Source organism: Arvicanthis niloticus, chromosome 4, assembly GCF_011762505.2.
Source record: "Arvicanthis niloticus isolate mArvNil1 chromosome 4, mArvNil1.pat.X, whole genome shotgun sequence".
NCBI lineage: Eukaryota > Metazoa > Chordata > Mammalia > Rodentia > Muridae > Arvicanthis > Arvicanthis niloticus.
Genome location: NC_047661.1, coordinates 20175662 through 20247750, shown reverse-complemented (window position 1 = coordinate 20247750; position 72089 = coordinate 20175662). Strand labels below are relative to the sequence as shown.

At 44.7% G+C, this 72089-nt stretch overlaps 1 long non-coding RNA gene across 1 annotated transcript; it reads right to left on the bottom strand.

Moving 5' to 3' along the window:
- Nucleotides 1-22807: 22807 nt before the first annotated feature.
- On the bottom strand, nucleotides 22808-71126 carry LOC143441962 (uncharacterized). Its single transcript, XR_013109767.1, has 4 exons — nucleotides 71026-71126; nucleotides 61221-61306; nucleotides 59282-59398; nucleotides 22808-27322 (listed from the first exon to the last, which is right to left on the bottom strand). It is a non-coding gene; the product is annotated as an uncharacterized LOC143441962 (long non-coding RNA).
- Between the last annotated feature and the right edge of the window lie 963 nt (nucleotides 71127-72089).

Genomic DNA, 72089 nt, shown 5'->3' with positions numbered 1-72089 from the left:
GCCAGGGTTGAGGAGGCCTGGACCCCTATACAGTACCATAGGGGATGAAGTACCATAGGGGATGAAGTGTTCAGATTCTGAATACATATGGGATGGTGTAGCAACAAGACTTGCTGACAGCAGATGGGAGGAGTGGGAAGAGAGGAAGCAGAATGACTCTGGGTTCCTGCTGATAAAAAGAGGAGAAGTTGTGATGTGGCCTATCAGAATGTGGACATGGGAAGATGAATGTGGCTTGGGATGTCAGCGTGGAAATCAAGAATCGCATGTCAAGTTGCAGAATGCTTTGCTGACCTGGGAGGGTGAGATGTTGTCGGGCATTGGGTCAGGATGTCTGAGTTCAGGGCAAAGGAGGTCAAAGAGAGTTACACATTGGGATGTCATTTTAGATTTGGATGTCATGTCAGCTTAGAGGTGTCATCTAAAACCAGAGACAAGATCAGTTCATCCAGGCAGAATGTAGAGGGGGGGGGGGGGGTTCTGCCAAAAAAAAAAAAAAAAAACCAATAAAAAAAAAAAAAAAAAAAACAGAATTCTTCAAACGTAAGAGAAAGATTTGCCTGACTTGACCAATGTCATGGAGCAGAATAGTGAGCAGGTAAAGGAAGATAGACATCAGACCAGAGTCCAATTTACTTCTAGAACACTCATTTTAAGCTGTTCTTTCTCTTTATTTTGATACTAATTCAGATTCTCGACACACAAACACATGACGAAATAATAAGTAAGTCTGGGTCTGGTGTAAGTGGTCAGTGGGTCATGGTTTGATAAACAACCTTGAAATATGCATCTTAGAATGCAGTGATAGTTTTGTTTTGTTTTGTTTTGTTTTGTTTTGTTTTGTTTAAAAATAAAAAAGGTTTCTCTATAAGTCCTAAAAATCAAAGTTCAAATATGGCAAGACTCAAAGGAGATAGATATATCAAAGGTAGGTGTCTCCAAGGTGATAGATGGTATCCATGAGAATGGCACTCAAGGCTTTCCCCTGGCCTACACACACACACACACACACACACACACACACACACACAGAGAGAGAGAGAGAGAGAGAGAGAGAGAGACAGAGACAGAGACAGAGACAGAGACAGAGAGAGAGACAAAGAAAGTCTTTAAAATAGGCTTTGGAGTGTCAGGATTGGTTTTAATGTTTTGAATTAATCTGGCCCCCAAAATCTGGACTCTGCATGTCTAAATGCTGAAGGTCCTTGTCACCAATTGGTTTCTGTTCAGTCAATAAAATCCAACAGCCAATGGCTGGGCAAATAGACTGAGGCAGGACATTTAGATTTTCTCAGGCTAGGAACTGGGGGAAAGGAAGGGGAAGGAGAATCGCCACAATTCAGAGGGAGATGGGTCAGATTTAGAGCTGCAGAAGAAAACACTCATCGGAAATGTAGGTGACAAGGAATGCGGTCCCCAAAAGGGCTGCCAAGAAGCGTCTTGGGCAACAAAGACTAGGAGGCTACCCAGAAGGTAATAGCGTAGCAAAGATAAAACATAGATTTAGAAGGTGCTGAGACAGGAATACTGGAAGGAAATGTGTGCTAGCTGGGCAGACGATTAGAACTGCCGAGTCTTTGAGCGGGTCAAGGCATATTAAAATTAACTGGCGTGTGTGTGTGTGTGTGTGTGTGTGTGTGTGTGTGTGTGTGTGTGTGTGTTTCATTTGGGAATCCACATAGCTCCAAGGAGGGGGTAGGGAGGGATGTGCATGTGCACATACAACCTGCCAGGAGCCAAAGTGATGTCGCCTACCACTACTACATTGGAGCTCACAGAAAAATGGATGAGATATGAGCAGATTTTGAAAAGGACTGGACAAAAGATTGGACAATGACAGACCATGAGCAAAGCATCTGCGTTTCTGTGGGGTCTGTGCTGTGAAGAAGAGCCAAGCAACACTGCTCATTCAGACTAGCAGGGGCCCTCACTGAGGCACAGTCCTCAAGCAGAGTGAGAGATGGGGAAGAACCTAGAGGGAATGCTTAGAGGCTCACCCTAAAAGAAGCTACAGTGTAGCGTTGAAAACATCACTCCTGAAACAATGCCCTGAGTTTCATGTGCAGGTTTAAATCACATCTTTGTTTTTTCCTTTGGACATAAAATTAAATTAGAAGTAATCATTTGATATAGGAAACCAATTAGGGAAACACCTGTCTTCTAAAAGCGGAATTTTCTAGAAACATTAAGTAGTAAACATTCTGAGTGAAAATAAATGTGGTTGTTTTGGTTGGTTTGTTTGTTTTGTAAGTCTGTCTGTAAAGAAAAAAAGAGTCATTCAGTAAATAAACAATTAGGAAATGAATAATAATGATATTAACAAAAGTGTGTAGCTGTCCTGGAACCAGCTGGCTTTTGTGCTGAGAGGAAAGGGTGCAAATTGCTCTGAGAGTCAAGGAAAACATTTGGCTTAAGAGCCAATGACTAGCTCAAACACACACACACAAGATACAGAAGAGGGAGTGGTAAGGACACCCATCAATGGCACCCATGAAGACAGACCCCCAAAGGGTGCTGCCCTGGCTGCCAGACCTGACCACAGCCACACACCTTGTGCCTGGTATCTGGGTGGGAGACACAGACCCAGGACAGTGTGCATTCCTGCCCAGCTTTCATGAAGGACTTGAAGCACTTCCAGACCTTGGAAGCGTATAAAGATGCAAAATGATGCAACCCAGAGATCAAACTTTGAATGTTTTCCTTGTTCCAAGGAAAATGGTCTCTTTTCAAATGGCTTTCAGGACGTAATGAGAGGCAGCTGGCTATACATGACATGCAACTTGAGGCGCTGGCAGATGGAGGTGAAGGGCTTTCAGTGACTTAGGGGACAGGTGGAGGGTGTGAGCTTGATAGAGACGTGTGATCACAGCACACCACAGTGTGACAGTGCAGAGGAGAGGCTCCAGAGAGAGGGAAAGGGATTCTAGAAAGGGGGACATTGACTCAGCCTTGGGTTGTAGACAGTGCAGAAGGTGAAATGGTGTAAACACTGAGATGTCTGCTAACTGGAAACAATCCATTCCTGAAACATCCATTTCTCCAGACTGACCCCTTCTTTTCTATAGGAATCGGTCCTGGAAGCTTTTGTTACTATAACAAGGTTTAAAGTATTAAGTCAGTCAGATTTCTCTCTACAGCAAGATTCCAAGTATCAGACACAAATGTTTTAATTTCGATAAAGTAAAATGCTTCAATCTTTCAAAAGGGGAGGAGGTCATGAATCAGGTCACCTCCATGTTTCCTCAGTGTCAGGTGCTAACTGACAAGGTTCAGCAAACAAAGGTGTGCTTCGTGTTTTCTTGTTTCAGCTCCTAACAGTGATGAGCAGAAATCAGGAGGGATCTAAACTTTCTCAGAGCTCCCAGGCATGCAATCTGCCATTCTCCATGACAATCTCTTTTGCTATAATCAGTGAAGGAGCGCGTCCAGCTGCCCAACTTCTCATTTTTAATCTGGTTTACGTGTGCGTCGAAACAAAATAGCACAAAGGAATCTCAAATCGACTACAGCTAATGAGTGAAGAAATGCCATGTTGCCACGTTGTATGCTACTTCAAAATACCGTGGACCCTTTTCAAAATTAAGAAATTCCCGAAACAAAGCAAGCAAGCTAGTGAGAGAGAATGAATTTTGTTGCAGAAGCAAGGACTAGGATAACTAGTAAAAACAATTATAATCACTTCCTTAGCATAGAGCCACTATGAATGACACATGTAAATAGCTCCAGTGTATTCATTTAATATTGCTGATAATTAACGTGAGCACTGAATTAGAATTGCCTTTATCAGGCAGAGTTGTTACACGTTGCCGCAGCCTGGCCATGGCTAGAGAAGCGGATACCTGGGTAAGGAACGTAGCCAGACTGCTGATAACAGAGGAGGGTTCAGACTTTTAATTCCACAAATGAATAGAGTGTTCTCACACATCAGACTTCATCCAAATGTAGCTGAATTAATTAGTAAACATGCTCTGCATGCTGGCCTGATTTTTTTTTTAATTCTCTGCATGAGTCAATACATTTCCTGGTTTGCATCTGTGAGATGGAGAGTTGCCCTAATTTCAAAATTTGGGCAAGTCCTACAAAATGTATTGAACTTTTTTTTTTCAGGAATGTTACCATTTTATCATGTGATAAGGCGATTTGTCCAATGAATCTCTTGACTTCTTCTCAGACGTCATAAGAATGAAAAGTAGGACAATTAACCATGATTTAAAAAAAAAAAAATGTAGAGAGCGTTGCTCAGTAGTTAAAGCACTTGGCTGGCAATTCCCAATTCTGGGTAGAACAAAGTTAAGTGACTCGGGTAATGTCACCATCAATTGTCAACTTGGCACAAACTCAAATCACCTGGCAAGAGAGTCTCAATGAGGAATTATCTTCATTGGGTTGGTCTGTGAAAATGTCTATGGAGGGATTGTCTTCATTGCTGTGGGAAGGTCCAGCCCACTGAGAGCGGTACAATTCCCTAGGTGCCTAGAAAGGGTGTCTTCAACTGTATGAGTGGAGATATCAAGCTGAGCAGAAGCAGGCAAGCCAAGCAGGTGAGTGTGCATTCTCTGTCCTCTCTGCTCCTGAGTGTGGCTGTGACATGGCCAGTGATTTACTGCTGCCTTACCTTCCCTGTTGTGATGAGTTGAATGAAAATGCTCCCTTTAAACTCACAGGGACTAGTGTTATTTGAAAGGATGAGGACATGTGACCTTGCTGGAGTAGGTGTGCCCTTGTTGGAGGAAGTTCCTTACTGGGGGTGGGCTTTGAGGTTCCAGAAGCTCAAGCCAGGCCCAGTGGCTCACTCTCTCCTTCTGTTGGCTGATGATCCAGATGTAAAACTTTCTGCTCATGTTCCATACACTACTTGTGTGCCACCATGCTTCCCACCATGATAATAATGAACTGAACCTCTTAATTGTAAGCCAGCCCCAGTTAAATGTGTTCATTTATAAGAGTTGTCATGGCCTTGGCAATATAACCCTAGGACACCTGCAATTTTTTTTTTGGGGGGGGGGGGTCCTGGGCATTTTATCACAGCAACAGAAATGAAACCAGGACCGTATGTCAAACAACTTAAACTAATGAGAACAGCACACCTGGGTTGTCTAAGCGCACCCAGCTCCTGTTAATTGTTCAGTAAATACTAGGTCCAGCAAATCTGATGAAAATAATTAAATGAGCTTTAAGTGGAGAGGTAAAGCCAAGTGTTCTGAATGGATGTCGGTTTCTGTTTCCCTGGAGTAAAATGATGTTTGTAAGCTTCCTGCTTTAATAGCTCCAAAACCCCAAGTCTACCTGCAACTCTAATATTTAAGAGTATGAGGTGGGTAGACTGTAAGTTTGAGGCCATCCTGAACTACACAGTGAGTTACAGAACAGCCTGCCCGATGTAGGAAAATGCTGTCTCAAAAACGTTTTTAATTAAATTGAGTTAAAAATAATTCCAAGTGCTAAGTTCATAGTCACAAATTTAAGCCATCACCTCCTGGTTCTTCTGAGGCAACAGAGGTCACAGTCAGCTGCCTGCCCTGTGTCCCCTAACCCTCGCCTTCTGCACTCTGTAAGTGGAGTGACCTCTTTGTAAAACCTTATCCACATCCCCCCACTCCCCCATACCCTCAGCACACAGCCAAAGCCAGAGCCCTTATCTCATCTCCCCTCTTGTTCCACAACTCTCTGTAGGCTTCTCACATGCTGATGTCTCCCTGGAGCTTCCTGTTCCTTCAGGTAACAACCACTGCTCTCTCCTCGGCTGGCCCGCCATCCTTCCATCTGGCTTACCCTAACCTTCTTTATGGTTTATTGAGACACTGTTCTCCCAGAGTTCCCTAATCAGCCCTTCACCTCTCTCAAGATTAGGCCAGTGCAACACCCTAATCCCTTTACCTCCTGAGTCACAGCACGGCTTATGTGATATCACCTCAGAGAATGCCTGGCATAGAGCTGGCAGGCAGAAAATCCTGTGGACAAATCAGGAAAATCTTCAAAAACTCAACTGATCTCCGTTTAGGCCATTGTGTCTTAAAGTAACGAGGCCAAAGCTGTCTTGCAAACGCTGAGGTGATGGGGTGAGGACACCAGAAGAGTCCTGGGTCCTCATCCTGGTGTCTGGACTTGTATGTCATCTGCAAAATGTAGATACTTTCTGACTCTCAAAAGTCTCCAGAAAGAAAACCTGCTCTGGGAACTGTAAAGGCCCAGCCATGTGGCATGCTGCCTTTGTTATTGATGACCGATGTCTGGGTGACTCTTTCACTCCAATGTTTCTGCTGAGAAACCTTGGACGCAGCACACTTCCCCAGTCCACCCTACACAAGCACTAACCAACACCAGGGATCAACACTTGGATTGGTGTTTTCTGCTTGAGAGCTACCTCAGGAGAATTCCCTTTCCCTCAGTGGTAGGCCCTACGTTCTGGGTGAAGTTGGCTCCAGCCTCCAGATATACACAAGCCAAAGGCTCTCCTGCATTATTCTGGCCAGTGAGCATGGAGCATGGGTGTCCCTGTGTAACGACTAGTCAAAGTGAAGCCTGGGACTTCTACAGAGGATACTCAAGGAAAGATAGTCACATCGTCTACTGAGCCCAACTGGTGACAAACAGCAGTGACCAACACTATCTATGGATAGGGAAGCCTCATGGGCTGAAGCTAGTGTTGCAGACAGCAAGCGACCGCAGGATGTACCTTGGCCACACAGAGGCTGCTCACTGAGGCCTGCTGGATGCTCGTTCTACACAGTGTCAACCTCAAAGAAGGGTTGCCCTCTGCATCTTGACTAAATAATGTGACATCGCTGAGTTTCTCGTCTTAGAAAATGGCTTATAAAAATGATTGTCTTCTTTATGATGATGCTTGAAAAGGAATTAAAATGTCAATTTATACTCACCTAAGGCTTACAGAAGCTGGGTCAGCTTTGTGACAATGGTGTTGGGTTTGTTAGTGAAGGACTTTGCAACTTTGTTGTAAATGGGGTCGCCTCAGCAGGGTTTGGGCCTTATTTCTTTCTAGCTCACAGGAAGTTAGCACACAAGAAGATCCTTTTGCTCCCGCAAAAGCTGCCTCTGTAAGCAAAAAGGACCGAGGGACTAGGCACAGCACAAGAAGGAACACTTTCTTGCTAAAACTTCAGCCTCGCTTTTGTATCTGAAAGGTTTCAGCTCGATGGTTTTGGCACAACCCATGTTGACTCAAGCTGATCAGAGCTGCTTTCTTCGGCAGTGAGCTGTTAGATCAGGAAATAAACCACAGAAATTCCTTAATTGCTAGTCACCTAAGTGTGAGCAAAAACAACAACCAAACCCACCAACGGAAACTATACTTACCATCTTTTCCTGTTTTTTTTTTTTTTCTTTTAATACAAGCTTATTTTTTAAAAATTGCCAGGAAAGTGGCCAAGAGGCCAGGGAACCACTCTCTAGACCTCATCTCTAGGAGGACTAGGATACTAGGTCCACTCTGGGCATCATAAGCTGGGGAAACAGCTACTATGTCAGTAGCATGACATTTAGTTACATGTGCTTTGACCGTTTGGCCTGAGGCCTGGGATATAGCTAAGGTCCAGCACTCACTTGCCTAAGATGAACAAGGCTGAAGCTCCAGTACCCAGCACCACCACCACTACATGCACACACAGAAACACACACACATACATACAAACACATACATACACACATACACCCACATATATGTATACACACATATACACACATACATACTAACAATCACACGTGAGCACACACATATACATAAAAACACATACATACACATATACATATACACACATACATATACAATACATATACACATTCATATACATATACACACATATACATACATATATACACATACACATATACACACACATATGTACACATACATATACACACATACATATACACATACATATACACATTCATATACATATACACACATATACATACATATATACACATACACATATACACACACATATGTACACATACATATACACACATATACGTAAAAACACATACATACACATATACATATACACACATACATATACACATACATATACACATTCATATACATATACACACATATACATACATATATACACATACACATATACACACACATATGTACACATACATATACACACATATACATAAAAACACATACATACACATATACATATACACACATACATATACACATACATATACACATTCATATACATATACACACATATACATACATATATACACATACACATATACACACACATATGTACACATACATATACACACATACATACACACATATACATACACACATGTACACACATATATACATATAGACACATATACATATATACACACATATATATGCACAAATGCATACACACATACACACACACACACACACACACAGCCTCTGAAATGGCTGAGCTACTTCCTGGGAACAGCTTTGTGATCATGACTTGGTTAGCAATTGTTTACATTCAGAATGACTTCTCACTTCCGCTCACAGAAGCATTAGATGCCTCACTGGAGGCCCGTGCTCATGTGTACTGTGGGTGCAGACGCAATCTGCTCATTGCCTGGCCTAGGTTGAATGAATCTCTTAGGAAGTCCAGACAAGCAGCCCACATTTAGTGACTTCAGAGGCTAGACAAAACTAATCACCTGAAGAATCAACTGATCTGCAAGTAAACACTTAAAACATCAAAAATTAGGTTGTGTGTTCAGTTCAAATGGGCCAGAGATGGTACTAAGAGGTTATATGTGAATGTGTTCATACATGTGTATATTACACACTATCTTTTGATGCCCCTTCTGCAAGTTCAAGTAAACCAATTTGTATGTGTACATATGTGTTCGTGTGTAGGTAGATACATGGGGAGGATCTAAGAACAGTCTCTGGAGTTGTTCCTCACGTACTGCCCACCCTGCTTTTTAGATAGGTTTCGAACTCAGGAGTGCACCACGTGGGCTATGCTCTCCAGCCAGTGAGGCCTAAGGATTCTCCTGTCTCTGCTGGCTCGGTGCTAGGATCATAAGCTAGTGCCACAATACCGGGTTATAAAACTGATTTTTGACGAGAAGAAACTGAAGGTTGGAGGACTCTAGGGATATTCTAAATTATTAGCATTTATACTATAATACAATTGGTTCCTTCTGATAAAGCCACAATACAGAATTTTGCTTCTTTTTGACTTTTCTGATTATTGTGGCTTCGTTGTTTGCTATTTTCTTTCTAAAGTATACACAGCAATGAGACGGAAAAATGCATGAAGGTGCGGTCACTATCATTCAATATTACTTAGTGACAGGTTTTACATTAGTGTAGATGTTCAAGTAAAACTCTCTTGGAATTATTAATGGACTCGACTTTCTGAAGGTAAGTCTTCCAGGACAAAACCTACAGAACAGCAAATGAAACATGGCTGAGGTCACTGTCCCTTCTTGCCAGCCACAGAGGCTCCTCGGATGACAGTATGAAGTCTGAGTGGCCCGAGAAGGTTGTGGTGACCTCTGCCTGCCTAGCTGTTCCTCCATGATGATGCATACCATGGCCATGGGTGTTCTAGGACAGCAGTTGGTGACTAGACACAAGGCGTGGTTTATATATAGGTCTGTGGTACACTCACTCTGTATGGTATGCAGTAGTATACTGCTTTCAGCATGGCCTAAGTCAGGGTGAGCTCCTTCATGGGTCATTAGTGCCATAAGGGCCCCAGTTCCAAAACTCTGTCTTCCCCAGTAGAGAAGTTACTGCCCTGACACTGGGACAGGAATGGACTGAGATGTTCTTAAAGAATATGTCACAATCTGACAGCTGTGCTCTATTTCCTCAAGTCTTGGGGACACTGATGACAGAGAATTGGCCTTTGTGTGACTGTTGTTCCTCTCGTTTGAAGAATCTTCAGTAGATATGGGTCACTTCCCAGGAGATTTCCCTGCGGCTGAGAAAATCTCCCCTTGTGTGGCTTCCCACTGGTATTCAGTAACAGGCAAGGCTTTTAGTACAAGCTCTTCAGTACCACTCCTCACAATGTGGCTTCCTAAATAAATAAAAAGATTTCCCAAGTGTTATCTCAATGTCCTTTCTTTCTGAGCACCTAGTATTTAGTGTTGATATAATATATGAATAAAATATGAATTAAAATCGTTATACAAAAAAAGAACAACAGACAGGAGATGGGAGTTAGGAGACATGCTTATTTTCTAACTTTGGTGGGTTTTTTTTTTGTTTTGTTTTGTTTTGTTTTGTTTTGTTTTTTCTAAGTTAAAGGAAAGTTGAAAGCTCCAAGCCTCCTTCTATCAGATGCTTCAAATCTGAACCATGGTTGAAGTGTGAAGGAATCTCAGCCACCCTGAACGCTACTGAACTTGGGCCCACTCCACAGACCCACGGTGTCCACTCCAAGTACAGCAGGAGGGAGGATGTGACACGGTGCCCAGCCACCAATAGGGCCCAGACTCCACAATGTTGTCCTGCCTGGGCCATCTTTGCATGAGATTAGCTGCCTAAGGAAAAGAGAAAGAATGACACCTCTGGATTCCACTAACAACATCACAGTCCAGTTTTATGTCTGTGGCCACTGGGAGTGTGGGAACGAGAGAGAACTGTCCTACGTCTCTCCATTCATAGAGGACAGCCATGGTCTCATCTGTTACTTTCTGTCTGGCAGTGTGGTCATCAGTTTTTCTGTCCATCTTTTTGTCATCCAGGGAGACTCATTGACATGAGTTGATGTGACAGCCCACTAGCAGGTCCTTGGCAGACTGCCCACACCTTGGAATCACCTCCTCTGTGTTTACATTATTAAATGTAACAGGAGATAAAAAATGCTCTTGGGCCCACTAGTTCCCTCTAATGCACACTTTGACAAAGGACTGGACTCGACGCTGAATCACCAAACTTTCTGGCAGGTTGGAAAGGTATGTGGTCTCACACACAGCAGCCTTTGGAGGGACAGCTGGCTCACGGTGATGGTGATTACAAGAAGATCCTCCACAGGCGGCTTCTGGAACTGTTGGCTCTCAGAATTTGTTGGTAAAGGGCAAACTCCTGACAGAGCACAGACCTTGAAAAGCCAGACTTTCCAGGCCTTTCATCTCTAGTCTGTCACAACAACCCAAATACACATTTTCCTGGCCTCAGAACAGCCTTTATTTGTGTTATGGGCTTCAGATCCTGTCCATCTTCAAGGCTCAAGTTAAATCACCCCCTTGCCCTCCTGAAAGCTTTCTGGGCCACCAGGACTGAAGGGGGTGTGGCTTCTTCTCACTGTATCCCCTAGCTTGAGCTGCCCCCTAACAATCAGGGCAAAGATGCATTTGATACTGACTCTTCACAGTATAATTGGCCTGTGTTGTGGATGAGGCTATAAAGCTCCGTGTAAACAAGAGACCAACCTAAGGTCACAGATAATAAATGATAGAGTGACGTCTGAGGCCAGAATGTACCGGTGTATGAACCCAGCCCTCAAGTTTTGTGTTACTGGGACTCCCATGAGTTGTGAGCTTCCTGGAGCTGGGATCACTTTCTCATTTGTTTCCTATCACTGTGAACAAAGGAGACTTAATAAAGAATTGTCACTTTAAAAAGGCCTCCAAGACCACACTCTGCAAGTGAAAAAAAAAAAAAAAAAAGAAAGAAAGAAAGAAGAAAAATCTGTCAGCCCTATAAACCACTGACTGCCACTTGGACACACGTGTGGTTCCAAGCTCTCCGTCTTCCTACCCCATCTGCGGCAACTTCTTGCTTGTAATAGCTGATGGATTAGTGTTGATCTGCACTGATTGCTCACACCTGTGAGTCAAGCTAACCCCTGTTCCGATTTGTGCAATCAGCCATGCCCAGGTAAGACCATGGGCTTCCCAAATGACAGGCAAAGAGACCCACCTGACAGGTCTGACCAGACACCTGTGAGATCTGTGAAGTGGGAAGAAAGGGGGGAGAAGGAAGGGGACTGACCCAATTCAACCACTAAACATGAGCACCGAACCAACAAGTGTACCATCTCCTCAACAGTAGGAGCTCCGGAGAGAGAAAGCATCAAAGGTCTCCAGTGAATGGGAAACGAGCCAGAACTGGCTGCAGAATATCCACAGGCATGCAGATCTACCACTTTCTCTGTACTAGAAGCTGAAGTCAGAGACGCCAAATGAACTTTAGAATTTAAACATTACTGGACACAGTCATGTTTTGAATTCCACAATCATCTCCGAGTAGCAAGCTGTAGATGTATTTATCAAAGTTGTCCTAATAATCTTTACATACCATCTCCTGGAAACAAAGAATGTGACTGCAAAATGCATTCTACTAGGGCAGTTCTCAACCTTCCTGATGCTGTGACCCTTTAATACAGTCCCTCATGTTGTGATAACCCCCAGACATACAATTATTCCATTGCTACATCATAACTGTAATTTTGCTACTGTTATAAATCATAATGTAGATACCTGATAACCAGGATATCTGATATATGACCTCTGTGAAAGGGTCATTCAAGGGGTCAAGACCCAGAGATTCAGAACCACTGCACTAGGGGCTAGAGTAATTCACTCAGAACATCTGTGGTAGGGCTAGGCAACCTATCACTTCTGTTGGAAAGGGCCCAGTGTTCTTAATGTTTCCCCTTCTGACAGTAATGACTTCTGGAAACACATGATTGTTTGTGTCTAGATGCATACACTTCTCTATGATCAGTCACAGAAGCAAACATCACATCCAAATTTCACACATACACACACACACCGCCTTTGCCCATTTATACTGCGTTCACAAGGGGAAAATTTGATTCCAAGAAACAGGAACAGTACCAGTGTCAACTATAAACACTCAATTTTCATGTGTTTCCTTTTGGGAAGAAGAAAAGGCCCCTCCTTCTATACATGAGAAGTTTATAAAAGTTTCACTGTATTTGCTCAAACTGTATGATTAATATCCCCCAGGACACAAATGAAAATGACCAGAAAGACTAAGCAGAAAGCCTTATTTGGAGCCAGACATGCTGGCACTCACCTTTAATCTCAGTACTTGAGAGGCAGAGACAGATGGATTTCTGTGAGTTTGAAGCCATCCCACTCTACATAGAGAGTTCCTGAACAGTCAGGTTATATAAAGAGACCCTGCCTCAAAGAAAAAGAAAAAGAAAGCCTTATATGAGTATAGGGCATTGTTTGCAATAGCAATAACAGAATCTTCTCTTTCAATGGATTATTTTTATTCGTAACCACACGTGTTAAAGCAGTGGACCAGGAGATTATTTAACTCAAGGTTGATTTGAGACTAGTTGAGGGTTAGCATATAAGCAGAAGGGTTCCGGTTTCTTCTGGAGAACTTGAGGGTGATCTGATACAACTGTGCCCCGGGGCTTCCAGACACACAGCATTCCACAGACTTTTGTTATGGCAAAATGGCTCAGCTATGGACCAGGGTTTCCTTACCTTTCTTCTCTTCTCCTTTCTCTTTCTTGCTGTCCTGGTATTTTGAAGACAGGGGCTACATTTGACCCTTTGTGATTTCAAGCTCTGATGCGATGCAAAGCTGAGATGTAGACGTTCCCTCTGGTTGGCCAGAGCCCCATCCCGTGGGAGCACGCAAGACATCGCTTACTTTGGAGCTGAGCTATGAGAAATCATGCCGAACCATGCACTGATTTCTTCTGGAGAAATTGGTGATAAGCCAAGACATGCATGGCCCTGTACACCGTGTCTCTCCACACTGCCTGTCCAATGGCTATCCCATCCTCGGTACTGCCATTGGACCGAGGGAGGAAAGAGGCCCCAAAGACCATCAGCTTTGAAAGCATGCGACAGAAAACATTGAAAATTATCTATGAGGCTTGGAGAAGGCATCTCAGTCAATTAAGAGCATGTACACGCATGAGAACGGAAGGTTGGATCCTCAGAACCCATGGAAAGGCAGGTGAATTAGCCCAAAGCTCTGTTCCTAATGTGAGATGGGAGAATCCCAGAGGCAGGAGAATCCCAGAGGCAGGAGAACTCCTGGAAGTAGTGGGTCATCTGAAATACAAAACAACAAACCAGCAAGAGAATCTGTTCCAAGCATGATGGAAACCTACACCCAAGGGGTCCTCTAACACATACAGGTGCCATGCCAGGTGCATTCCCATCCATACATGAATATGCACAAACATCACGGGGGGGGGGGGGGGGATAGTAGAGAGGGACGAGGGAGGGAGAGGAAGAGGGAGAGGGAGAGGGAGAGGGAGAGGGAGAGGGAGAGGGAGAGGGAGAGGGAGAGGGAGAGGGAGAGGGAGAGGGAGAGGGAGAGGGGGAGGAGAAGGAGAGAACCAAGACTACCTATATCCAAATTCTATCTCCACTCTTGCTGGCCCAGCACATCCTTTTGAGGTTCCTGAATGAACTGATCGTTGGAAATCATATGGCATCTTACCTGGCAGGCACATCATGAGTGCTTAATACCAACTGAGTTTAATTGTTGCAATAACCCTAGAGCAATGTGACATCGGCACCCATTAAGAGAAAAAGGAGAAATGCACTTTTCACCCCTAAATTAGAAATATTAGTCTCAGAGTCCTGGATCTATATGCCTTATAGCCCTAGGGGTGAGGGGCTAATACCCACTAAAATATGGGAACAACTGGGCAATCAATATCTCCAAAATGTGACAGCCCTTAAATAATGAAAGCAAGGCTCCATCTGATTCAAAGGCCCCTGTTCTTCCTACTCCACACACTGTAAATTCCATTGTGGGTGGGGCCTTCAGGCTTTCCCCAGTGATTCTGATCCCACCCAACTGGGGAATGTGTTCCTCTGAGTTCCTTCGAGCTCAGCCTGTATTGTGATGCAAGAATCTTGTTTCCTTTCCCAAAACTTAGAGCTTTCACACCACAAGGGTGTTCTCGGGCTTGCAAAAGCTATGAGGAAGGATTGCAGTTTCCTGAGGAGAGCTCATGCTGCCGCTTGACATTTTCTTCCAAATTTTTAAAAAGTACTTGAAAACTAAAGATAGAGGCAGTGAAGATAGCCAGCGTCTCAGCTTGAGGGGAACACAAGTCTGCTAACATATACCTCGTCTATGTCTAGAGGTGGAGGAAGGGAAAAAAAAGAAGAGGACGTGTAAGAGGAAGAAGAAGAAGAAGAAGAAGAAGAAGAAGAAGAAGAAGAAGAAGAAGAAGAAGAAGAAGAAGAAGAAGAAGAAGAAGAAGAAGAGGAGGAGGAGGAGGAAGAGGAGGAGGAGGAGGAGGAGGAGGAGGAGGAGGAGGAGGAGGAGGAGGAGGAGGAGGAGGAGGAGGAGGAGAGCAGTAACGGCCACCAAGCCTAGAATCCCGACAACCTTCCCTAGACAAGCCCCTGACTTGTGCCATGCTAGGTTTTCTTGGAACCAATGTGGAGGTGAGAAGGAGAAGCAATCCCATTATATAACATCACAGGCCACTGTCCTGAGGATGAATTATGGACATGGGGCTTGCAAATTTAGGAACCAAGTGGGCTCAGGCTGAACACCCACCCTAAAGCCAAGAGGCAAAGATGCCAGAAAGGATGAAAAATCTCCCTCTGCTAACCCAAGGGCTGAAGCCAAAGCCTTTTCTCTTTAATGACCGTGTGTTTTCAGCATCTAGAAACAACAAAGTCCTCACAAACACACTGCAGTCAAAGCCTCTTTCACCAACAAGTTTGGTCTTTGAAGTAACTGTTCCATATGTGAGACAGGCGTGGTTGACACTTGGAAACAAAGCCAAAACTTCCCCTTCATCTCTCACCAAGGCCACAACTTTAGAAAACTAATTGTCTCCCTTTAAAAGCTACTTTTTGATGAACCTTCACTCTGAGTCCATATATCTTACCCATTAATGTAAGCAAAGAATTGCTATTGACTTTATCTCCTCCTTCATTCGACACAAGCAGCCTGCTCTCTCTCATTACCAAAGAATCCCTGAATAGAAACATTTCTTCCCTGACCTTACAAAATTCGAATGTGCTGTCTGTCAGGTCCCAGTCTCACAGCAACTGTCCCCAGATTTGGGGTGTCCTACTTCCTGTTTTGTTGTTTGAAGATGGTCTACCTTCCTTCAAAGCTGATTAATCTCAGGGGCCTGGAGTGAAGGCCATGAGGCCATGGAGTATTCAGGCACCAAGAAACTTCAAGGCACAGAGTATTTGCAGTGCCCAAAATTAGAACACCCTCCTCCTCCTTTGATTTTTGACAGCCTATTTTTTTTTTCTGCTACAATTTAGTTCTTCCTCCTCTAACAACTTGAGTTAATTTCTGCTCAGAGTCACAAGTGAAGGAGCCAGGCTCTAACTGTGGACTGAGAAGGGCTGAGGAGCTGAAAGACGAGATGGGAGGCTGTGGCCATAGGGGCCTTCCATAACTGAGGTGTGGAAGGTAAGATTGGAAGACATAAAATTGTGGGGGCTTGTTTCTCAGAGGTGAGTGTGGAAGATGCTCAGAGAATGAGCCAGAAGCCTCCCTTCCCTCAAAGACAATTTAGTGCACACAGTGATTCCTAGGACACTGGAAATAACGTGTCCTTTTAGTCAACACATTTTACACACACCTTCCCACATGCACAATAACTCTTTTAGATCATGCCATTCAAATGCTCAGACCTCATTTTGAAAATATTTTTATTAAAGTCTAGATACATGTTTTATTTTAGAATTGTGCAGAGTTTGTGTGTAGCTATGGTCTTATTCACTCCACTGTATTCAGTGTGTTGAAACATCACCTACATGCAATGAAAAGTTGTCTCTTGTGTTGGGAGTGTGAATAATCACAGGCACACTTATCCTAAAGCTAACAAGACTTAACTGTCATCTTCCTTTGCACATAATCTGTCCAAGGCTCTAGTACTGGCCCAGACCATGACTTGAGATAAGCTTCTTGCTTTGCTAACCATCCCAGGACAAAGTGGGTTTCTGACTTTATGTCATAAAGCAAAGGTGAAGTACTCTCAACAGGAATGTATGCTATAGGACCTAGAGCCAGAAGTTTTCTGTGAAACAGAAAAGGAATTCAGGCAGAAATGTGTGGAGGGAGACGTGTTTGCAAAGCTTTCCCCATCTCCGCCATCACGTCCTTAACACTCTGAGCCTAGTGTGTGCATGCACTCATTTCTGAGCACAGCAGACATTCCCCCATTAGCCACATACATGAGTGTCTGATGGGTGGCCTCTAGGCTTGAGGGCAGAATGCTCTGAAACTTACATCTGAGATTGACAAGCCTTCATTTATTTCTTGGTGAGAAAAGACCCTCAGGGAAACGCACCCCAGGGAGAACCCCAGCTGGGGCACTGAGTATGAGAAGCTCTGATCAGCACACCAGACCCAGCTCACCTGGGCATCTCCACTCAAGAGAGAGCATCTCTGAGAACATAGCCTTAGTCAGCAGGCAGCAGCACACACCAGCACCTCCACACAGGAGAGAAGCCCTGCCACCATGACAGTGTGGGAAAGCTTCCCACCACTGCCCACATTTTAATGAACATAAATAACTCAAGCTGGGGTGGGGGTGGGGTCCTGCTTCAGTGGCTACTGTGGGAAAACCTGCTTTCCAAAGTCTAAGCTTTCCAAATACAGACACTGGAGGGGTTCTCTTTTGTTTGGTTGCAAACGATAAAACAAAAATGCTAGAAACAAATCCTACGATATGATTGTTATTCTGATGGCAAACATTGGTCCACTCAGCACCTGAGGAGGAAGAGCTTGATTGTGGTCTGCAGACAGGAAGCCTGCACTGGCCACTCTGCTCACGCTGTGTCTCCAGCACCACTAGAAACATTAAAACACCTATGCTGTTTTAACGCGGTCTCTGCATTTATCACTTGTAAAACATGCCCAGGGAAGCCCCAGTTGTCTTTCAAGCTACAGGCTATTACCGTTGTCCTGGGTAATAATGTCCTGGTGGACACCAGATGCTGAAGACACCACACACTTCGGCTACGAGACACAGAAAAATGGAACTGGAATCCTACTCCCTACTTGCCAGATTCCACAGTGTGGGAAAACCCTGTGCAGCCTGCTGGTGAAAGATGTCATTAACTGTCTTACTGGGTTATGTGCCCCAAGTGCTACAATAGCCGTGGGGAGTTTGATGAGAATGTATTTGAATGACTGGTCCCCAGTTGGTGGACTGTTCAGAAAGGATTAAAACCGTGGCCTTGTTGGAGGAGGTATATCACTGGGGGGTGAGCTTTGGGGTTTCAAAAGCCCATGCAAGGCCCAGTCTCTCTTGCTCTCTTGCCTCCAATTTATGGATCAAGATGTAAGCTCTCAGCAACTGCTCAAGTGCCAAGCCCCCTGCCTGCTATCATGCTTCCCAACATGCTGGCCATGGACTCACCCTCTAAGACTATAACAAGCCCCCGATTAAAGGCCTTGGTCAGTGTATCTCACCACAATAGGAAAATAACCAAGACAAATCTGACCTTCCAGGCAAGATATGGTCACAGTCTCGATCCTGGCAAGACTGTTTGGTAGAAAAACTCTCCCTTTCTGGTGGAATTTGAGACCTGCTCCATGGGAAGGAATTTATGTCTGGCACTGTATAACTGGGTCAAAGCTTATGGCTAGAGAGATGCAGGTCCTAATGAGGAACCGTATTACTACATTTTTGTATTCGTATATTTTATGAATTATGTATTAGTGTATTTAATGTAAAATGTATTAATGTATTTTTGCTGAGCAGACATATAGTCAGACTGCCTTCCAAATGTTTAGGTAAGCCCTTAGACTAGGGCTTCTCTCCACCTTCAACAGTGTGTGTGTGTGTGTGTGTGTGTGTGTGTGTGTGTGTGTGTGTCTAGTCAGTAGACATAATGGGTCAGAGAGCTGAGTACATAACCAAAAATGAGACATGTAATGATTCTCTCTCCAAAGCCCAGGGAACAATCAGAAGTGTGGTAGGAAGTTATGAGTGCTGGAAGCCGGAGACCAGTGCTCATTGATTCGGCATGGCTAATTGGAGCCATACAGTAGTGGGTGTGGCTACCTGAGCAGAACCCCTCCCCACCATATATTCATTCTTTGGTTGGTTGGTTTGGAGTGGTGTTGCTCTTGTGCTCTCTTTCTCTCTCTCTCTCTCTCTCTCTCTCTCTCTCTCTCTCTCTCTCTCTCTCTTTCTCTTTCACACACTCCCCCCCCACCCCCCGCATCACCTCTCAAACTGTTAATACTTTTCTGGCCCACCCATGGCAATCCCAAGGTCTTACTGTGCAATCCTAGGTTGGCCTGGACTAGATATGTTGACCAAGCTGGCTGTGAACCCAGAGATCTGTCTCTGCCCCTCAAGTGCTAAGATTAAATGTATCAACGTGCCCAGTTAAATATTTTATGTGTGTGAGTGTTTTGCCTGCATGTGTGAGCACCGCTTGTGTGACTGGTGCATGTGGAGACCAGAAGAGGGTGTCAGATCCACTGTAACTGGGATCACAGAGAGTTGTGGGCCACTATGTGGGTGCTGGGAATTGAAACTGGGTCCTCTGGAAAACCAGTGCTCTCTCCAGCTCCCAATCCAAATTTTGAATACATTGTGAGTGATCTCCTGTAAAACAGAATTGTGGTCACATACACAGTAATGTCAAATATCAGATTACAATGGAATAAACAAATTTATTCTACATGTGGTAATAAAATTGTGATAAGGTCCTGTACTGTGTGTACTGCAGGGAGAGATCAAAGGGTGGTGAAATTTCCGGCTTGACTCAGCAGAAATAATCAGCCCTCTGTTTTGTCCTGCCAAAAACGGTTGAAGTCGACAGGTCAATTAGTCACTAATGCAACCAAGAGCTTCCAGGACCCACAGCCCTGGAACTCAGAGAACACCTGTATATCAGAGGGCGTGCTTCCAACAACAACAAACTTTTTTACTCCTGGGAGATCTCAGGCTTGGTAAAGGGCCTTTTCTTTTTTGGGGTGGGGGTGGGGAGTTCTTGAGATAGTCTCTCCACATAGCCCAGGCTGTCCCAGAACTGTGTAGACCATTGCCTTCTTTTTATTTTTAGTTATAGGTCACAGGACACGACTGTTCCCTTCAGCTGAAAATTTCTTCTAATCTTCACTACTACACAAAAGGCTACTGTCCTTGGGAAAATAAGTTTAGTCTGGGTGGTGGTTTGAATAAGTTTAGCCCTCCCTCACAGACTCATGTGTTTGAATGTTTGACCCATGGGAGGTGGCACTATTAGGAAGTGTGGCCTTGTTGGAGGAGGTGTGACACTGTAGAGCTGGGCTTTGAGGTTCATAGGCTCAAGCTCCACACAGTGTGGAACACACTGTCTCCTGCTACCTGCACGTCAAGATGTAGAACTCTTGGCTCCTCCAGCACCACGTCTGCCTGCATGCTGCCATGCTTCCTGCCATGATAATGGACTAACCTCTGAACCTGTAAGCCAGCTCCAATTATAAGAGTTGCCTTGGTCACAGTGTCTCTTAACAGCAACGGAAACCCTAACTATGATAGTCTGTTTACATCAAGACCTCTCGTTACCCCCAGTTTATTAGTATTTTTGCACTTTGAATGCACAAATATCTATTGCTCACCGCCCCAACATAGCAGTAGTAGTATGGCTTTAAGAAAGAGTATTCTGGAAGGTGGTGGGTTGTGGTAGTTTTGTCAATTTGACACAATCTAGAATCATCTGGGAAGAAAGTCTCAATGAAGGATTATCCAGATGAGGTTGGCTTGTGGGCACATTGCTCTTATACCTCAGTTACTTGCTCTGTGAAATGGTCACAAAACTGTACCTACTGCTCTCCTGTGATAACAGTACCTGGACCATAGCAGATACTTAACACACACTACTGGTTCCCTGTTGCCATTGGAGGGGCTAGAGGGGACTTCTCTATGTCTATCCCCTAGCATACAGCACCAAATGGGATGTTCTAGAGAACCAGAGCAGCAGTCCTGGATTTTGGAAGGGCCTGTAAGCTGTGAATTTAAAATGTCAGGTGACACTGACTTGTTCAGATTTCTCTCCCCAGAACAGAAGCATCCCTTTACATCAAAAGATGTAAATAGAGTTTTTTAGGTGGATATTTATACTTCACAATAAACTGTGCAATTTCAAACTAACCTTACTATAATTGTGTATATAATTATGCACATTATATACACACTTTCGATTATAATGCAGCCATTACTGACATGAAGATGGCAGGCGAATACAAGCAGTAAATGAGAAACGACAAAGGTGAGAAGAAAATAAAAGGGGTCAGCAGTTCCAGGGAGCCAGCACCTTCAATCTAAGGAACTATAGCATCCCCTCCCTGAAGGCTCCTCAGTGACACTGTATAGCCGAACAGCAAGATCAGCATCCTCTTAGGAACGCAAGGACCAGTCCCCATCTTGGTTTTGCTTTCTTGTGTTTAATGTTTCATTTATCCATGCAGGTGCTTTGCCTGACCTATGTCATGGACCACATTTATGCCTGAGGAGGAGGAAGTCAGATGCCCTGGAACTGGAGTTACAGATGGTTGAGACCTGCCATATGGGTAATGAGAACCACACACCAGTCCTCTGCAAGAGCAGCCAGCGCACCTAACCGCTGAGCTGTCCGGTTACTTCCTGTAAGTATTTCCTTCCATTGTTTTTGCCTTTCCTGCTTCTTCCCATCTCTGCCTCCAGCACCTCCCAGCCAGACCCACATCAGCAACTCACGCCATTATGTATAGTACTGATATTCATCCCACATTATTACCACATTTCTCTCCATGCTTTTCCAGGTAAAATAGTCTCAAAGAGACACATACATGTGTGTGTACAAACAACCTTTCTCTTTTCCCTCTTCTGTGGAACTAGAACATCTATGAGACCATAGCAAGGATATTCTCATCAACACATACTTAGCTCAGCCTCCTCACACCTTCGCATACAACATTAATAGCTCTATGATGACTGACATAGTACCAGAAAAATACACACATACAATATATATATTGGAGGAAATGCCTCCAAAAGATCCCACTGTAAGGCATTTTTTCAATTAGTGATCAAGAGTGGGAGGGCCCCTTGTGGGTGGTGCCATCCCTGGGCTGGTAGTCCTTGGTTCTATAAGACAGCAAGCTGAGCAATCCAGGGGAAGCAAGCCAGTAAGTAACATCCCTCCATGGCCTCTGCATCAGCTCCTGCTTCCTGTCTGCTTGAGTTCCAGTCCTGACTTCCTTTGGTGATGACCAGCATGTGAATAGAAACCCTGACTAAGACATACATATGTATGTATGTATTCATGTATATATATATATGAATATTGTCAAAAGCCAAGTTGAAATAAAGAGCTTTGGGGCGATTACACATAGTACTTAGTGTCCAGGCCTCACTCTTGTGTTTACCAACAGTCTTCTATTTTGTTTATTCACTTATTTGGTGCCTTACATTCCAAGGAATGAATGCTCAGTCTACAAAGGCAAGTTCTTGGGGCTGTATTCACACGCTATACGCGTAGTCATAGGAAAGCAATACAGTCCACAGGAGGCCAGGGAAGGAAGGAGTGAAGGGTCACTGTAAATAGAAGCATGACACATCAAGAGAAATGGACCAGGAAGATCTCTCTCAGAACAATTCACTGCAGCTGCCCGTTTGTGCTCAGTGATCTTAGCCTGAACTGGAGTCTTCTTTGCCATGGAGTCCTCAGAGAAGCCCCAAAAACAAAACAGAAAAGAGGAGGAGGAGGAGGAAGAGGAGGAAAGGAAGAATTTTAAAATGAAAAAAGAATACCTCCTTTTCTCTCCTATACCCCATGCCCTGCAAGTTTCAGGCCTCTTCCTCTTAAAAGCCTGATTCAAAGGGAACGAGGAAAAGGCCCCATTCACACTAAGACCCAAGGAGCCAAAGCACAGTGTTCATTGCTTACATTTTAATGCCTAGAATATCGTTTAAGCTCAACAATACAGTTTGTGTCCAGGAAGAGAAAAGAGGTCCTGGGGGATGCTCTAGCACTCACCACAGAGACCTGGCTACCCACCCGAGCAGCAAGAGCAAGCCCAGACTCAGTGGTTCATTCCAACCCGTTTCCTCATTTGTAAAATTAACATCTTGAACATCCAACTTTCAGAGGCACGCCCAGTTCCCCCCTAACATTCTTTTCACTACAGTCTAACTGCATAGTCACCTCAAGAAGTCTCCCCAAGAAGTCTGGGCCTGCCACAGTGAGGAGGGTCTTGGCAAATGCAGGTAGGAAACCCCTACCCTGCATTAGTTCCCTCCCTGCCTTAAAGTGTCCCCATTCGCCAAAAGACACGTGGCTCTATTGTAGTAGAGATGCAGTAGTCCATGAGGATGCTTGAAGTCTCATGACACCCTTTGTTTCCAGCTTGGCTCACAAAACCAAGTTCTACACTGCCAATGGGGCTTTTTCTTTTGCCATGACAGACTGTTCCTAGCCCCTGCGGCTCAGCCCTCTACAGGAGTGTCCGTCTACCCCAGCAAACAGTTTACTCAGCAACCCATAGTTCCTGATTTCCTGCTTTTTGCCAGAGGCCCACTTCTGTTCTAGCACTCTCTACCTGAACAAGAGTTCAGAAGAAATAGGCCCATACATCCTAGGCTTGACCCAAGACAAAGCTGAGACATGGTGCATGCATGCCCCTTCCAGTGAGTGGGATATGACCACGTACCTCTGCCACTGAGGCTGGAGGATGAATCTGACTGGTGTCAGGTTTCTTAAAGCTTTCCTTACTGAGGGAAAAGACCCTAATGAAGCAAACAGTCAAGTAACTCATGCTTGTTTTATGACCCTGGCACAATCTATTAAGAAGAGGAAGTACTGGAGGCCAGGACCATTAAAGCACTGGACAGCACTGGGTCCTCAGTGACAGAGCTGAGCCACTGAAATCTGTTACTGGCCCCCTTGGAGCATACCCACATGTGTTTAAGCCAGATGAGTCTTGGTTCCTGTCCAAGCTGCATTACAGCTGGATGCATACTAACACATCCAGAGCCTAAACTAACAGACTCTATTGGCGTACATGGCTTTCGCAATCCTGCTGTTTCCTGTCCATCATTATATGCTTAGCCCCACCTCCCTAGTATGCCCGCTCCTCAACTCTGGGAAACATCACCATTCATCCACCATGCTCCATTGATCTAGAGCATGTCAAACACACCTCTTTTTGATGCGACTACAGCACACCTGTCAACTGCACTAGACTGTGAACTTCTTGTGGGCAGCAGTGTCGAGGACCAGCCTGTGCCTCTGGCTCACTCTATGGGTACACATAAGCAGATGACACGGAATGACACAATACTCCCCACTTGCTACAACATCCGGAATGGACTCACCCCTCCTGCGGTGCAGATACTTTGTATCTTGATGTGGGTGGGCGTTGTCCAGTGGGAGTGGCTTCTAAACGGCTTTCAGAGTCTAAAGTGGAAGTGGAGCCTATGGAGCTCACCACTGTTTAGGGCTTTGGGGGCACCATTGAGTTTATGTCAACAAAAGAAATGGACAAAAATGAAAACGTGACCTACTGTGTTTGGAGAGTAAAGGAATCTAGTCCTAAAGGTTGAATCTGAGAAGCATGGATGCTAAGGCCTGGAAGAGCTGTCTGCCCACCCCACCTCATGGCACCAGTGTCGGACTGGTCTTCAGCGAGCTGCACTCTTCAAAGGGAACTGTGAAACAAGGACTCGGACCATGACTTCCACCTGGATCAGCTCCACTGAAGCTCTCTGATCTTAACGCTGCATGCCCGGGACCCCATGCAGTTGTCTGTACTGTGCACCTGTTGCTCCTCTGCCTCCTATCCCCTCACATGCTCACGCATGCCCTGCTTCAGTCTCTTCCTGCAAATACAAGCAGCAGCTCAAATTAGTGGCCGGACACAAAAGATACGGGATGTACATGCGTAAGTCTGACAACCAGAGCCCGACAACTTCAGCAACGCCTCATTCAGGGTCAGGCTTACTCTTTTGGAAAAGTAGCTCACATGTACTGTGGTAGTGTCAACAATCACACTAAGGTTGTGACGCCTCACTGGGGAGTGCTGGTCACACACTCTATTCATCTTGCTATAGAGAGCAAGGCTCCCAAGGGGGGGAATAATGTGTCGAAGGGAGAAAAGTGCAGTGTCGGGACAAGCAGGCCCCGGAGGCTGCAGGATGCTGAACTGAGCTCCATGGTAAATGTTTAGAGCACCACCTGCTCTAAAAGTAAATCCAAATCAAGCCTTAAAAACACAACCAGGAGAATTGCCCTCTACTCTTCCTGGAGTCATACTCCGCTGACTCTTCACTGCCTGAAAAACACATGAATGCTAGACTGGAGACATTCCACCATCAAAATGTACTGAATGCTTACTGTATGCTAGCCTTAGAAGACACGAGAACACTCTCCCAGGCTGGGGAGTCCTTGAAATACGAAGAAAGAGGGACGAAACTGGGTAACTAGGGTGGGGATGAAGCAGTAGAAATGGTGCTTCCAGGAAGACTGCTATCACCAGAGTGCCCACATAGGCTCCAGGCCCTGAGCCTAAAATGTCTTACTGAAGGAAAGGGTCTCCTGGGCCTCCAACTTTAGTCTCAGAGACAAGAGAGTATGTCCGAAGGCAGGGGTCTGTCTGACTTGTAGTGGGTGGACTGAAGCATCATGGACACAGAGGTGAACAGTCACATCTAAACCCAGACACATGCTGCCCTCAGCTTCACTTCCTCAGTGCTTTTTGTGACGTCCCCTGGCACATCCCCAGTGCCCACAGGACACCTTCCAGCCTTTCTTTTCTGAACATTTCTGTCTTCTGCATTCACAGTTTTCCTTTCTGGCCCTTCCTCTCTGCCTAGACCCCTCATGTCCCTGTGAAGTCTTTGCACACTCCTGAGCACTGAGGGGTCCCCTCTATATCCTCTTATATGACTTACTTGGTCAAAGGAATCACATCTTTACCTTTAACAGACGCTGCCCCTGCCTGCAGGATCAGTTCCTCTTCTAGAGGGCTTGTGGACCTGAAGTCCCAGGACACATGGTAGGAAACACAGTAAGGAGACCCAAAATGTGAGCTTCCTAGTACCTGGATGAACAGGGAGCTCCTAGCGGCCTCCCTGCAGAGCATAGCACAGGTCTTCCGTGCAGTTTCTCCTATGTACAGTGCCCCAGGCTGAACCTCTTATCCTGGGACCCTGATTTGGGTGCATCACCTTAACCTCCGCTTTTGAGGGTGATCTGATTCTTTCCTATTCTTGAGTATCAGAAAACAGAAAACAATACAGCAGCATGAGAGAAAATCAAAGGGCCTGGCTTCTCTTTTGGAGAGCTGGGCTTGCATCTCAGCAGTAGCAGCAGCAGCGATCTGGTGGCTCACTAGAAAGATGTAACTGTGGACATTGAGCTATACCGGAAGCATGCCATGAGCTCTAACTCTCAGGGCAGTGAGCACACCTTAGCATTTCACAGGACTGCACCCATCCTCAGGCTTAAGATTTTCTGCCCTGCCTCCCATTGCTCAACCAAACCAACAAGTCCCACAAAACCCTGGAACTTCAGGAATATCTTGAAGCAGTGGCATTTGCGAAATGTCTGAAGGAGAGAGAGAGAGAGAGAGAGAGAGAGAGAGAGAGAGAGAGAGAGAGAGAGAATATGAGAATCTGGGCCTTTGGGCCAAGCAAGAAGATGCTGCCAAGTGAAAATGTGGAACACGTGGTACCTGGCATTTGGACTGTGGGGTTCATGCCTAAGACATCTTAGAGTTCAAGGTGGATAGAGACGGACATAGCTATGTGGTTACTTGGAACATACGGGGGGGGTGCACGTGTGCATGCGTGCATCTGGGGAGGGGATCACTGTATACAGCAAAGGAATACACCAAAGCACAGGCTATTCCTTGAAGACGTGAAATACAAGTACTATACAAGAACACTCTGAAGCCCTGAGCTTGACGATGTCTAGTCCATGAGGAATATCTTGGTACTTCAGTCAGTCCATCTGTAAAATGAATGCTTGGTGCTCAGATACCACTGCCATCATTTGGGAGAGAAACCGATGGGAAACAGAAGGGCGAAGACAAAAATCTCAGCTTTTTCCTCATGATGCCAACACTCGCCCACATACCCAACAGAGATCAAAAATGGTACGGGGCTGGCAGCTCTAAAGCCCAGACATTTCACAGATGTTCCTACTGTAGAAGCAGCCATTCAGCAGAGAGTCTCTCTGGATCCCAGTCTGGGCTAGCCTTGTGCTGTGAACTGATGGCTATGTGGTGGTTTTCGCAGGAAGGCATGCCCATGCCTGTGAGTCCCCAGAGGAGGGACTCTCATGAAGCCTGCTGTCTAACTCAGCAGAGGCTGAGTCTCCAAGAGAAAGTGTTGTCTTGTAGAGGAATGCAGCCTGCCACCTTTTCTCCTGTGGATCCATGAGGGCTCTAGAAAACAAGCACGTGTCAAATTATAAACAAATGTTAGGCCAAAGGCAACCCCCCCCCAAAAAAAAAAAAACCAAACAAACAAACAAACAAAAAAACCTTCTTACGGGTCTCCAAATTCTGTCTGACACAGATCACTTTGGTCCCCTTTCCAGAATCCAGAGGCCAAAAGCTTAAGAGAGTCCCAACTATAGATAAAGAAGTCCTAACTGAGTCTCAGAAGAGACTCCAAGAATGCCTAGTTCAAATCTGCCTCTCCCAGCACAGCTGACCCTTCGCTGCCAGGGATCAGCCCTTCTTTCTTTACACCTGATTTTAGTCTGGCTGCCTCCCTCAGGTCATCAGGTATGCCTGCTGAATATTCAGCCCTGTACCCCAGAGCACACAGCAAGCCCTTACCCCAGGGCCTGCTGTTTTCAAAGCCTTGAAGGAAGTCCCCTCAACACAGTCAGAAATGCTATCCTCCCAGTGCCAGCACCAGGGCCAGCTTATGCTATCCACCAGAATAGAGGCCTCTGCAGGTCATTCATTACCAATCCCTGGGCAACTCTGACCATTGACCTTCCTTCAGCCCTCAAGTCTTATTCCAAGCATGCTTTTTCACCTCTACCCTGGGCTCTGGCATCTGCCTAGTACCCCAAGCTTCTCCTCAATACCCAAACTTTCCCTCTCCACTCTGGCATTGCACAGAAGACACATACATCCCTCAGACAGACAGCAGGGCCCAGGTCCAACAGTACAACCCATAATCTCCTCTGAGATTAGAAGACTCAGAGATGGGGGCTCAGAAGGTAACAATATTGCTATGAAAGCTCACATGAGGATCTGAGTTTGAATCTGAGCATCTATATGAAAAGCTAGGTGTGGCCACGCACACACCAGCAATTGAATGGCGGGGAGGAACAGACACCAGAGGATACCTGGGCTTGTGTGCCACCACCATCTCAAGAAAGTCAGACAGAAAGCGATCAAGAAGAATACCAAGTGCCTTTACCTGACCTTTAATTCTGACCATTTGAGTTACCTACACAAACACATATACATCCCAGACACATACACACATCAGACACACATGTACATCACCGACATATATGGAAACACATATAAAAACATCACAGACATGAGGGGGGAGAGAGAGACAGAGAGAGAAAGAGAGAGAGAGAACATGCCTTTAGGAAGAAAGACTGGAGGTCAATGGAGAAATATAGAAACTCTTTTTTATTTCTTCTAGACTGTCTGTAAAGTCTTAATTTGAGCATAAATGCCATTTAATTTTTAGTGGAAAAATGTGGGCATTGAGTCCTGCTCCTAGAGATATCTGCTTATTGGGGAAGGTGGGGTCAACACCTTTGTTTTGTTTAAACAGAAGGAGTTGGGTCTGTGTGCAATGGGAAAGGAGGTACAGATAAGGTTGTCCCTATATTGCTCCTTTGGTAGATGGTTTTTGTTCTTATAGATGTTGAATGGGAACACGGAATTCAAAGCAGGCCTATTTCCCGGGCGATGCAGAACATAATGGACTCTCACTGAAGTGACCAGATATTCACAGAGAGGGACTAGCTGCCCAAATTTCAGTCCTGAGTCAAATGTGACTTTGAGCCTGTCTCAGCTTACAGCATTGTTATGGAGATCCCATTTGTTATGTGTGATATGAGGCACACTGAGTCACAGTCACAGCAAGTGAACTCCTCATCACTGCTCTCTGTACCCCAACATCTTCTTATTGAACCACGTCACAGCACCATGACCCATTGATGTGTCTAACTTCACCACCAGGCCACATCACACGCCATCCCCACAGATGCAGATACAGAAAGGCTACATCACCCTAGTTCCCGAAGAGCTATGCCTTGCTAAACACAACACAATGGTTCCTCTGTGCCATGAAGTGCCAAGGTATGGAACCCTTTGGTCTGCAAGACCTCCTGCCTATGACAAGTTCTGAACTGGTCTAGGTAAGGCTGCAACAGACTGGTTCCAAAGGTGATTCCATAAGGAAGCCATCTGCCTCCCTTGCAGCAGCCTCTGGTGGCCCTTCCACATGACATCCCTTTCTTTGGGGATGGCTATGTCTCAAATAGAGCTGAGCCCTCTCTTTTCTCCTGCCTTTCCAAACCCTGGCTAAGGACAAACCGATTTCTATGCCTCTCCCTTTCCAGAACTCAGCATCCTCGTACTCCATTCTCTGAAATGAAAACACTGATATTTCACTTCACATATGGACACTTGGGGGTTCAGACAAGGGAACCTGCTTCCTCTTCCAGAATGCTACCCCTGACCTGCACAGGGCGTAGCCCTCCTGCTCTGAGCACTCACCTCCCTCCCCACACTTTGCTCAGGTCTCTTCTGGGCCAAGGAGATTCATCCTTCCCCAGCTACACACCTCTCAACACAGGCAAGCAGCCGGAAGTTCCAGTGCAGTTACCACATGGACCTGGATATCAGTCTCCAAGGACAGAGGTGGGGGGAGGGGGGAGAGCAAGGTAAAGGAAGCTTTCCTCTAAAGAAGACAGTTTCCTCACATCTGCAGAAACTTGAAAGAAGAGCATGTGCGCATGTGCTGTGACCTGGTTCTGATGCTCTAAACAGGTTCAGCCCCTCAGGGCCCTGGAGAGGCCTTCTCTCTACTCCCTAATAACCTTTGCCACAGGGTTGATGCAGCAAATAGCATAAAGGCTATTATTATTATTATTATTATTATTATTATTATTATTATTATTTATTTGGATATACTACGCAATAAAAACTGAGTGTGGCACCATGGAAACCTGACAGAGACAAGCTACATTGAGCATGAAGAGGGATAGTCTTTCTCCTGTCCTGTGTTACCTTCTTCTGGGCCTGTGGACAAGTCACAGCCTCCAGGCCTGGCTGGCTTCCCACACCTGTCATAGCCAAAGGAGCCTGTGAGAGTCTGTTGGCCACAGCTACCAAGCCGTGGTGGCATACTGGCTTCCAGTTGGTCTGTGTGCGTGGAGGCCAGGAGTGCAGGCTTGTCAAATAGGGGTGCCATTCCAGCTGCGGGCCACTCATTTCCTATCAGGACATCTTCCCACATAGTGTGTTCCAGCTTACCAAAGGACACCTGTCATTCGGGTATGTCTGTCCTTCGGGGCCTTGTCTGCAGTTGGCGTAGGCAGGTGGAACTGGTAGCCACAGCGACCTTCTCATTACACTCGCTCCTGCTTCTGCATCTGTCCAGACTGCCCACTGCCATCTACAGCTTGTTCAACATGGGAATAACCAAGGTATGGAGGCCTAAGGTCTGTAGAAGCACATCAAGCAGAAGAAAACTGCCCCCTACTCCTTTTTACTTACAAAAAAACCAATGGAGGACAGACACCAAGAAACACCTGGCTCGACTTTTTAAAACCACCTCTGGCTCTTGGGAAACCCCTGCCCCATGATCCAAACTCATTCTCACACCAGGTACAAGTCACCCTCATCTGCCGTGGAGAATTTCTACGAGGTGGCTGTGGTGTCTCCAGTGTCCACGCTGACTCTGCATCCACAGACCTTATCTTTCTAGAGAATAGATGCAAAGTTCTGAGGAAAGGTGGCTATGTCGGGGATGGGAGTGGCTTTTATTAATGGAGCCTTTTCTCAGACCTTAACTAAACCTCATCCACTTTTGTCAGTCAGGGCCGACAGTTGAGAGCAGTATTAAAGGAGGTAATTGCACGTATCAGTCAACAGCCTTTGTCCCTTGGCCTCCCAGAATTACAGTAAAACGGGCCCAGGAAAGCAGCAGGTTGGATTAAAGCGAAAGAGGCCTTTCTCCGGTTTCCCACACTCACCAGCTGCTCTGGGCTGGAGGCACACAAGCAGCAATAATGTCTGGGGAAACCCAGCCTCTGAGGTCTGGGCTCCTTCCCCCCTCTGCTTCCACTCCACCTTGAGAGTGATTTATCTTTGACTTTAAAGAGGAGCATTTTCAAAAAAGCATTCTATCTCCCCATAGCAACTAAGCGATTCACTCTGTATGAATTTTTCTCCCATTAAAGTATGTGAATACACATAAACCTGAGCCTTCTGTCATTTCTCAGACTGACTGTAAACCAACCAACCCAGAGCCTTTGAAGTCACTTGGTTACGGGACCTGATGGTTGCTTAAGTAAACAGCACGTGGGACATGGGCACGTTTTATATGCCTGTGACTGTAAATTGTCCTGGCTTCACTTGGATGAAGTCAGTCTAGGGCTCTGGAATCCACCATAACTACAGGTGCTGAGTTAAGACTGGAGGGGGGGGTGGTGGGAGGGGGGGCTCGAGGCAAAGAAGACTCACTTAGGCCTGGGTATTTGAAACAAATTTTTCTCCTAGGCAAGTAATTATTACCAGATCCCTGATGATCCAAATTCCAATATCAAACTTATTCTTCATCCCTCAACTGCAAGAGAAGGCTATCCGAAAAAGCACAGCAGGTCTGGCCACGAAGGAGGAGCTGCCCCGGGACTTAGCCGGCTTTATATGACTCCCTTAGGGGCTAGCTGTGACACCAATGCAGAGGGCCACAGGAAAGCTGTTGGCTAATAATCGGGGTCTCTAAAAACTAGTTATGCCATCGTGCATGAGAGTAGCCAAGATGAAGCCATGGTGAGACAACAGTCTTCCATCTCCCAAGTGGGGAAGCTGAGGTCCCCTCACAATAGGAAACTGGGCTGAGTTAGAGTAGCCTGTCAGCAACACAAACAAGATTCAAACTCAGCCAGCTCCCTCAAAGCCATCTCACTCTGGGGTGGGCTCTTGATTCTGCACATCAGGAGTACAAGGAGCTCATGAGGGGTGCATGATCTTCCCGAGGCATCCGATTTATGCAGAGCCTGGTGGGTATCAAAAGACAGAGTAGGGGATCATGGGATGAAGTGATTCTAGATGAATTCACACCGTCCGTACCTATCGAGTTGAAGCCACTGCTTTGTCAGTCGGTGGGACAGGATTGGTGTGATTCAAAACTCAAAAAATAAAAATAAAAATAAATGACAAAATTGCATGAGGTGGGAAGCTTCTGTCTCTGCTGCCTGTCCTCCTCACTGGCAAATACTGCATGGTCCCTCGGTGCCTACATACGTACAGGATAGGAAGCGTTGTTAAAGCCCAGTTTGCCCTTTTAAAACACAAATAGAGCCAACTAAGCATGTGTCCTGCTCTTTGATTTTTTAAAATTATGAATCTTTGACTTCATGTCAATGTTTTTAAACATGTCTTTTGTCCTGGCGTATAGCTACTTAGTGCTTTGTCATTCTGCTGCCTGTTCAGTAAGTAGATCCTCCATGTTCTGCAAACACCACACCACAGACAAGTGGTACCATTGGTGAGGGCCAGTTCACACTTCTGAGAATTCACATGTACCATGCCTTGCTGGGAGACAGTCTACTAGGTCCACGACAGGCACCTTTCTTTCATTTGGATAGATATCAGCAGATTTCTCTCTAAAGAAATCATTCCAGTTGGGTGAGAGCAGCTTCCAGTACCAAAGTGATGGAGAAATGGAATTGCACTATAACGGCAATTTACAGGTTTCCTGAACATGACAGCCTACTCTCTTTCTCTCTACACAGCCTGTACACACCCTTTGCTTGCCTGTCACAGGGTCTACAACTTGTTTAACTGGCTTGTAGAGTCCTTTGTGACGAAGAAACACACTCTTGGCCAGAGACATGAGTTGCAGTGTTTCTAGGCTTATAGACATTCCTTCTGTCTCCCCAACATGGTGGCACCAGTCCAATGCTGAGCCCCATGCCCAGGGACCTGAACCAGCTAGATCCTACTTAGCTGCAACATAGCTTCATGTAGCCAAGTTCAAAATTAAGTAGTCTGGGTAACAGACGTCAACTTAACTAACCTGGATACTGTAAGCATCCTACCACCATGAAGGTCATGTATCACACACACACACACACACACACACACACACACGCACACACACACACGCACGCACGCACGCACGCACGCACGCACGCACGCACACATGCACAAATGGTAATACAGAGAAATTTCACTGATGCTACCTGATATTAAAGAGAATATACTCGCCTCTCACCAAAATGGCATGGGGCGTGTCCCTGGGGCTGAGATGGACCCAATTTTGCTAACTCAGGATGTTGTGAGCTCTACCTGCTTGAGTTTCAGATGAAAACCACATAATGCACCTGAATTCAAGGGCAGGAAATCTCCTGAGAAAACGCTGGCTGGAGAGTTGGCTTGTGGTGGGTGCATCTCAGCTACTGGGAAGCATTGTTGCTGAAGCCATCCAGGCCCACATCTGTGCTGGCAGCTGATGCCCACCCTTAGCATATGCACAGGACAACTCTTATAATAAGTGACCAAAGAACTCCCATTTCTGAATGCCTCTGGCCTCATTTATGCAATAACCTAGCCCAATTCAACACAACTCCCATCACCCAAGACAGTGACCAACTCAGTTAACAGTTGTGTCACCTTGGCAAAGCAGCAGCACACAGCCCTGAGAGTGTGGTGTAGGTGTGCAGTACATGTGTGTACATATGTGAGAATATGTGTCTAGATATGTATGTATGTTTATGAATTTATATGTACGTGTGTCTGTGCATGCACACATGTGTGCGTGCAGATGTGTGTGGGGGGGTGCTTGGTTGATTTTTGTCAAGTTTCCTCAAATATAGACATATCCAGTAAGTGAGAAAATGGCTCCATCAGATTGACCTGTAGGCAAGTCTGTGGGGCATTTTCTTGAGTAATGATTGACCCCTGGGCAGGTGGTCTTGGGTCGTAATAAGAAAGCAGACTAAGCAAGCCATGGGAAATAAGTCAGCAAGCAGTGTTACTCTGCAGTCTCTGCCTCAGTGTCTGCCTCCAGGTTCCTGACAACTCCCCCTCATGAAGGTCTATAAAGGACAATTAACCCTTTCCTCCTCAAGCTGCTTTTGGTCAAGTTGCTTATCACAACAACAGAAACGTAACTGTAACTAGTACAGTGTGTGTGTGTTTGTGCATATGACTAGGTGTTTGTGTCTATGTGGTGTGTGTGTGTGTGTGTGTGTGTGTGTGTGTGTGTAAATGTCCACATGTACTTTGGTGTTAATGGGCTCTGAAACCAGGATTCTACCATGCTGGGACAGGTAAGACAAAGCCCTCACACGCTTTGTTTCTAAAACAACCAAAGCCATCACACGCTTTCAAACACAAATCAAATTGTGAATATTTATGTCTAGAAAGTCATTTGAACCATAGATGGTGACTCCTGTCTAGTTTTAGTCCTTTTTTCGAAGGGGCATGGAGATCTCTACTTGTCTTTGGTGCTGTAGGTGAAACCCAGAGCCCTGCACATCTGGGCATGAGCTCCATTACCAAGCTCTGTCCCCAGCCCTCCATCTTTATAATCAATACTCAATAGAACTAATATTCACTTTAAATCTGATAAATATTAAGAGATTATTAACAATCTAGTCATTTATCATTCTAAAAGCATTCTGTGAGCTGCTATTTTTCATTAAGAGGCTTTAAAAAAAAAAAGCCAAAAAAGGGGAAAGTCCATAAACAAGACGCTCATAGGATATAAAATGGTGCTGGTGCTGGCGTTGGCCCTTTAAGGGCAGTTACGATGCCAAGGCACAGTGCACATCTTAGGGAACTTAGATTAGGAAAAGTAGTAAACTGTGCCTGAAAGAGGCCATGACAGAGATGGGAGGTTGTCACAGAGACAGTAGAAAAGCTAGCCAGACTGGGGACATGTGCCAACCAGGGGATGACAAACTCCCTCCTGCACACAGCTACTATGGCTGTGACTCTGAGAGGCAGACCAGGGAGACAAGGCTCTGAACACTAGAAGAGTCAGGCTGTGAAAGATTAGGATCCAAATCCACACTCAGCCTGAAATCCTGGCAGCCCTTAGAAATTTATGAGGCAGGAGAATGGCCAAGTGAGACTTCAGAGACTCTCTCTGAAGGCAGAGTGGCTAAAACTGCTAAGCAAGACACACAGTTCATGTTTCCTCTAGTCTCCACACTAAGCTCATTTTCTCCCCTCCCCTCCCCTCTCCTCGCCGCTCTCCCTGACTTCCTGCGAGGCAAATCTGCTTAGGGAGAAACTAATTCATAATATGGTACAAATGAGACTGATAAGACTCAGATATATTTTGATGAGACAAATGTTAAGCAATGGAATGAACTCAATTGTGGAATTTTCAAAAATCAAATTAAGTTGACAGGATACATATCTGGGTGAAAGAGACCAACCAGCATTTTCTAATTTAGGGAGCTACCTACCACTCTGCCTCCCCCCTCTCTCTATCATACACACACACACACATACACACACACACGCACACGCACACGCACACGCACGCACACACACGCACACACACACACACACACACACGCGCATATACACACCTGTCTTAAGGACAAACTAGAAGGCAGGAAGGCACACTATCTGAGGATGCAGTTAGGGGACAAACACGTACTTATGAGCGGAGAGATTTGACCTCCCAGTGACAGAACAGATCCTCTGCTACAGGTCCAAGTCCCAAACAAGGAACACACTATGCTAGGGAGAACACCAAGTGGAGGATCTATGTCAACTGACTAAGTAGGAACTATGTCACCTCCAAGGAGGTGTTTGAGAGTATCTGTCCTAAATTTCAAATACACACATTCCTGGCCCAAAAATCCTACTATTGGGAGTTTTAGCACACACATGCAAAATATCTACAGATACCATTGTTCACTAAAAGACCGTTTTAACTGCACATGGTGAAAACAACATCAATATTTAACATTTGAGATTTAAATGATTTAAACATAGGATAAAATGCTATACAGCTATACACTGAAGAAATTCATTCTCTGATTATGTAAAAGAAAAAAAAAACAAAACAAATTTCAATACACATCATTAAATCCAAAGTTGAAAACATAAAGCAGTTCCTAAGTGTTGGTCCATGAACAGTGGTGGAGCACAGCCGACCGTCAGCTGCTGGGAACTGGGCATCTAAAGGCAGCAGACTTCACTCTATTCCTTCTCCATGGATATTTTCAAAACTAAGGAAACCAAAGGGAAAAGGAAGAAGCATATGCTTGGCTGTGAACAACTTCATTTGAGGAGATAAACAACTATTCACCTGAGATCTGGTCAGAGTTTCCTGATCAGCTACAACACAGAAATGGAGATTTTTGAATGTCCCTTGTCCTGAGAAAATACAACTGGAAAGTGTGTCCTTCATTCTTTTACCAGACATGTCAGTGGCATCAAATATCCTCACAAAGTATTACTGTAGGCATAGAGAGATGCCCTTACCCTATAGATATGGAAACAAGAGCCCGTGGGAAGGAGATTGTTCACGTGGGGCAGAAGTTAGTTCCCCACACCCAGGGGGCAGGGCTGCTCTCACCTGTCAGCAGCACAGTCTCTGTGACATCTATCTGACAATCCTAGACATTCTGGAAAATGCTGGGGAAACTGGGTTCTCGCTCCTCAGTCACTGGACCACAGCAGGGTTCAAGCCCCGGCCCTTCAGCTTGTGAAGTCTTACACATCACCAACAGAGTGGCCCACTCTGTTTATTAACTTCAATCTCCACTTTCGCTGTTAATCCTGCATCTGTCTTTTCCAAGGGCCCTCCATTTCTCTCCAGCAGCATTGCTTTCCATGCCGTGGCAGGAGGCTGTGTGTGCAGCCAGAGTTTTAGGCAGCGTTTCTCCACGATCTCTGAGCCCTGGCTTGCTAACACTGCTTTAGTCCTTCCACTGAAGTGTGCTTCCCACCCAGGACTTCCATCTGCCCTGCAGCCCCATGCAGTTAACCCTGAACTCCCTTTGGCCTCTTTCTTCTGCTTCTTCCTCTACACTGGGTAGCTGTGACCCAGACCTAAAAATAGGTCCATCTTCAACCTACTGTGTCTTTCATCCACGGTGCTCTGCCTTTCCTTCCTCAAACGAAGGTTAGGGGGAAATCTTGCTTTACCAAATTTAATAATGATAATATAAATGGTGTTTCTGAGCTGGTGAGATAGGTTCACAGGTAAAGATACCTTGGTCAAGCATAAGACTGAACTGTAGAACCCAGACAATGGAAGAAAGAAATTGACTGCTGAAAGTTCTCCTCTGACCTCCCACATATGCCTTGATATGTATTCACACACACACACACACACACACACACACACACAGAGAGAGAGAGAGAGAGAGAGAGAGACAGAGACAGAGACAGAGCGAGAGAGAGACAGAGAGAGAGAGAGAGAGAGAGAGAGAGAGAGAGAGAGAGAGAGAGAATAATAAATGGTATCTTTGTTCTGAGCAGTGAACTACTTAGCACGCATGACCAGCTAATAACCTTTGAAACAAGCTGGGTTTTTTTTGTCATGCTACCAAAATTGAAGTTCCAACATCTGTTCCCAAAACCACATACTCTTTCCAAGAAACATGAGCTAAATGTGATGCTGTCCACCACAACACAGAGCCCAATATTAAGAGTTAGAACAACAAACCATGGAAAGAAGATGAGCTCCAAGCCTCTCTGTTACTGTGCAAAGTTCTCACCAAGGTCAGCAGCCTGGGGAGGAACGTTCTGAAATGTTAATATGTAAAAACTCCAGCAGAAGACTGATCGATGTGTTTGTGAGATTATATTTTCTGGGCCATGGTTGTTTGAATGACAGCGACTCCTATAAGCTCGTATATTTGAACACTTGATCTCCAGTTGATGGAACTGTTTGGGAAGGATTAGAGAGTGCAGTCTTGTTGGAGGAGGTGTGCAAATTCGGGTAGGCTTTGAAGTTTCAAAAGCTCATGCCACTGCTTCCTCTCTCTCTCTCTCTCTCTCTCTCTCTCTCTCTCTCTCTCTCTCTTTCTCTCTCTGTGTGTGTGTGTGTGTGTGTGTACACATGTGCATGCACACACGCTCGTGCACATGCACACGCATGAATATGCATGTGTTTCTTTGTATCCCCGTGTCCTGCCTGCAGATCAGATGTAAGCTCTCAGCTACTTGGTCCAGCACCATGCCCGCCTGCTGCCATTCTCCTCCCCATGATGGATTCATAGATTTTATCCAGAACTGTAAGCCTCTAAATTAGATGCTTTCTTTTATAAGTTGCCTTGGTCATGGTATTTTTTTAAAACAATAGAAAAGTAACTAAGACATGGGAACCTCATTACTAAGTTTTAAAATAGCCATTCTATTGAGATGATACAATAACTCAATAATCCTATTGAGATAATAACACACATACACAATCTCCTAAGGATGAGAAGTGTTCAGTATTTTTAGCCAGTGAATAAATTAATGAACAGGTAAGAAAAGCATGTGTGGTGTGAACTTCCCATGACAGATAAACAAGCTCTTACTTGCCCTAGACAGGGAACCAACAACAGAAGAGAGAGACGATTCTGCCCAAGGCTAACTTGAGAACCAATGAGGTTGACAGAGGTTAGCTACCTTCAGGAGCATGGGCAACTTGCTAAGGGGATGACTACACCGCCAAAGAAAAGTATCTTCCCCCAGCAACTGTTAACTGCTTCTGTGTGACTTGGCAAGAGCTGGGGCTATTTGGGGTAATCCTGGGAGCTGAGAGTTCAAGGAGGCAGTGGCCATGGCATGCCTAGAAGACACTGTCCTACAGAACCATGAAAGAGGAATAGAATATAGCTCAGTGAAAGAGCACACGTTAAGACAGGCAAAAATCCCACCATCCAACCACAGAACAAAGAAGAAGAGGAAGAGGAAGAGAAAGGAAGTGGAGAGGAGGGGAGGAGGAAGAGGAAGTAGAGAAGAGGAGGAAGAGGAGGAGGAAGAGCAGGAGCAGGAAGCCTGTTATTATATCCCAGAGAACCATGTTCTCTTGTTTTATTTTAACATCCTATGACCTCCAGGATGGGTGTGTAGTCAGCCAGGCACCCTCATATTACACAACACAGCTTCACAAAGCATCCTCTTTAACTATCAGGAACTAACACTATGAGAACCCCCTAACTGACCCAGAGAGAAGAGTCATCATGGAAAACATTACCAAAACTTGAAATGAGTAAGCTTCAGAGATAATGTTATGCTAAGAATAAGTATCATCACTTGAAATGCTGTTGAGATGATTCCGTTTATGAAACCACATAACAATTGAACAAAGTAGCAAAGAAGGCTTCTGTGAGAACTATGCCCAGCGTGTTCACACTGGACAGAAAATATCAGCAGGGAAATTGGTTGGAACCCCAGCTTCCCAGTTTCTACCTGGTATGAATTCGCTGCAGGTTGTGATAATAAGAAATACTACAATACCTGGTCTCACAGAAGATTCCAGGGAGACAAGTGGGTACTGAGCTTGAAGCAGGCCAAGTACCCAACAGATGGGTCAATACCATGGCTCACCCCAGATGCTGGGGCCACACTGCCTTCTCTGTGTCTATTCCATCCTTCTCGGCTGTGAGAAAGTCCCAGACTGAATCCTTTGAAAGCCTATGATTCTCCAAAGACCCCTGGAGCTTACTGCCTGACATGTTTCCCTAGCAAGGTGTCTCTGCGACCTGAATTTCTTACCTCTCTTACATGCGCACAGGTCCCACAACCCTGATCTCAGGAATGTGTAGCTCAGGAGGTAGGCCATCAGCCTACAGCCCAGTCTGCCTCAGCAAGATGGTTTGATTTTTAAACTATAATAATTAGAAAACCATACAGTTGAGGAACATATAAAGTGTCCAGAACACAACCAATAATATCTCCTCTGACCCTCAATCAAACTTATTTCTATATTCCAGTAAGAACCGATGACACTAGCCCTGAGTTGGGCTTCCTTGGCTTCTGTTTTCTGTAATTACGATATTGCCTACCTCCCTTTCCCTTCTCCACACCCTCTCATATATTTCTCCTAGCTCTCTTTCAAATTTGTGGCCTCATTTTTTTGTTGTTAATGTTGTTACATGTATGTGTGCGTGTGAACTTGCATATAAAAATGTATGTGCGTGTGCGCATATGCATGTATACATTCTTAAATACATAAATACAGCTCTTGATCTTGCCTTCTTGCTCTCTCTCTCTCTGTCCTCTTGCCCCTTCACTCCCTCCTCATTCCTCTCCCCCTCTTTCTCAACGTGCTCATAGCTGGCCTCTACCCCCCCCCTCTCTCTCTGCCTTCCTCTGCCTCTACTACCTTCTTAAATTCCCTCCCCATGCCCTGAATAAACTCTATTCTATACTTTAAAAAAACACAAAAATATAAATACAACCTCCTCAGTCTGGATAATGTTACCTGTATATATGTTCACAAGGCTACTCTTTGGTCTTGGATAACCAATCGGTGTGCTCTCTCCTGGTAAAGACTATGTCTGGCTGCCCCCCTCAGCATTCCTTAGTTTTTATAGGTCTTTGTTCAGACCCCCTGGGATTTCCCCCATGTACCTTAGCATGTCTACTGGTGTCATCCTTGCTCAGCTCATGTTTAGGCATCTATGGTGGTGACACTTTATATTCACACACCCAGCTTCACCAGCCAGGGAAGCCTGCAGATTGGCATGCTCCTTGTTCTCAGGCCCAGCTCATTCTGTGTCTTCCCTATGCAGAACTGCAATGTAGCCAGTGGAGCCATGTGATTAATTCCTAGAACAAAGGCTATGCCAAGTGGAGGGCCGGGCGATTGTGAAAACCTCCCATACAAGACAAGGCTTCTCATTCCACTGCACGGATGCGTCCAGTCCAAAGAGCAGTACTTCTGTGTAAGGTTTCTGGGCCCATTATTTCCCTCGAGCTGAAGCCCTGCAAGCAGATACCTGCCATTGTGCCAGCTCCTTTGTACCTTCCCGTCACCCATCTCCAATTATATAAATGTATGTGACGACAGCATTTGGCTATGTGGATGCATTACAGGAAAATAAAGGTTAACTCTGAGAGTCAGTGTTCTGACAAAACCAGACTAAAGTTCCCATGGATATACAAAATAGACTAATGCCACCGGCTGTCTCCTTACATTGTTTCATTAGACAGAACATATCAATTTAGTAAAAGCAAAGTTGGACGCTCTAGACCGCTGAGGAAAATTCCTCTGTAGCATGGTGGCAGGGTTTCCCACCGTCCTCCTCTTTCTGATGAAATTAACTCCCCACGTTTGGTCAGCGGGGTGATCTCATTTTAGCCAATCAGCTTGGGAGCTGCAGATGACCTCACAAAGGGATAGGAAAGTATGTGCAGTCATAGCAACAGCAGCTCAGCACCCGTCAGTCCTGGACCCTTCCTCTAATGACAGACAGCGGCTGGCTTCTTCCATGATTAAACTTTTCCCCTGTGGTCCTCCTTGAATACATTAGCCAAACCAGTCTGATAAATTTGTTTATCCCAAGACAATCATTAGGAAATTACCTGCGAAAGTAATTCTCAACAGCGCAGTCCGTGAAGAGAGAGCCATATGGCGCTGAGAACTGGATGAGCAATGAAATCTTGCACTGTGCATTCCAACAGGTCAGGTAAAGTTTCCCCTTCAACTTTATTATTTTGAGCAAAAAGCACAAAATCTCAGTAGCCCAGAGGCCACTTCATTTTACAGGCAGGAAAGCATTCTTCTATAAACACTAGTGGGCCTCCAACCCATACTGCACACCTACTATGTGCTGGCCCCATCAGTGTCTTACCCAGTCCTGTGGTCTTCTGGGAGGAGACAGATGTGTTAACAAATGATTACAGCTTACCATCAGCTATGGGATGCAGAAAACAGGGGAACAAATGCAGAATCCCAAAAGGCTTTGCCATGGTAGCATTTAGATTTGAAAAAAAAATGGCTGAGAATGATGTGTCCAAGAAGGAGAGATTCTATACAAATGTATGACATCAAAGAATCCTGAAACTGAGTTCAAGATCTATCTCATCTGATTCCAGAAAATGAATCTGGAAATGATGGAGGAGGGGTAAGCACATTATGGCTGCAAGAAAGCCAGGATGGGGAGGAGAAGGAAAGCCAGTCTAGGAGATGCTTCTCATAGTGACTCAAAAAACAATATATCATGCTCCTTGCTTGGGGAAGAGAGCCTTCCAGAGCCTGCTGCTGACTTGGGCCACGTTGCCCAGTCGCCAGTCCACCGTAAGCAGGAAAGGTTAGTGAGACAGAGCTGGGGCCCCATAACTGGAATTTTAAAATGAAAGAAGGCATTTGTAGAAGTTGGTGGTGCAGATGTGATGGCCCAGATGTGGGCATGGCCTTGCTGACCCCACAGGCTTTACAGAAACTGACACTAGAGAAACTTCATGAAAAGCAGGAGTTGACCAACAACCAGGAGCCTGTGAGACCAGATGGTGGCTCTAGGGTTGGTCATACCATTGGACCCAGGGCCACGTTAAGGCACGATTCAGCTCAAACTGGAGCATAGGGGCCCACAACTAAGCCTGCCAGTGTTTGCATTCTGCAAAGCATGTGGACTCTAGTCCATGCCATGGAGTCCCATGTCTGCAGACCTTCTTAACACATCAGCACATTCTATAAAAGAGTGTCACCCTATAATCTTACTGCAAGGGTGCCTCCCAACCAAGCTGGTTGCAAAGATAAAGGGTCAATATTTTCCAAATTTTCAACAGTAGAAACTAGCTTTTAAATTAACATTTTATTTTCTTTAATGATAGAAATTGTAACAAATTTTATATTAAAAGCAGTGTTTCTCTGCTGACAATTCCACAGAGAAATGAAAGTGAGCATCACAGGTGCTCTCTAAGCACTTGTCTATGCGAGACCTCGGGCTGTGCCCTGCACAGAAGGCCTTTTTCATTAGTTTATGCAGCCGGGCGGTGGCGGTGCACACCTTTAATCCCAGCACTTGGGAGGCAGAGACAGGCGGATTTCTGAGTTCGAGGCCAGCCTGGTCTACAAAGTGAGTTCCAGGAAACCTTGTCTCAAAAAACCAAAAAAAAAAAAAAAAAAAAAATCATTAGTTTATGCTTTGATGGCTTCATACCTGTGAACAACAGCATCTAATCTCAGCTGCATGCCTAGTACCGATGAGAAAAGAGCCCCGTGGAAGTACATATCTGAAAAAGAAAAACTGCTGAGCTAGAGAAATGACTCAGCAGTTAAGAGTGCTGCTCTTGCTGAGGACCTGGGTTCAATTCCCAGGACCCACATGGTGGCTCGCTACCATCTGTAACTCCAGTTCCAGGGGATCTGATTCCCTCAGTGTTTCAAATATAGAAGATGCTGTTATCCCGTCATTTGACAGAGGGAAGCTGGGACTGGCAGAGCTCTGGAATCCCAGCACTTAGGTGACAGAGGCAAAGTTGAGCCCATCCTTAGCCACAGTGGGAGTTTGAGGCCAGTTTGGGTTGCAAGGGAGTTTGATCTTGAAAACTTCCAAAATGCAAGTCAATAAATAAATAAAATTAGGAGTGAAATGAGATGAAAGGAGGAAAAGAGGGGGTGACTCAATCTTCTCAAAATTCTAGAAGCTTCTGTGTGGCCACATTCCAAGTGCCCACATGCCAGATAATGAAAGCCAAGAGGACTGACAGTGGGAATCTCAAGGAGACACATGCTCATGGCTGTCATGACAGTCATGGCTGAGGCATGTGACATGTGCCTTGAGAGGATGTGACTGAGGACACGGGAAGAGGAGCAGATGTGTTTCTGGGGCACATCTCAGTGAGCCATAGGCTCGGTGGCCCTGAGGCCTGACCTTCAGCCCGTTCCCAGTGCATGGGAATCAGCAGAGGTGCAGTCTCCCTAGGACAGCATCCAGGTGAGGACATGGAACCTGGACTTCAGGGACGTATCTAAACTCAGCCAACTGCTCCATGACCACTGGGATTGGAACCCAGGTCTGCATAATCCTGGCTGCTTTTTTCATTGAAGGAACATTACAGAAATATACCATATTCACATTTTTAAAATATCAGTGTTTAACCTTGGTAATTGACCTTCGTTCAGAAGCCAGTTTCACAGGGCAGGATATACTTCCCTAAATGGCTGTTTCTTCCTAATTGCTTCTCAAGAAAATTCAGAGGCAACTATTTTCAAAGGATGCAAACAGAAACTCCTTCCTGATTCCAAAGAACCTGTGTTTTACTTCTCTAAGACATGGCCACACTTTTGTTTAGATTTTTCTCTCTCCAGACCTGGAGATTTGATATACCATAGCTTTCATATTCTCTCTCCCCCCTCTCTCTCCACACGCACACACACACACACACATACATACACACACACACACACCTCCCTTCTCTCTCCTCTCCTTTGTCTCTCCACTCTCCCCACTCTTTCTCCAAAGGTATTCTCTACCTACCCTTTTTCTCCCTGAAATCCACTTCAGAGCAATCAGTCTTAATCTTGCCTCTTCAAAAATAAAATTCTGCAAAGACTCTGCATGCGGGCTAAGGGGATGTTTAAAACTCAAGCAGAGGAGACCCAAAGGCCCGTTATCAGAACAAGAAGCCTGGCCCCTTAACCCAGAGCAGCATGAACTCTGAAGAGTACAAAAGACCCAGACACTCGCTCCTTTCCATTTCTTCTCCATCCACATTAGCTAACCAGCAGGGTAAATCCACCTGAGCAGGAAGACTGCCTTAGGAACGGGTATGCATCCTATCGTCTATCTGGTGCTCTACAGAGAACACCACCAGATCTCGGATGGAGGAGCCCCCACGTGGGAATAGATACTTCAGGGAGCAGAGTTCTAAAGTAAGGAGACTTTGATTTCAGTGCAGGCTCTTTTTTTTTTTTTTTTTTTTTTTTTGAAAGCCAAAGAGTTAAGCTATTGACCACCTGCCCAGAGGATAGGCACCCTAAGTTGAGAGGATGGCCAGGCGGTGGTGGCGCATGCCTTTAATCCCAGTGCTTGGGAGGCAGAGGCAGGTGGATTTCTGAGTTCGAGGCCAGCCTGGTCTACAGAGTGAGTTCCAGGACAGCCAGGACTACACAGAGAAACCCTGTCTCAAAAAACAAAAAACAAACAAACAAAAAGAGAGAGAGAGAGAGAGAGAGAGAGAGAGAGAGAGAGAGAGAGAGGATAGTCAGGTCTAAGAAGAGTACCAGTCCTAATGGTGAGCTAGAGAGCAAACCAAGAGCTGGGGCAGAAAGACAAACAGACCAGCGGCATCTCTTGAACAACTTCTTGTCGTTTCTGAGTATTTAGCCTCCAAGATTTTATCTAAATGATACCAATAATAGTATGGTTATGATCCCTTCCTCAAGAATCTACCATAGCTCCTTACTGCCTCCCACTGTTACAGTGACCACAAGTCCCGGCTTAGTCAGGCTGTCCAGCTTGCGACTGTTATGGAATCTCTGCTCTCTACAGATCCATCTTGGCTGATCACATGGTCACTGCATCTCACCTTGACATTTTCTTATGCTTAGACATTCTTCAAGAGGGTCTTGTGAATTCCAACAATTCAAGGAGAAAGACCACTGACCCAAATCATCATGACCAAATTAATTAAACCAAGCAATCAAAGCAAGATTTTTTTTATTCCCTTAAACCCTCCCCCTAAGGGTTTGACAGATCAGCATCGGACAAGCATAAGAAGTTAGTCATAATGACCTACTGAGACAAAGACATGAATGCAAGGTGGTCATAGCAAGGTAGTTATAGCAATAGGTAGTCATAACAACTTTTTTAAAACAAAGGTAAGGTTGCAAGATGGTTGTCAAACAAAAGCACAGTTGCTCTTTCCTGAGACAGGCAGTATGGAACCATTTGTAGTTAAGTCTACAGATGGGACATAGCCCAATCCTTGAGACATGGATTTAATCGTAAACAGGAATGACCCTGATTTGTCTTTACTCTAAGGTGGCTTTCAAACCTAAGATGGAGGCAGGATGGTTCCTCTTACTAGCAATGCCTCTGTTGATGTAGTTATCCCTCCAACCTAAGCAGAATGACAATTTTGCAGCAAACAGCCTAGCAAGCTGCCTCTTTGTTTCCTTCCACATTCTAATCATCACAAACTAGATGCTGGAGCTGTGAAGGCAAGCACAGCTATCTATCCAAATGGTGTCACTTTGCCATCATTGTGTGGTTATTGGCAGTAATATGTTCTCTCCCATATTCCTCACTCGAAACCCAGTAGTAATTTGCCAAATTTGGGCAGGGAGATCTGGGAACTTGACTCACACATGCTAAGTAATAATGAGGTCGCCATTGCTGCCACTGTTGGTCTCTCGACACAGCATTCTGACAGCCAGTCTATCCTATACAGCATGGCCTCCTCTGTCACACAGATACCCTGTGAGCAATAGCCACAATCTAGGGACACATCTGAAGATGGTAGGTAGTGCCTTAGATAGCAGAGCATGAGATGGGGATTTTTTTTTTTTTTCAAATGGCTTCCTGAGAGAGCATCCCCGGGACATTGACTTTCACAAGTGAATGTGAATAAAGCAAGACAAATTGCAGAGAGAGGAGAGATACTGATCAGGGTGCTGTCTCGGTTCACATGAACTTCCATCTCATCCCATGGGGAAACTCTGGTACCCAGAGTGTATCAGAGGAAGACCTACCTTAAGCAATAGGGTTCTACTAGTGTCTAACAACTATGTGGACGCATAGGATGCCCAGGATGCCAGACAGCCCAGGAGGACTCTGGAGTCTTGCAAATTTCCTCTGTGTAGTCACAGCCTCTCTAAGCCATAGTTCCTTTATTGCCAAGATGGAAGTCACAATATGCACGTTGGTGGTCAGGAAAAGTTCAATCATATTTCTTAATCCCACAGTAAATGGTCCCCTATGTCTCTCCCCGTGATTCAGGTGCCTCTAGATGTGTTGTGGATAGCAACTATGTTCTTACACTCTGTCGTGTGGCTCTCTTACCCCAGACAGATGTCTCACGTGAACACGTGTCCTCATGCACATACAATCATACACACATGTACATATGCACTCTTGCTTCAACCTGCTTTCATCCCAAATGCCCCTGCATGTTCCTTTCTTTCCATTTTTTACTTCCAGATCCTGGTTCATATTTCCCCTCTTCCATTATCTTCCTCTGTCTCACACTGGTTTTGCTCATCTCTGAGAGATTTTTGTCACCCAACTCCATATACCTCACTATTTAATTGATGGGTTATGTTTTGTTTTTAAGATAGGATCGCATGCATTTCTTAAGGTTTGATGGACCTTAAACTCACAGGACTCCACCTGTCTCAGCCTCCCCAAACTGAGATTGGTTACACGTATGTGCTGCCACACCCAACTCATTTAATTGATTTCTAATTGTAGATGTTTGTTTGTTTAGTGGTCCTTGATCACCTGCCTCGCCACAGGACTCTTGCATAGAACCATGTGCATCTTTCTGTTTTAATTTGCAGGTGTTTTCTGATCAGGATAATGAAGTACCTTGGTTGACCATTTCAATTCTCGGGCCTCTCAAAGCCAGCAAAATCCTTCCCTGGAGTCCAGAGGTGCTCAGCTGATAACCCGGGCCAACCGTGCATGGAAAATGAATGATAATGGCTTCCCCTGCCATTTAGGTCACAGATGAATCTTAGGTGAGACTCTTCTATTGGGCTCTCACAGTTTCTGAAAATTGGCACCCTAGGAGGTGCAAAGTGAACTCCCTGCACAGCTCTGATTACCAACACAGTTTATGCATGCATTAGAAGGCAGCTACAGGGCTGGCCGCCTCCTGCATCCAGAAATCGCTTGTTAAATTGAGCCTTAAGTATTTAGCAAGTGCATTGCAGCCTAATTTATGCAATAAGTATGGGGGGGGAGCTTTTTTTTTTTTTTTTTTTTTTTTGAAAGTTGATGCAAGTTGAATTTGGTGGGGGAAAGGTCACATTGTACTTGAAATTCCCTTGGAGCCATCTTTGTGTGGCAGAGATGTATCATACTGAAATTTTCCTCACAAATATTACTCATGGTTTAACTAGTTTTAAGGCAGAGTTGTTGGTTGTGTTTTTCTTTTCCTTTAAATCAACCTGTATTTTCTCTCAAGCTTTTGAAAAATTAAAACTTAACAGCTACCATGAATCAGTATTATACTGGTTCTGGCACTTTCATCATTCAAATAAGCTACTTCATTGATAACTACCCAGTTCTCCAGCATAAATCCCCCCTTTTGATAAGAAAATAAAAATTTAGAGAGATCACATTGTCCAGCTATCCTGTGTCTCAGGCCTGAGGCTAAAGTGGCTTGAACAACAGAAGTAACTTTTCCCAGCCCTGTGGATAGGAGCCCAGGATCCAGGCTTCTTTCTAGAGGCTTCTTTTTGAGCTTGCAGATGTCCCACACCAACTACAGTCTACGTGGTTGTGGCCCTTTAAATCAATTTGCTGAAGACCTAAACGCCAGTGTGATGATATTTGGAGGGAGAGGCCTTGGGGAGTTTTTTGGCTTAGATGAAGTAGTGAGAGTGAGTTGACAGTGACTTGATTAGTGATCTTTGAAAACAGGATGACATACAACTGCACTCGGATGTGCCTTTTCTACACATACACACACACACATACATATACATACACACTGACACACATACATACACACTGACACACATACACACTATGCCACACAAGGACAAAACCAAGAAGGCACACCCCAAGAACCAGTACATGCTGGTTCCTCTGCTTCTCAACCTCTCAGAACTATAATAAACACAATGTTTGTTGTTGAAGCTGCCACTGTAGCATCCTTAAACAGCCTGAGCCCAGAGCTCTCTTCACCTATGTCTTCAAAACTCCCCATATCCATGGCCTATCCTTACAGGGATACCAGTCATAGCAGATTGGGACTGTCCTAAGCCTGCTGTTAGGATGTCAGTGAAAGCCTCCTGGTGATGCTACCTTCTGAGATACTACGGATGGGCTTCCCATTTATCAAATATAATGGATAAACTATCAAACATGATTCAGTCTCTAACTGATGGGGGAGTGGAGGCTCAAGACCAGAGTCACTTCATCCAAGTGTCTCTTCCTCTGCACCCATCTTTCTATATCTGTTCATGGGCATTTGTGAAATTATTTTAAGAGAAAAGTATTAAATAAATACAGGGTTTGATTTGCATTTCTAAGCCCTCACCACAGCAACACAATATACTTCATAATATGCCATTCACAACTGTGTACACAGACAAATACACAGACACACAGCATCTTGTCTCCCACAAAATTGTCTATGAAAAATAGTAGGATTTATGGAGAAAATTTAAAGCAGACAGCTGGGTGGACTATTCATATTCAAGATCTGTGAAATTTCATCATAGGGCAATAACAAAAACATTAACCAGGTTTAAAATCCATTAGAAGAACTGGGCATGGCTGCTTGTTCCTGTGACCCCACCACTAGAGGACATGAATAGGTGGATCCCAGATCCTGTGAGCTCACTGGCTAGCTAGTGAAGCCAAAAAGAGTTGATGTTTCAGTGACAAATTGTCCCAAGGTAACAAGGCAGAGATGGATAGAAGAAGACACCCAACACACCCATATGTAACACACACACCACACACACCACTACATAAACATGACGCATTCATAACACACACACTTACAGATAACACAACACACTCTAATTTTTAAAATTCCCTAGCAGCAGGTCACCTTAAGTCAGTCTCCATCATCTGTGTCCTTACTCCACAGCTTTTGAGTTATCCCATTGAGATGAACACATTTTCCTCTAACACAAACCCTGAGCTCAGGTTTCATCGAGACAATTCCCTCAAACTTCCCTTGATGTTTAGAGAACCCTGCTTATCTGAACTAGTGAGCCCCAAAACCTCCCAGCCTGTGAGGTCCCCAACTAAGCATTGCCAAGGCAGTAACTTTCACAGGAATGGCCACCATTCACTGAGCACAGGACTGGGAAAGCATGTGTCCTCAGCTGTTTTCCCCACATTCATTACCCTCATGACACAGGAAGTAGACACTGTCACTGTCAGCCAATGAAATGGAGCTTCAGATGAACTGTGGGGCACCTTTAAGAACAAATGCCTGGCCTGCATCTGAATGTCATAGTAACCTATGCAAACTGTACCTACTGCCTGTTCTTAGAATCCTGTGTTCCGGGCTGCCCCTCAGTTGTGAGCATTGGCCTGGTGTGGATAGGACCCTGGGTCCTGTCCCCACTATATACATGTCTACACTGCTCTGCACATACATTCCTAAGAATGTATCAGTGAAGACACTGATAGAAAGAGGTAGACCAGAACCATATCACTTTTAAGGACCATATCTCTCTGAGACTACAAACACATGCAATAAATTACTTCACTCAAATAATACTTAATATTAATTTGTAAAATATATAATGCACTGTAACTATTTTAATCTTAGTCAATGCAAGATATTAACTTTATTGTATTAGTGTGAAGAGAGAATAAGCCCTTCAATTAAAATTTTCACTATTTTGCCAGATACTATGCTGGTGTGGTTGCCCATTATGGGTCCCAGTCACACTTTTAAATGCTAAAATCTTAGGTGCTTGGCAAAAAACATTCTTCCAATATAGTTACTTTGAAACCTATGTGAATTTGAAGAAAAGTTTAATCTTTTTCATATTACTATGAGTGAATCCTGAATTCATCAAAATATAAAGCTAAAAAGTAATAGATATTTCACATTTTCAGTGTTCTTAGTAATTTTCTCTAAGTTGTAAGTGCACATCAAGTCCTGTGGTGGTCTGTCCTGATGATCAAGTTGGCAGGATTTAGAGTCAATTAGAAGGTAGATCTCTGAGCAGGTCCCTGGAGGTGTTTGCAGAGAAGATAAACTGAGGCAGGAAAAGACATCTCATAGTGAGTAACCCCCTTGTCAGCCTCTGACATGGACAGGATACCAGGGTCTCTCCAGGAAACTCTCAGGCCCTCAGCTCCAGACAGAGCTGCTGAGGCATCCAGCCTCTTTGACTGAGCAGAAACCAGGGACTCAGTCCCTCCAGCAGACCCATCATTGAACTATCCAGTCCCTATCATGCAAGCCATTCTAGAAAATCCCCTTTATAATATAGATATGCACATTGTATCAGTTCTTATCTTCTTCAGAGCCCTGGCAAATATCAATAGTGTAAACTATGTGTTTCAGATATCCAGGCAGTTACTGGGCTGAGGATTAGTCGGTAAGGGTCTTCTTCCTCTTTAAATAAGCTCAAGTTAATGTTTGCTATGAAGAATACACATCTATAAAGACAACAACCCTACTGAGCGTCCACTACCCCTCTCCATAATGAGTGAGCATGGGTTAGACTCAAGGCACAGTGGACCACGGGAATACAGCCAAACTAGGCATTGCCCCCAGAGTAGAAGGTTCACTTAGAACTGAAGCTGACCTTGGCTTGGTAGGTTGCCTCTTCAACTGTGTGCCTTTGATGTTCAACATGCTGCTAGACCCTCATAAAATCTTTATAAACAAATATACTAGTATCAAACAAATATGCTAATAGATGTGTTGCTGAATGAATGATCCCATGACCCAAGCAGTAATGGACTCAGTGCAGCCAACAGACATTTTGTTCAAGTCAGGAGTGAATCTGGTGCATGGCAAGGCTAAACCTAGAGAAGATGGGTATCAGGAGGTGAGGAGGAAGTAACAAGTACCCACAGGAAGATAACCCATGGGATGTAGAAAAGATGCTATGTTGCGGCCATCTCTACTCCATGCTTGGCGGCCACTGTGTCCCGGCCCAAGCTGCCACTCCCGTCTACGGGTCAGGGTCTAGCGAGAGAGAAAAAGGGGGGGGGGGGGGATAAAGGGGAAGAGACTCGAAGAATGGAGACAAGACAGAGGTTCTGATCAAGTCTCGTCTCGTTTATTGTGTCTCTCTCTCCTTTATTGTCTCTCTCATTGTCTCCTCTTATCTCTCTATTGAAGGGAAATCTGGGGTATTTATAGGCTTTTGCCACGTGCCTTGTAGGCACATGAGTACCACATGTCTATAGAGTGGATAGCACGTCACCGTGCGCCTTGCAGGCTTGGATACCACGTGCGCCTTACAGGCGTGTATGGTGTGGATAGCACGTGGACAGCATGTGAACCGCATGCCTTGCAGGCGTGGATACCACATGCGCCTTGCAGCTGGGGGCAGTAAACAGCAAAACAAAATATGTGGGATGTCAGAGTGTGCTTCAGCTGTTGTAGGCTATTGAAAAACAAGTCTCACGTCAGGGTATATGGCTCAAGATGGCTGCAAAGCTGATAGCTGCTTTCTGCTACAAGTCGGCTCCCAACAATGCTGCAGAAGCAGCTCACCAGAAAATCAAAAATTCCTCATTTGTAGCTTTTGTTGATGTCCACAGTGTCAGTGCTTTGACTATGGGACTGAGTATGGAGCATTCAAACAAATGTAGTCAATGACGTGACAGATGCAGATTAATTGGCATGGGAAGATAATCTATAATGATATTTAATGTAAAATATTTACTATTGTACCAGGTGATGGTGGTGCATGCCTTTAATCGCAGCACTTAGGAGGCAAAGGGAGGCAGATCTCTGGACTCAAGGCCTCGTCTACAGAGCAAATTCCAGGATAGTCAAGCAGTCAGGGCCACACAGAGAAATCCTGTCTCAAAAAACATACATACACATACTCGCTCACACAAATGTACAGTATATGTGTATGTATATATATGCATGCTTAAGCAATATATTGAAAATATAAATATATAAATGAATTTATAGTCAAGGTAGTTGAGAGAAAAACATATGAGTATTAAAGAACAAACATTACAAACAATAGGAACGAATTGACATTTTACCTAAAAAGAATATACAGGTTCCTCATTAATACTCAGATTCTAACCCAACTGTCTTCAAGAGTAGAAAACAAATAAGAACCCAGAAGCCATAATACATCATCACAGACAGAAACATGAAGAGAGTCTGTGGGAACCACTGAAAATAAAAGAAAGAAAGAAAAATATAGGAGCAGATAAGCTGAAAATACAATTTTTAAATTAACTGCTGATAATCTGTAAGTCGAATAAAAAAAAATGCATGTCCCATGAAGACGAATGCCATGGGGCTGACAAGGCCGTTCAGTTGTTAAGAGCATACACACTAAATCAACCCTTCCTTCTACAAGTTGCTTTACCCATGGGGCTTTATCACAGCAATAGAAAAGTAACTTAGGAGTTCAGAGACTGAAACAGGAGGATTCCATTGAGTTGAAGGGTAAGTCTATGCTGCAAAGCAAGAACCAACTAAAAACAAAAAGACAAGCATGCAAAGCATACTGAATATGCCTGTGCTGTGTCTCAGTGGAGAGCAGGCACCTAGCAAATGTGAGATCCTGCGTCAGCCATTAGTACCTTTCCACCAAAGAAGGCATATACACAGACGGTGCACTATTTCCCAGACCAAGTATATAAAGAGACACACAGAATAATAGAAATAAGACCTTAGTCACAGTAAATGTAATTTTAATTTGTCGCACTAATTAGGACATGGAGATTGGTAAATTGGGGGGGGGAGTTTAAAAATGTACATACAACAGGAATAGCTAAAAAAAAACATTCATATTTTAAAAGACTTTTTTTCTAAAGACAGGATGTCACTAGATAGCCCTATGCATTGGTTACTTTCCTTTTACTCTGACTAAACACTATGACCAAGGCAAATTATAAAAGAGTTTGATAGGACTTGTGGTTTCAGAGGGTTGGCACCCATGATGGTGGGGCAATGGCGTGGCAGCAGAAACAGCTAAGCTCTTGTATCTCAAGCTAAAGCAGGAGGCAGAGAGGACTCTGGGAATGGCACAAATCTATTGAAACTCAAAGCTCTGCACCCCACCCAGTGACACATCATTTCCAACAAAGCCACACCCCATTATTTTTCCTCCCAAAATCTCACCAACTGGGGACCAAGTATTTAATATATGGAAGCCATTCACAACAAAACACCACACTCTGGATGGCCTGGAATGCATCATGTAGACTAAGTTGGCCTTAAGTCAAGATCCCCAGGCCTCCACTTCTGGAGTGTTGGGATTAAAGATGTGCACCACCATACCTGGCAATTTTGAAGAACTTTAAAGATAGACTCTAAGGACAATGTTGAGCTAAAATTGATGTTGACTGCCCATGCCTTCTGAGTAACATTTATAAATATCATCCCTTTTGTTTGATTGGTTTGAGGGGTTTCTTTATAATTTAAAAAAATTAATGTATTACATGTGTGTGTACTACTGAAACCAGAGGTCAAAAGAGAGTGTAGAACCCATCAGAACTTGAGGTACAGGCCATTGTAAGCCATCTTGTGAGTGCTGGGACCAAATGGGGTCATTAACAAGAACACTAAGTACCGTTAACTGGCAAGTCAACTCTCTAGCCCATTTCTTATTTTTAAGGCAAGTGTCTTGAGAGTTGCAAAACTAGATCCACCATTAGGACACTGGCTGCTCCTCCAGAGAGTGCTGTTAAAAAATCTCAGCACCCATACAGTAGCTAGCAATTGACTTTAACTCCAGTTCTGAGGGATTTGATGCCCTCGGAATTGCAGGCACTGCACACATGGGCTGCACAAACACATATAGGCAATACATTTATACACATTCAATAAAAAAAATAAAGTATTTAAAAGAAAAATTATCTGTGTAGCCCAGGTTGGCCTGGCTATCACAATCCTACTGCATTAGCCTGCTAAGTACTGGTATTTCAGGGATGTATCACTCAACCTGACTAAAAATTTGGTCCTCTCAGAGTACTTCACAATCTCTGTGCTGCTCATGTGTGCACAGTGATGTATGTGAGCAAACACGTGTGTGTGGCAGACCTTGAATTCATGATTATGTCTCAGCACCAGAGGTTTGGCGTCCTCCTTTGTTCATTTCTAGTAAGGAGTCTCTAGTTCTTATAGACCCACACAGAGCCTCCCCTTCAAGTAACAAGCTCAATACCTTTATTCTAAATCTAGAAGAACATGGGAGAGAGGCAGGGAGTTAAGGGGAGAAGGCAGGGAGGGCGAGAAAAAGTGTGAGAGAGAGAAAGAGAGAGACCCAAAGAGAGAGAGAGAGAGAGAGAGAGAGAGAGAGAGAGAGAGCCATAGACTGTAACACTAAGTGCCTTGAGAATTCCTCAGGTAAACAAGTCTTCTAAGACCTCAAATTCCCTTGCATCGGTGAATGATCTCTGAGTTCAGGAAAAGAGGACAGTGAACAGAAGCACACACAGTGTACACAGTGCAGGACAGTGAACAGAAGCACACACTGTTTACATGGATGGCGATTACAGAGTCTCCAGCCTCACTCCAGATCCAGTCCCTAACATCTTATTAACATCTCTAGATGGATCACAGATCACAAATGTTCACTGACAAGCAATAAAAAGAGTCCCTGGGAGGAAAGAGCACCTGTTCGGGTGTGACAGAAGCTTGCTAAGAACAGGGTGTGCCACCTCCACTCCTCACACTGTGTGTTCTCTGTGTGGCATGTCTTTTCACATGCTCACTCCCAGCCATCAGTGAAAGACCACGATTCTGTAATACATATAGGGAGCAAGCAATTCAAGGACAATGCAACTCTAGGTGCCTCCTGTTCCCTCCATCTTCAGGTCTGACTAAGTAAAACCACAGGCTAAATGGACAGTTAACTATAATCGCCATGCATGCAAAGGGTCATACAGTGCCAATTACAATGAAAGGGTTATCAGAGCACATTAAGTTTGGAGACCTTAAAGATACGTGTCATGTCTTTATAATCAGGAAGAAAATCTTGAGGCAATTAGGGAAAGGCAGGTGGTTCTCCTTTCTAATAAGGAGCTTTCTGAGAGACAAAGTTATCCGTCTCAGAAAAATACCCAGAGCCATCAGGGAAATGTGTTTCATGATTACAAGTCACCACTAAGGACATGGAGACTTTTAACAAGTGATGGGAATTCCTCCCATGGATTCACACAGGGCTGGCCAGAATGTCTTCCTCTAGGAACATTTTAAACAAAGACTTGTCAGGTGACGTAGAATCAGAAAACCATCTTTGATTTGAGAAACTCATTATGTTTCTATATGGTTCTGTTCGAAAGTTGAATTTTCTATTCTCTGCTTTCAGTACTTAAAGACACTACGATTTCATAAAAGCGACTCAAAGAAGATTTTTTTTTTTTTTTTAAGAACCAAGGTATGGTAGTTCAAATGAAAAATTCCCCCCATAGGCTCATATATTTGAACACGTGGTGCCCTGTTGGTGGCACTATTGGTGAGGGTGAGGAATCTTTAGGAGAGGTGCCTTGGAAGTGCATCCCTGGAGTTTGAAGCTCTGAGAGGCTTTTGAGGGCTTATGACCTTAGCCGGCTTCCTTTTCTTGCTCTCTGCTTCTGTGTGCAGCTCAAAATGTGTTCCGCCGGCTTCTTGCTCCTCCTTCTTGCTTTTGTACCTACCTTGCCACTACAGACTGTTCCTGGAACCATAAGCCAAAATAAACACTTTCTTCTACAGGTAGCTTTCAGAGGTAGTGTTTTAGCACAGCAACAGAAAAGTAACAATGTGTACAGTAAGCACATCAATCACGTTTCCATTTTCTAGCTCTGGAAACACTCCACTTGATGAAGTCTGCTCAAGCTGGGAGAACAAACAAGCAACACTATTTCCTCACAAACTTAAAGGATGCTGTTGGTAGTCACAGACTCATCAGCCGCTCACCAAAGCTGAGTTCAGCTTTGAGAATTCTCACATAGACAAGTTTGAGAATTCTGAGTGACTGCCGCCAGAGATAAATTCAATCTCTCACATTGCTACTGACAACTGAACTTCAGGACTTCACGCAGTAGATGAATGGATCTAAAACATGCCAGGCCAAACAAATATTCTGCTTGAGACTGCCTTGAGAGTGCAAATAGAAATAGGGAACTTCCTCATGAGAGAAAGCACTCTAACTGGGTGACAGACCTTCTCCTTGGGACCTGGCATGATGGAACTACCCAAAAGTTCATGAACTCCCTTTTGATACTGTTATTTGAAGCATTTGGAATGCAGTATGTGGAAAACTTTAGTTACAGCTGTTTTGTTTGTTTTGTTTTGTTTTGTTTTGTTTTGTTTTGTTTTTAAGATAAGAATAGAGAGAGGAGGAGAGAAAGAGAGAATCCATTCAAAGCACATCAAAATATGCTGCACCTTCCTTGTTTCTGGGCCTCTGTGTCTCTCCCTGCAGATGACTCTAATATCCTGGTTCTCTCACAGAGACTTGGTCCTTTCCTTTGTTCCTGAGATTTGGGGCAAAGGAAACTGTACACCAAGTGCAGCTGTCACCCAGGCCATAGATGTGCATCAAATAGCAAGAATCAACACCATAGCTTTCCAAGTTTTTTAGTTTCTAAAATAAATATTTAAAAGGGAAAATGAAAACTAAACAGGTGAAGTAACCACATGTTCTGAGCTCAGTGTGTGGGAGGCTGAGGCAGGAGCATCTTGAGTTAGAGGCAGCCCGGAACTACACAGGGAGACATTGCCACAAAACAAGACACACTGCAAAGCAAAACAAAACACACAACCTGGGATCTGGGCTTCTCTGCCCTGAAGCTTTCCTTTACTGGAGTGGGGAGTCAACCCCAGAAAGCTCAGCTTCCCTAAACATCCTGAGTCCTGAACACCAGCCCTTCCTCTCTGCAGCGACGGAGCAGCCAAGCCAACTCCAACTTGTTATTCTTAGACTTGAACCAGGAACCAAATTAAAAGCCAAGAGCAAAAGAACACATGCTGCCATTTCTAAAACATAGCCACACGAACGTGTGACAAATCTCCCACGCCAAAGCAGTTTGGACACGAGTGTTCAAATAGCAGCACTTGAGTGTGAGTCATGGCCAAACTGAACCAGCGTTCTCGCTAAAGTGCTCTGCTGGCAAACTAAAACAGGAAGTAAGCTCTTTAAGAGCGTCTTGAGCCATCAGAGTCTTGAAGAGTGAGGACCAAAGAGAGACAAAGTTAGCATGAACCAGCTTGCTTCTTTCTTTTTAACATGCAGGTAAATGTTGTTAAAGTGTCGCTTAAGAGCATAGGATGGGGTCTCACCAAGTATAAAGACATGAAGGTCAGTCTCAGACACCCATGTGAAAAACCATGCAGAGTGGTACATACTTATAATTCAGAGCTGTTGAGGCAGAGACAGGATCCCTGGGGCTCATAGGTTAGTCAGCCTAACCCCAGGCTAGTGGGGGATCATGTCCTTTAAAAAAGTAATGTAATGAGAGCCAAAGCTGACCTCTGGTGTCTACATGTGTGCAGACACACAGACAGACAGACAGACACATGTGCATACACATACACATCTGTATACATCTGTATACAGACATTCACATACACAAACGAACATACAGAGGAAGCTCAACGCAGCCTCAAGACAGGTTCATAACGTCTCAGACCTGAGTTAACTCCAGAAACCACCTGCATCATCTTAAGAGCCTCAATTGCAGCAGGGACTGACTTAGGGAGGAGAGGCTTCTGTGGTAGAGAGTGAAGCTTCCCCTGGCCATCACTTCCCTGTAACTCGGTTTCCTTATTCCTAATGACGTTGACAACCATTGATCCTCATCATTTAGAACAAGTTCCAGTGAACATAGACACAAAGTAACAATGGGGGAAATGAAAAGTCACTAAGCATCCCAAATCTCAAATGGATTCATTTTAGGAAGAAGATGTTTTCCATAAAGAATCAAACATTTTCCATAGCAATAAAATAGGATTTTCCTGAGGGAGTCTGGAAAATTGCCTCCGAGGTTCCGATTGATAAGCTTTCACGGGAGAAAGAGTGCATTTTGGGGTAATAAATCGCCAACTGACATGTTCTGCACAAAGCAGCAGTGTTTGATACCAAGCTGCAGGGATAGGAGCACAAAGGCATCAATTATCCCAAAATAGACTGGGGCAGAGTCCAGTGAGCTATTAGTTCTTTAAGCTGCGTCCACAGGGGATGGAGAAAAAGGGGGATTTGGCAATCAGCTGGTTAATTTGATCACTGTAGACAACTGCACTGTATAATTTAGGTCGGAAACAAACCCTGACCTGGAGTTCCTAATTTGGAACATTCATCAAATTAATCAAATAATTGTGAATTCTCGATTTCACTGGGCCCTGAAACAGGGTTCCAGGAACACAGATCAAGTGCCTACTTACAGTCACCAGCAACATGTGGCGTTTCACTATCTGGGCATCTGTGTCTTTCTGCTTCAGGCTTCATGGCCACCTCCTCCCATCCAACTCTTCTCTGCCAAAATGAGCTTCTTTTCTACCCTGTAAGGAAATGGATCCATAAGCCATAGAAGCCCTCATCTTGCATACAAGCACCATGTAGAAACCGTGAGTGCACTGTGGTACACCCTCAACAGAAAGGCTTCCTGTCTCAATACAACCAACCTTTGGCATCTTCTCCAGAGCCCACCACACTACTTCCCAGAAACCTTGTGTCATTTAGATTTTCAGCTTTTCCCTTTGCACTGGTTCAGGCAACTCAACAAATAAACAAATGGATCCTAAGGGGTGGGGGAGAGGCAACTTCAAACACTATTATTATGTTTAAATTAGCAGGAACTTTCTGGAATGAAATGCAATGACAATAGGTGTTGAAATGGATTTTAGAAGTTCAGTTCATAGACCCAATAAACCTTGGGAATCAGGAGGGGGTGTTTGTTTTATTTTTATTTCTTTGTTTGTTTGAAATATGTAAGGTAAGGAAGGATCTTAATTTTAAAGATATACGTGGTGCTTTGTTGTGACTGAGAATTAAAAGAAAATTTAAATGTAGCCATGAAGGGATACACTTCTGTAGGGGTTTTTAATGTCCAGGGCAAATATCAATCACCAAGGGAGAAGTTAGTTGTATAAATACTGGAAACGTGCCCATGTCAAAAAGTGGGGGGATTGGGGGGGGGAGACATTTAGTACCTGTAACTACGCAGGTGGGGGTGAATCAGGCCTCTGTAAATCGGGCCACTTCAGCATGAAGGGTGCTGTGTCTGTCACAGGCCTGCCCCGCTCCTCAGCAGCAAGCACAGCCTACGCCATGGACAAGTAATAAATCTCTGTTGAATGAATGAATGAGGAGTTTTATTTCTGTCTAATTAAATAACTCCATATGGAGAAGTACCCAGGGAGCAGTGAGGAGACAGGCTCTCGCCAATTACAGCAGCCAAATCAACCGTGGCAATTAATTTGGGGCAGATGCTGGAGCCAAATCCTGCAATGCAAAGGCAAAACTGAGCTCGCTCATTTAGTCTTCACAGTTAAAATGCATGGAACAGTCTAGAAAGGCCAGTGATGACCAACAGCAGTTTCTGATTTTCACAATGGGATGGTGGCTTTTACTTTCCTATAAGGTTCCAATTTTCTACCTATTACTTGGAAAGAAATTTCAAGTCACCCCCGCCTTGACTTGACTTACCTGCTGTCTCACGCCTCTTGAAAGGCACCTCTGCCATCTGATCCTGAGTCACATCATGGTACCAATCTGCTGGACTCGGCACTACCAGCACCACCATGAGCCACATTGTTAAATCCAGACTTTAACCCTCTGCCCCCACCTTGCTGAGAGCTACACCACTTGTCCAAAGCCCTTTCCTCCTTTTGGACCCCAAAACAATATACCTGTCTCCCATTCTACAGCTTTTAAACAACCAAAAGTGTTCAAACAACTCTGAATTGTGTCTCTGGAGAGCAGAAGCCCGCACATCACATTTCTCGTGGCCAACTGCACGTTCCGTCAAACCCTGGAATTGTCACATCGACGTGTAACAGTCTGTCTTCTGTCTGTAGGCCTGATCTCTGCTCACGGCATCACCCCAAATTCAAGGGATCACCTAATATCCCCATAGCCACCCCAACACAGTGCACTTCAGTCTTGCCAGGAATTCCTAGGACAGGCAGTGGATCAGGAGTGTGCGAGAATAGATAAAGCCTGTCACTATTCCAGACAGTCCTTGAGAGTTTGCGTGCTAATCCCAATTGTTAGCCTAAGTCCCCAGGGTGAATAAGCCTGACATCGGAAGAGGAGAAGCACCTTTAAGAAGCAAACAGTATTCACTAAAACACAGGCCCTGCTAGATGCCAACAGACACACCTGTTAGAGTCCAGGAAGATCAATTGTCTTCATTCAGCGGCTGAAAAAGGTTCAAAGCCAAGCACTGCACACTGATCTTCCACTATCTGCATTGGGAAGAGAGAAACACAGAACCCAGGTCCTTATAAGCAGTGTAAGTACAAATAAACTTGTGTTTTGAGATATGTGCATGAAGAACCCAGAAGGACACATAATCAACAGAAAGGCACCAGGACTTTAACCCTGCTCTCAGGAGACAGTGGCAGACAGGTCTCTGTGAATTCCAGAGCAGCCAGGTCTGCATAGAGTTCCAGGGCAGCCAGGATTACATAGTGAGACCCTACCTTATAGAGTGGGCGGGCAGGGAAGAACAAGGTGATTGATAAAACAGTGGACACCTCTAGAAGGTCGAACAATGGATTATTTGCTCTGTCTCTGTTTTCTGGGTTTCAACTATAAATGAATCCTTTTTTTTTTTAATTGCCCAGAGGGGATACAGTAGTCACAAAATCTCACAAACCAGAGGCTGGGAGCTAAAATGACAAAAGGGGTCATCAGTGACAAGGACAGCAGCACTAGTGGGAGGCGGGGAAGGCCGGGGCCTGGGAGAGGAGGGACAGGACCCTTCCAGTGTAGAAATGGAAGTGAAGGAAAGAAAGGGGGACCCGGGGGCACCTCCAAGGAGTGTTGCTGAGAGGTTAGGAGGAGGAAGGGAAAGGCTGAGGGAGCAGGTGCTGCACACGCCTCCCATGCTTTCACAGGTGCTTCTCAGGCATCCTCATCCAATAAGAGCATACAGTGCTCCACCTGTGGCTGTACCCCACCACGCCCCTCCTTTACCCCACCATGCCTCTCCCCTGGTGTTTTTTTGCCTTCAAAAGGCTAGCCTATTTCTTTCTTGGCCTCATTTCTGCTAGTTTACTTCTGTTTGTTTAAAACCCCCTCTTGTTCCCCTCAGCCACGACACTCATCTCTAGGCTGCCTGTGCATTTATCTATGCCCTGGAAGTTAACCACCATAGAACTCTTTTAAGACTTAAAAGATACATAAATCATCTTTTCTAGGCTGCCCCTGAAAGTTGTGATTCTATAGATTAAATGTAGAGATTAAGTGTAAAAGGGTTGCTGGTTCCAGATCTCAATGCTGTTTCCCTGCCATGTAGCAGAAGTTACAGGGTCAAAAGGTAAGAACCTTTACATTTTTAGTAGCTGCTGTCAAGGGCTCTCCAAAAATGTTCCAACAACATTACAGACAAGCTCTTATTAGATCTATCTGTGCCTGAGAGAGGCAAAAAGAACAAGACGTGAAGTTAACAGCTGTCGGCAAAAACAAAGCACACAGGAGCGTGTTTTACCAAAAACCACACAACCATCCACTTCCGGGGTCCCAGCAAGGGTCACTCGTGTGTCCAGCAACAATGAATTCCCATCCCAGAATTCTTTTCTGGATATGCAAGAGAAAAATACAGGGAATGCAGAAAGGAAAAATTATCAAAAACAACCATTGGCAGCCAGGCCTTATAGATAAATTCACCAAGGTAACAGTGTACTGTCTATATACATGTTTGTAAAAATTCGTGTATGTCTAACAGGAGGTCCCAAAAATGGACGAATAAAGAAGAGGAGAGGCAGAAGAGTAAAGATGCATTACATATCGTGCATGTATTTATACATTTTTATGATTCTAAAACTTACAACTTTTTTGCTAGAATTAAAATGTGCTTCAAGCTGCCCTTCCATCCTTTAGCTCTCAAGGGACTGCAAAACCACAGCTGGACTCAGGTTCACCACGCAGGATATGACTTAACCCACCCACCCCAGGGCAAAAATCGTTAGCAGGTATCTGCAACTGCAAAAATCGTTAGCAGGTATCTGCATCTGTACATGGTGCAAGCGCTGTGGCTTCAGAATTCACGGCAGATGAGGAAGTATGTTTCATGGATTGTATTCATTTCAAGTGGCAGGATATCTTCCCTCTGGGGAAGAACAACATAAACACAGCGGAGATAATTTCTCTTCAAAATGTTCACTCAGAAATGCTTCCAGGATGCAGGCTCACACAAAGAGCCTCAGGACACCTGCACAGTTTCTAGGTGACAGCATCTCACAAACCCGCAAAGCGACCTCGGTCTACTAAGTCGGAAGGACAAGCCAATGTATGGTCAGAGGGGAAATTCAAAGTATTCCGAGTGTATTCTTCACACCCTCCCCCGAAATCTCACCCAACCAGAACTCAAGTATTATAAAATCTGATCTGAGGCTGGAGAGATGACTAGGTTTTAAGAGCACACTTTGTGCTTCCAGAAGCCCTGGGTTTGGTTTCCAGAACCCACGGGGCAGCTCACAAGCACCCTGGGGAGCTGACATTCTCCTCCGGCCTCCTTGGGCACCAGGCATGCATGCACATGGTCCACAGATGCACGTACAGGCCAAACAACTACTAATTAATTAATTAAAGTCTGATATGGCCAGGCATGGTGGATCATGCCTGTAATCTTGGCACTCTGTCCCACAGACAGAGGTAGGAGGACTGTCTCAAGTTCAAGGCCAGTCTAATCTATATGCTTAACTCTAGGCAAGCCTGGGCTACTGAGTAAAACCTTAAAAAAAAAAAATACACCTGTCTAGCTGAGTAAGGTGAGTGCCCACAGTTGTAGCTAACGGTGAGACTAAGATGTCATCACTGAGCCTAGATATCCAGCAGCATCTAGCCCTAAAAGTTTGTGTTTTCTAAGTCAGGGACTTGTAGGTAGCACAGGACAGCCTCAAACTTGGAACAATCCTCCTGCCTCACCTTCCTTAGTTCCATCAGACCTCAGCCACCTTAAGTCCCTCATGTGTTAAGTGCAGGATGATATGCAGTGATAAGGGGTGGCCCTGAAGGACTCACAGACGCACATCTCCAATGACAGGAGCAATGGTCACCTTGAGCTCAATCACACACAAGGGTCTCATGACATCTGTGAGATGTGTTCTCACTAACACGGAAACCCAAATGATGGTCTATGGTTCCCACAGAGCCTGGAAGGCATGATGGGGAGGAATAGGCAGAGGATGGGGCTGGAGCTCGAGGGTGCAAATGGATGGAAGAAATGGATGTGAATGCTCTACAGAGCAGGCCTTAATCGAATGTTCTCAAGTAACTGATAGAGATGATTATGAAATAAATGTCTATGATGAAGGACCACTCAGATTAATCGTTGCACTGTGTGTGTGTGTATGTGTATGTATGTGTGTGTGATTCATGAGTGTCAATTAAAAATAAATCATACTTACAGACCAAAAGCTCATAAAACAGCTTTATCTAATGATGTAGAAACTTGCTGCTCCTCAAAGAAGATCTCTCTGCAGCAGACAGAGAACTGTAGTTTGATCCAGGACTTGTAGGTAGCACAGTCTACTGACCCCCACTGATCAAAGTATAAAGAACAACTGATTTGGGGGTGTCCTTCCCCAGTGAATGCATCTACAACTCAACTCCTGTACCTAAGGCTCAGGGAACATTTAGAAGAGGGGACAGACAGATTGTAGAGCTAGGGGACCTGAAAGTCTTCTGACTGCATCTCTTAGAAGTGACAGGGAAGCTACACCCGTAGCCCCAGAGCAATATGGCTGCCTACGCAAGAGAGGAACACCAACAACACTAATAGACATGTCACCTCCACGGGAGGGTGAAGTCTCATGATGTTCTGCCCTACACGAAGGTAACTAAAGACTGCTGTTGACATGAGTTCCCAAGTTGGTTATCCATCATCAAGTGGTCAGCTCTGAAATCAGGTGCTTACAAGCCACACTGGGTGGATTCAGGAGTGTGTGTGTATGTGCGCGTGCGTGTGTGTGTGTGTGTGTGTGTGTGTGTGTGTGTGTGTGTGTGTTTTAAAGGAGCTATGCTTTTGAGAGGGAATGTGGGGATGAGGTCTGAAAAGGGTTGGAGGATTACCTCAAGGAAATACGCTTAATTAGATTACATTGATTTCAAATGGCAGAATATCTTCCCTGTGGGAAAAAAGAGAGGCTGGAAGGAAGAAAGGGGAAGGGAGATATATGTAACTTTATTTTAATGAAAATAAAAATAAGTCATACCTCCCTTTCTCAAGGAGAAAGGGAAGGGCAATGGAGGAAGAGACTTGTGAAGGGGGCCTAAGAGGACAGGACGGAGGGGGCTGATACTGGGGTGTAAAGTGAATAAGTAAATTAATGAGACAGAAAGAAAGAAAGAAATCACACCAGTACAAAAAGACGGACAACAATCATATAAGATGTGTCTTAGAGCTGAGTAAGTTCCAGTGTATGAGTACCTAGAGAAATACACCTAGAAGTAAGGAGACATGCGCAGATGCATTGCCCATAGTGGGACTTTTGTCCACAGAAAATTCTTTCTCTGGGTTCATTAGGCAGACACCCCTGTACCAACCCAGTGAATTCTCTCCTCAAGACAGCTCTCTACTCGTGTCCTAGGAAACATATGCACCTCCTTCAGAGAAAGCCTGCCTAACTCTTCTGAATGATTGAGACCTTACATGTACCTTTGGAAAGCTTTGGAGGTGACAGTCACCAAGGCTACTGTTAATCAGTTCTGAGGGTCACATGCAGTTGCCCTCAAAGGGCATGCTGGACAAAAGGACCCAGGAGCTCTACAACTCTAACCAGCTGTTACTTCTGACTGTGACCTAAGAGGGCCCTGCAAAGGACACTCCTCCCTCCGGTCCTCAAAATAATTGAAAAAAAAAAAATCATCTTGTTGTTGTAAAAGTTTCAGAATGAAAGATAAAACTTGTATGACCTTGAACTCAGTGTGCATTCTCAAATGAGACATGCAAATTACAGTCCATAAGTGAAAACATTAACAAATTAAAGATTTCTACTCTCCAAATGTGGAAGAAGTTAAAAGTCAAGCCACAGATGTAAGGAAAATACTCGAAACTCAGTATCTCTGTATCCATGACACATTAGAGGTGATATGTCATACGCAGAGAGGTGCATGGCTTGATTTCAGAATATAAAGCACTCACACAGAAATAAAAAGCAGTATTCCAGGAAAACATGGACAAAATGCCTGAATAGCATATTGTCATGGAGTGCGTGCCGGTGGGGGGGGGGGGGGCGGCTAAGGAGCCTCAGGGAAAGGTAGAATTGTAAGTTATTAGGAAGGTGAAGATGATGGGACACCGTTCCCCAGCCACTAGTACATCTGTATGTGTGTTATATATACATATATACATACATATACACTGACGGGGAAAACCCAGTGTTGGAGGGGAAGTCACATACATTACTAGCTAGAATGTAAATGAGACAACTAGTTTGCAGCACAACTTGGCAGGGTCTTTTTTAAAATTCTGTTAAATATTCATTTATCCTGATATCAAGTAAGTCGAGAAGGCTACATGTCCATACTAAAATGTGTGCATGAATGTTCACTTAATCCTAATTCAAAACAAGGGAAAGTCAAAAGAGCCTTAAGGACAACTATACAGATGACTGTACCACGAGGCCTGTGTGATCTGGGACACAGTTCCCCAGGGACATATAAACTCACACAGATGGGTGAGCCTTGAGACTACGTGTAAAAAGCCGTGTAGATGGTCAATGCTTAAAAGAGCACTGGCTGCTCTTCCAAGAACCTGAATTTGTTACCCAGAACCTAAATGGCAGCTCACAACCATCCCTAATGCCAGCCCCAAGACACCCTCACCCCCACTACTGATCTCCACAGGTGCTAGACACACCCCTGGTATACAGACATGCACACCACCACAATACCCGCAAGCATAAAAACAAAGAAGCAAAGAAGCCAGGCCCCAATGACCAAATATTTTTATTCCATTCATGCAAAACTTAAGGATAGCACATGACTGTAAAGACAGAGTTTAGGCAAGCGTGTATGAGGACAGTTACAGACAGGTACAGGGGAGCATTCTGAAGCAAGAGAAACGTGTTCAACCTGGGCTATGCTGATGGCTGCACAGGTGAACACATGTATTGGAAATCACCCAACTGCCACTTGCTTGGGTTTGTTGTAGTTCATTGCTTTGGTAGGATGAATGCTAAGCACACACTCAACCATCAAGGTGCACCACCAGGAAAGTCATCCCTTCCCTCATAATGGATACCAACACTTCAGAGAAACGTGGGGACCGAGAATGAGTCTGAACCAGCCATAATCAGGACCCCCGTGAAACTGAAAAACTTCTGTATGGAAAAGGACATCACCGTCAAAGTGGCAGGCTACACAAGTTCCTCTCCAAGAAGACTCAAGCAAAGCACGGGGCTGGCAGGGAGAAGTAGCATGCTTACTCAGTGATGCACACAAAGCCCAGACTTCCATCCCCAGCACAGCACTGATGAGCTATGGTGGCACACACCTGTAATCTCAGCACTTAGGAGGCAGAGGCAGAAGGATCAGAAGTTCAAAGTCATCCTTGGCTATACAATAAATTTAAAAGCACCCAGGGGTACATGAGACCCTGTCATCTCCCCTCTCCCACTTTTCTCTCTCTAGACATAGAAAGTGTGTATATACAGATATGGGCATATAGATATATTCATGTATGTGAAGCCAAATCCTAAAAATATGTCATTTACATCATCTCTGGAGCTGGCTGCAGAGAGGATGCTGGAGGCACATATCACCATTACCTCAGCAAATTAGCTGGCTTGTGCACATTCCTCTGAGAGCTGCTCGGGTAAGTCGGATACTTCCTGCTCTGTGCTACATAGCTATACCGGAGACAGCTTGGGAGCAGAGTGTTTGCCCTGTTAAAACCATTACCACTTACTTCTGACTCTGTCAAGTGATCAACATTACATTTGAGTAATGGGCAATGACAACATTGGGAGAAAACTATTTTCTTTTCATAGTGAACTTCTTTCTCCTGCCTTAGTAGAAAAAACTTAGTCTGCCTAGAATGTTAACTTTTTAAATGTACTGACCTCATTTTTCAAGAGAGCAAGTGTGAAGATGAGAACCATTCTGAAGAGTCGTCTAACCATCTATTGTTTTGCATATTCATATATGCAAATGTGTGAATCCAATATCTGTGTTGGAGATATGGCCTCATTCTGCAGCCCAAGCTGTCCTAGAACTCACTCATCCTGTTTCAACTCCTCAGTGCTGTAATTACAAGCATGTGTCACCACATCCAGATGTGCATACCCTATTTAACAGCATTTATGTGTACAGATTAAACATCTCTAATTCAAAATCTATAAACTAAGTCCAAGTTTTTTGAGTGCTAATATGAAGCTGAGACTTTGAGTAGGCACATGTGATGGGCCAAAGTCAGAATGATGCACACTGAAAGCCTGGGATATAATTATTTCCAAAGAGCATCTATGAAGCCAAATATATTTCAATATATATATGTATATGTATATACATATGTATATATATATATATGTGTGTGTGTACATATATATATGCAAATATTCCTGAAGAAACCTGAAATTCTCTTACTTTGGGGTTTTTGTCAACCTGACACAAGCTAACATTATCTGGGAAGAGAAACCTCAACGAGAAAGTGCCTCCATCAAAACATCCTTTATGCAAGTCTGTAAAGTGTTTCTTTCATTAATGATTGACAGGAAGGAAGCAGCCCATAGAGGGGTGGGTGCCACCCATGGGCAGGTGGTCTTGAGTTGTATAAAAAAAAAAGTCGGCTAAACAAGCATGAGGGGTAAGCCAGTAAGCAGTATCCTCCATCGCTTCTGTTTCAGCTCCTGCCTCCAGGTTCCTGCCTTGAGTTCCTGTCTTAACTTCCCTCAGTGATAGAGTGACCAAGAGTTGTGAGCTGGAATGCACACACACACACACATGCACAAACACACACATGCACATACATATACCAGCACACATGTACACATGCATGTGCACACACATGCACAGGTGCACACGCACACATACACACCCACATATGCACACATGCACATGCACACACATACACACACACATGCACATGCATGTACACATACACACACGCACACATACACACATGCACACATATACATGCACATGCCCATGCCCACACAAATTACCTTTTTTATTTAATCACAGTGAAAGAAACTTAACACAAATTGCAAACACTTCTGATCCCAACTACATTAGATAAGGGTTACAAAACAGAAACTAAAGTGAACCAAGGTGAGTGTCTTCCATCTGAGGTAGTAAAATATACTATGTATAAATTCTATAAATAGCCACATGTATTAAAAATTAATTTACTAGTGTCTTACTATCTCAGGAAGGCCATTTCTCCAAAGAAATAACGTGTGTGTGTGTGTGTGTGTGTGTGTGTGTGTGTGTAATCTGTCTTTGTTTAATTTTCCTGTTGCTTTGATATAATATCCCAACAAAAACCACCATGGAGTAATAAAAAGGGGTTCACTCCAGCTCTTAGTCCAAATGAGGAGTCATGGCAGCAGGGTATGAGGCAGCTGGTCATATCATATGTACAAATAGGAAATAGCCCCAGTGACACATGCTCAGCTCACTTTCTCCTTATGCAGTTCAGGACTCCACCCCACAGAACGGCACCAGTCACCCACAGCAGATACACAGATACACACACACACACACACACACACAAACACACACATACCTCAGTTAACCTAATCAACATAATGGCCACAGGCAGGCTCAGATACCAGCATTACAGGTGATAGTAGACCCCATCAGGCTGGCAGTTAAGATTCACCATCACACAACTCTTACTCCAAATCCTTTAGGCTTCAGGTTTCAATCCACAGCTTCTGGCTACCTGGGCTCAGAGATGATACTCAGGCAGTTGTCTTGGGGAACACAGTAAAGGAACAGGGGCCCCAGCAGGAAGGGAGGGCTCTGATGACAGCTCCCAGAGAGCTATAGGAGATCCTAGGTGCTACAAAGGAAGCACAGTGGTTGTGACAGCCCAATGGAATCAGTGAGCATCTCAGTTCTAAGGAGCTTCCTCCCTCCATGTTTCCCCAGCCAAGAGTTTTGCTAAGTCCCCAGGTGGCCTCTCAGACTCTGCCTTCTTAGGAAAGCCTCTTCCTGAATTGCCATAGCTTTTGCGGTTAGTGTTACTGTAAAATGTGACAGCTCTGAAGTATTGGTAGGGATGGCCCATGTTTTCTTATAGAGCTTAGCCTTTCTTTAAGATTTAAACTCTTGAGGCTGGGAGGGAAGGCACACTCCTCTAACCCAGCACTGAGGGAGAGGCAGGTGGCTCTATGTGAGCTCCAAAGCCAGCCAGGACTACACAGTGAGATCCTGCCTACAAAATCCATCAAATTAAACCTCTCTCTCTCTCTCTTCCCCACCCCCACCCCATGACACAGTCGAATGTAACTGAAGCTGACCTTGAACTCCTGACTCGTGCTTCTTCTCAAATGCTGAGACAGCAGGTATGCGCCATCATGAACAACTTACAACTTTCCACCTAAAACTCCCACACCCCTCCAAGCAGAGCTCAGAAACAGCGCACACAGCTGGAGTTCAGCCTAGTGGGGGAGCACAACTTCCCCCTGAGCTTCCATGGGCCTGCAGTCCACTCCTCTTCTGACTATTTCTGTACTTTCATCTTCTCTTAGGCCCCAGTCTCAATGGCTTTTTTCCTCCAACAGTGACATGCACACCTATTTCTAGGGCCCAACTCTGAAGTGGCAGGAACCCAGATCATATTTTGGTTTTTGTTTTCTGCTATACCCACTCCTCGTTACAAAACACACCATCCACCTCTAACCAGATGGCAGTCTCCTAGTGGGCTAAAGTGTCAGCTCTTGGCCATTTTCCATCTCCCCTGCACACAATTCTCACTGCTGAGTCCAGCCCATCATGCCTGGCTCCTTACTTTGGTTGCTTGTTTTCTCAGAAGCTTGACTCATCCATCAGTAAAGTCCCAAGCTTAGCCCATCAGTTACAACTGTCAGTATCTGAATCCCAACTGCCAAGGTCTTTCCCATGGTGCTCTTGGGTACCAAGCCAACCAGAGAGAGCTACATGAAATTGGTGTCCCTGGGTGTTCTGTGGTACCTAGATGTAGTTAGAGGAGAGGTTTTCTGGTTGGAGTAAAGAGAGGAGAGGAGAGCTAACTAATAAACCAGCCAGTTCAAATCTGGTGTTGGCAGAATCTAAAGTTTCTGACCAATAAATGACAAGAAGGAAAATTTAGGAAAATATGCCTTTTAGTTGTGGACGAAAATCATGTCGTGTAGTCAAGTTGGTAGAACACGTTTCTAATGAGGAGATTTGGTTGCACACTGAAGAGCTCTGCTGAAAGGTGCTGGGGACTCTCCCTGGTGCCTGTACTGCTTGCTCAGCCTGGCAAGGGGTAACAGCATCCATCATTAACAACGGACACACACTCCTGGCCATCCCCACCTCTCCAGCTGCTGAAAGTTGGAACGATAACCAGACTCTCTTGTTATTGTTATTGTGTCTGTAATAAAGTTAAATGTGAGATAAAGTCTGTATTGTTCTCTTGGCTCTTTTGAGATCCTTGGTATCTCATTTGAGGGAGCCTTTGTTCCCTCAAGGTAAAAAAAAAAAAAAAAAAAAAAAAAAAAAAAAAAAAAAACAGAAACCCACATGTTACCAGGCCTTTTTACTACCCGCCACAACACCAGCAGCGTGAAAGTCACTATGCGTAGGAGATGTTTATAAGGATCACTTCCCTTTAAAATGGGGTGTATAATTATTGTTTTAGGGGGCAGCTAATGAGTGGAACTTGTAGAAGATTAAACACACTAGGTTTGGGAGGATCAGTGGGGTGGAAGCAAGCCACCGTCCTTCCCGTGTGGAGAGGGAGGCTGAGTGCTTAGTGTGTCTCAGGAGTCTCTTCCCAACCCCACCCACCATGGGCTTAACAATGTCTGGCATGCCCTGGAAGCCACCCAGCCCTGAAAGCCATTTGCA